Source organism: Micromys minutus (genome assembly GCF_963924665.1).
Source record: "Micromys minutus genome assembly, chromosome: 30".
NCBI lineage: Eukaryota > Metazoa > Chordata > Mammalia > Rodentia > Muridae > Micromys > Micromys minutus.
In genome coordinates, this window is record NC_137965.1 from 12,348,157 (window position 1) to 12,420,245 (window position 72,089).

The window sequence follows — 72,089 nt, forward strand, 5'->3', positions numbered from 1 at the left end:
AGAACTTACTATGTAGGCCAGGCTGGCCCCAAACTCATAAAGACACATCTGACTCCATATCTGAGGCTGGGATGAGGGCCATGATACCGTACCCAGCCGGGAGCCGACCTCTTCCACACCAAGCAAGGTCCAGAGATGAAGAGATGGGAGTGGCTTTCTAAGTGACACCCCAGTGACATACTTCCTTCAGCAAGGCCACACCCTGCAATGTTATCCAAACAGCTGCCACTAACTGGGGCAAGCATCTTATTGTGTCGAGGACAAGGACATTCAAACCCCACATCAGACATTCACAATAGCATCTAGGGGCTCCTTCCTGAGTGGGAGCACAGTAATGAATGCAACAGAGACAATGGCTGCACCCGCTGTGGGGATGAGGGGTCCCTCCTTGCTGGTACCTGATCTGCTCTCCTTTGCAGTCATCCAGGGTCTGTCTTTGAGGTAGTTCAGTTGGAAAGGGTTTTTGGGTTTGTTTTATGCATATTAATGTTGACTGAATGTGTGTATGTGTATCCCAAATGTGCCTGGTGCCCTCAGAGGCCAAAAGAGTGCAGACGTGAAATCCCAGGCAGTGGTGAGTGAGCTGGCCTTGCTGCTGAGAATCAGGCCTGGATCCTCTGCAAGAGCCGCCAGTGTTCTTGAGCACCACACCACTGTTCTTACTGCAATGGCTCAGCTTAAACCAAACCCTGGGCACAGGAGCCGAGGGCTTCATAACCCAAAAGATCTTTGAGGCTTGATCATCTGCTTTGTCCATAATTCTTAAAATCCAGCCACATCTGAGTTGTCTAACCATCCATCTATCTTTAGGAACTTTGTGCTCTGTTAGCCATAGCCCCCTTAAACAGTCAGGCACCAGGCCGTGTCCCCCTACACATCAGTGGACCACTGTCCTTGATGTTTCTGTCTCCTGACCACGGCACATGATGGGATTTTCACACCACACTGCTGGGATCCCAAGTTAGAGATGCAGATTCCTCCCAGCACACCCAGCCTGGAGTCATCAGCATCATCCTTGAGCTTCTCATGATGCTAATGTGCTTCTCAGCAGAGGCTCCAGCATCCCACGGAGCAGCATGGACTCTTCACACTTCTCCCCACCCCTGGAAATGTTGCTGTTACATTCATCTGAGAACACAAATCTCTGAGATTTGTGATCACCACTCTTTGACTACAAGACTTAACCATCCTAGGGTTTCTCTGGTACTGGACTGTTCTAGTACTGAGGTCCATCCTCTGACCAGTCTCAGGAAGCCATACCTAGAACAATATATTAGTTTGAGGTGTTCTGGCACTATATTATTCTAGTTCCCTCTATTGCTGTGATAAGATACTCTTAACAAAAGTAACTTAAGGGAGAAATTTACTTATTAGACTTTTACTTCTAAATCATAGTCAGCCATGCAGAGGTCAGGACAGGATCCTGGCAGGCCTACTTGCTCTTGTATACAGCATTTACCTATGACCAAGGAGCTTGCTTTCCAGCTTGGGAGGCATAGCAGGGACCTGAAAAGGATGGAAGTAGTGGTCAGGGTCACCGGCTCATAAACAGTAGATTTCCTACCCACCCAAAGTGCACTTAACCAGAGAGTGGTAATATCCACATTAAGATGGGCATTCTCATTAACCATCAATACACAGTTAAAGTCTCATTTCTTAGGTGACTGTAGGCTGGACCAAAATGACAGTTAAAACTAATTAGAGATGTCCAATTCTATGATCTGAGAATACGGATCAGAAGATTGTTCTATGGGCAACTTCTGTTCCATTTTTGATTGCTCTGCTATGACTCAGCATCCTACAGGCCATCCAGTGTCCCCACAGTATACACGGGAAGCTTCTGGAGCGTCTCAGAGTGAATAGACACAGAAAACACACCCTGACTTTGTCCCACCATGACTGACAGTGGCCATGGCTGAGAAGATCATAAACAAGAGATGGAGGGATTGTCCTGAAGGAGGGCAGGACAGAATGAGCATGCTTTACTTAGCAGAGTGAAGATTGGTCACTGATTACCCCTGTCCCCACCTCCTGAAGTCACTTTTCCAGGAAAGGCCACAGGTAGAGAACTGGAGGAGCAAGGAGTCCCGTGTTCCACACCCTTACCCACTGCATGTTTCTTCCACAGACGCTGCTTCTCTCTGCTGCGGTTTCAATGTTGGTATATCAGTGTCTAGACAGTGGAGGAATGAAGTCCAAGGCCAAGTGAACACAGCCCCTTCCCTTCTCCACAGTGATAACAAATGTCATGCTACTGATGCTCATGGGAACAGACTCAGTGCCACAGAGATATGTTCAAAACAGTTTGACAGTCTAAACGATCAAGTTTATCGCTTTCAAGAAGTGCTGGATCAAATACATGAGGAGAATAAGACGATCAGAGGTAAGTTTCAAATGTCTCCATAGAGATGGGGATGTAGCTCAGTGGTAGAGTTCTGGCCAAACATGCACGAGGCCCTAGGGTCCATCCTCACTGCTGCAAAATTAGGAACAGAAAATATCATTGCCTCCTTAAGGAAAGAACAGGACTTGTAACAGGTTAGGGACATTCACTGTTTACATGGAGGAATAAAATAAGTCACTGTTCATCCCACCTAAGAGGTCCAGCAGCAAGGGACAAATGTGGAGGGTAGAGAAAGGTCAGAGGATGGGAAGGAAGGGTGGGTAGGGAGACAGCATTCATCAAGACTAAAGTCTGGTCTCTCCTCAATAGGCACAGAGCCCCTTTCTCTGCAGTGCATCATGTGTGGCTGGAGTGCAGGAGATGAATATTTCAGGGTTTCCTGGGACATAAGCCTCAACGGAAGCAACATGTTCCACGGGGACACTAAGGAAAGGCTTCAAGTATATTCTGGATTCAACTGGACAGAAGAGATGTTGGAGAAAATCAGAAATCTAAATGACTTGTTAAACAGGACATCACAGGGTGAATTTGTGAGCATACTTAGGAAGACTAAGTTGCTCTGTGAGGATAACCTGCAGCCTACAGGTAACTGGGAAGGGGGGAAAAAGCCCTATGTAGATGTGGTGTGTGCGTGTGTGTGAGAGTGTGTGTGTGTGTGTGTGTGTGTGTGTGTGTCTGTTCACACTCTCCAGCATGCATGCACATGTATGTGTGATCATTCCCCATGAGTCCTTCCCTGTGTCACTAACTGTGTTCACATTATCACTCTCCTTCTGACTCTCCGGTCTCTCTGCTCTCACGGACTGAGCATCCTCCTACGGCTGCCTATTCCTCCGTCTAGAATCACTGTTGCCTTCTTCTCACCCAACCTCTCTTCTTTCCCTCACACCCCTCACAGGTCAGCTTCTCTTCTGCCATCAGGAGAGATGAAGCCCCTTTATTACCCTGCTCTCTTACCATAGCTACATGAGACTGTTGAGGTCAGGGAAATCCCCTGTCCCTTCCTACACAGAAACCACACAAATAGCTGTTGCACAGCAAAGGGGGTGGAATTCTGTGAGTTGCTTAATTACCCAAGGGCCCAAAAGCTGAGGTGAGATTTGTGCAGATTTGAGGTCTGGCCAAAGCCTGAACTTGTGTTTTATTTTAGCCTTGCCCACCAGTACTGCAGATGTGCACCGGCCTCCGTCCACAGCATGCATGCCCAACCCCTCTGTCCTGATGGTGATCAGCTGCTTCCTTCTGTACATTTTCTGAGGAGAATCCCTGACACTGACAGGTAATGGAGACAAGGTTGGAGGTGGCATAAGGGACAGATGTCTGAGGACTGAGGAACCAGGAGTGAGGGAGCTCCAGGAGTCCCTCAGCTGCAGATTCTCACTGAGAAAGGAGGCAGGAGATCCAGAGGTCATGTCACCTGATGACAATAGCTCCAATGTTCAGCTTAAGGAGAGGAGTTTGTCACAGACTGTGGAGATGCCAAGGGAACACAGAGGTGCCTGGTCAGAGCAGGTTCCTCACTAGGAGCATCCCATGCTGCAGATGAGGGACCAGCAAGAACATATGAGGAAAACATGGTAGTTCCTTTTAATGTGCAGAGGGAAGAGAATTCCATCCTAAAGAACAAGAAAATGAACATGGAAATTGGTTGATAGCCCAGTGGCAAGAACACTTGTTGACCCATATTTTCTTCCAAACACCTAAATGGTAGCTCACACCCACTCCAGGTCATGGGGTCCTACCCCTTCTCCTCCAGAGACAGATGACATTCATACAGCCCCCTTGCAGACATGCAGGATAACAGTCACACACCAATCATAGACATGAACCAAACAGCAGCAGCAGCTGGAGCAGTTTTCCCACTGAAGGCAGGTGGGACTCACCTGCTGCTGGTGTCCACTGCTCCCACCTGTACTTCCCTGATGGGTAAGGTGAGGCAGGGACAGTCACACCCACAGCTGTGTGCCTCAGATGTTCAGAGTTTTAGAATGAAGGGGCAAATATGTCTGGAACCCCAACAAGCCCTGGACACCCAGGACCCAGACCCCTGTGGATAGGGATCCTCCAAGCTCCTCCAGCCCCTCCCTAAGCCCTGAGTCAGGGAGCATAGCTAGTCACTGTTCCATTAGCCTGAACCTCCGTGCTCTGCAGCTGGGCCTGGGGCAGACTCAGGAATGTGGGGAAGGAGGGAAGAAGACAGTGCAGCTGCCAGGGATGTAGAGCCCAGGAGTGATGGGAGGAAGGAAGGAATGACCCTCAGGGGAGGGGTTGGGGTGCTGATGACTGGTACAGGTCACCCAGGATAACTGACTCAGTCTGTCCTCAGACCTTTCATAAGATGTGTTTCCTTACTGTAGGGTGAAGATGCTCCAGAGAAAGTCGTGAGAATTCATCTGGTGCAGGCTCGGCCCAAGCACAAGGAGTCATCGAGCTGCAGCCATGGTGTTTCATAGTCTTTCCACTGAGCCAGTTACTTCGGATTCCTTCTTATCACCAGCTACTTTTTCTCTTGGTGCTCCCTAGTGGGAACTTGCTCTTCACATGGAATTACTTGAACTAGAGATGTGAAACAAAAAGCAGAGTTATGTACCCATACCAGTCATAGGAAACAGGGTACCCAGATCTCTTTAGTGGAACTGTGAAGTTTTACTCCGGTGTATATAACTCATCAGTGTCTATGTGACACACTACGAGTAGCCTGTACTAGGCTACCTTGTCCAGGAAAAATGTGTGTGTGTATGTGTGTGTGTGTGTGTGTGTGTGTGTGTGTGTGTGTGTGTGTTATTTTATGTGACTATATGTGATAGAAATGGTTGTACCATAAAGTGATATTTAATAAATAATATTATTGTAGATTAGTTCGTGTGATAGGCACTAAGTAGTCCAGCCACGGCCACGTGCACCCTGGAGCAGCAGAGAACTTGGAACCTCCTCCATCCAACAGGCAGTCCCTGCAGTGACAATGTGGCAGTGAAAGCTTGAGGTCCTGGGCAGCTGTCACTACTGAGTCCACACCTCTGATGCGGGTTCTGGGTCCACACTGCTCTCCACTGTGCTCAGAGAAGCTTCTCTGCACACCCAGAAGCTGTGGGGAGGGAGAGTGAACTCACAGTTGTTGCCTCTGACCTCCGCATGGGCACGTTTGCACAAGAGCCCTAGTACTCACACACACACAAATATGCACACACGTGATGTACACATACATGATGCACACACAGATGTTGCACACATACATAATGCACACACAGATGTTGCACACACATGGCACACACACACACTCGTGATGCACACACAGTGCAGACATAGTCATAACAAGTAACAATAATAACCAATGAGGATTCTAAAGTACAGAAAGTATAAAAGGCATAGTTTCACTACTGAAACTTTTTTTCTTTTTTGAGGCATGGTCACACTGTGGGGACAAGGCTGGCCTGGAAGTCACAGAGGTCCATCTGCCTCTCCCTCTCAGCGACAGGCTTAAAGCTGTTTGTCACCATGTATTACTGGACTGTCAGCTCTAATGGTGTGCTACACAAGTATTACTACTGTAAGGTCGACTCACTGAAACTAACTTGTAAACTTGTGGGGCGCTGCCTGCACATTCTCCATTACAAGATGGCGCTGACATCCGGCTGGAGTTAGCAGTAAACAAGTCATGTGCGCACACGCTGGGTAACTTTCCACTCCTTGAGCCCTGCGTCTCTCGTGGCGTCATAGGGCCTGATGAGTTTCAACCAATCAGGGGGCTCCACGTCCAAGGAGAGGACTGATTCCTATATAAGGGGACGGGCTAGATAGTTCGTGGTCTTCGCTTCTACTTGATGTAAGCTTATGCTCTGCCTCTCGAGAGCATTAAAGGTTTACCGCAGAAGAATCCTATTTTGTGTGCCACGTCGTTCTTGCTGGCGAGACAGTTGCGCGGGACATAAACTGTAGTGGCAGTCAGTGGACTGACAATATGCAAGTGCCCCATGTGTCACTAAAGAAAACCTGTGGCCACTGAGCATAGGAAATGGACACTGAGGGCTAGCTGTTTGGTAGAAGTCACTGGTAACATCCGTCCTCTGTTTCCTTACAAGAAGCTGTCTGATTGATGACCTGGTGACTTTAAACTGCCCTCTTCTTTTTTTTGCCTGTAAAATATGTTTTATTGTTCTTCCAAAGGGTTCAGGGTTTGGTTGTAAGTCAGGCTGCACGCCTTCCGCCTGTCTAACCCCTCTCACAAGTCAAACTGGCTTCAGCTAGCCATACTTCATTAAATCCAAAAGAAAAGAAGTTTTGATTTTGAGAGAGGGGAAAGAAGTCCATTTCTGAGACCAATTCGCATTAGTCTTTTTTAAAACAAAGTAAGGACTGCTCTGTGTCCTTTACACACCCTTCTCCTTCCCCAGAACCAGGGATGACACTGGTTTCAGGCAGGCGCTGATGCTGGTGGACACCTGTATGCTCAGACCCTCATGGGAGCTATTGTGCTCACGAAACAATAACACACACCAACATTCTGGGTATGTCAGGTGGAAAGGTTTGGGTGGTGTCGATTAAAACCCTTGAGGAGTCAACAGTCAACCCAACCTTAAAGAGTAAGAAATTTTGGTCTTGAGTTTTTGTTAAAGAAATCTACTGTCATGCTCTGAAGTGCAAATTTTTGGATTATAGCATCATTTTTCTTTTACTTTAAAATTCTAGAAACAGTGTCAAAAGCACCATTTTCCATTTTCTGGGATGAGGCAGGAAGGACTACGTTTGCATTTAGTTAAAAAATCAGAACAATTTCATCAACAGTAAACAGGCAGCTCAGAAAGTTGCCAGTATCTGAGGTATCATCAGTGAGATGTCCTCCATCCTCCTGGTCCAACACACACACCTACACACACACACACACACACACACACACACACACACACACACACACATGCACGCACACGCACATGCACAAATGGGAAGCTGATGGCTGTGCACAATAAAAATCCAGTGGGACAATATGGTTGAAGGCCTGCACTCAAGGCTTGGGTAGCAGGGTACTGTCGAGTATGGCACATTTAGGTGAAGAGAACACATGGAGATGCCCCTCCATTTGCTTTGTCTGGTCAACTGCCTTCTGCAAAGAGGGAAACCCAGCCTTTCTGTATCAACACACTGAGCAGAGAACCCACAACACTTCCACACGATGCCATGAGCATGCGCCGCTCACTGGGCTGCCTGCCCTGGCTCCTCTGCCCGTCAGAGTCTGTGGACACATACTCACTAGACAGAGCTGGTTCTTTATCAATCTCAGAAGAATCTAGGACTAAAAAGGTGAAAGGTGTTTACATTGAACTGTGCAAATAAAGAAAAATCTGGAAAACCACCACCTCAGGCATCTGTCAAGACCAAAATACTACGAACGTGCTGTTGCTCCTTTGACTACTTCTGAAATCGGCCCTAAAATTTTAAGATACTGCTTTTTCATGACATCGTTAGATAACAAAAGCACAGCCCGAAGTTCTACACGTGTAGAAACATGCTAACTCTCCTGGACACTCGGACAATGGCCCCCAGTCATTTCTGCAATTAAGTTTCTAGGAGGCCCACTTGCTTCGCTGTTGGGAAAAGAGTCTCTCAGCTAAACTACAGGAGAAAGACTCCATTTAGGATGTCATTTCATTTCCTCACCATTTACAAAATCGAAGGCTCCTGGCTACATTTTATGCCTTAATGGTAGATCAGGGTTGCAAGATAAGAAAAGAAAAGAAAAAAAAAAAAAAAAAAAAAAAAAAAAAAAAAAAAAAAAACCACACACACACCCCCACTAACATCATAATTCATTATCAATAGACTAGAAACTGCCTGGACCATAGAATATATACTCCACCGCTTTTTCTTTTGCTTTTATTTTCACTTATTTTTTGTTTTTTGTTTTCCCTAAAAGTGCCCAGGTGGGCTTAAGGCTTCCAGACACACGCACATCTACAGGGACAAGGGCTTCTTCTGTCCCATCCACATGTATCAGGACAAGGGAGGGAGGCAGGAAGATGGGGAAAAATCTACCTCCCCAAAATCCCACCACAAGAAGACCTCTGTGTCAAAGCATAAAGGAAGAGTGTGTTCCCCATACTGGTTAATCTTCTGTTGGGTTTCCTCAGACATCTATTTGGAAAAGCTTAAAAAACACAGATTTTGAAATAATTCAATCCTATCAGAAATCAAAACTCCGAAACTAGGAGCAAAGTTATCTTTTACTAAATTAATCCCCTTTTCTTTCTTTCTTTTTTTCCTTTTCTTAAATATTTTATTCGTGTTACAGAGGGATTCTGTATCGTTTGCCTTCTTCTCAACCAGTAGAGTTGAGGAGTACTGAATCCATCACTGCCTTGATGACACAGGTAAGAATCCAGATTCACATTTCCAGGTACCAAGCGTCCCCTCTAATGCCACGATCCAGCCTTCCTCTCCTTCTACTGAACACAGCAGTGCCCATTGGTATCTCTGAAGCGTAATCGCATTTTAGGTCGGTATTTCTCCAAGTAAAGCAGCCGTTTGGAACTGAATGCTCCTCTTCTTTTGTGTCTTATAAAGTGAACAGCAGCTTCACACTTCATTCTGCATTCAATCAATGCAAGTGCAATTATCACAGGAGCCCTTCCCAATCGTGGAACACAATGTACTGCAACACAGCAGCCTGGCTCTTCAGGAAATCCGGGTTTTAGCAGGTTTAGCCAATCAGCTACTATCTGATTAGGGGGTGGAGCTCCGGCATCAAATGGCCACTCTAGACCGTGGATTCCTCCTTTTTCAACTGGAACTTTATCCTATGTAGCATCACAAACTCGAACCAACATTGTCACCCCGTCCTTAAGTTCCTCTGTGAATTTGTTGAAAGTCGCGTTGGTGGGGCTGTGAGTTACTAGAAAACGCACGTTCTCATAAGAGATCTCCACAGGGGCTGGACGGTTCATTATGGCAAATAAAAAGTGTGAGTGTGTGTGTGTGTGAGTGTGGTGGGAAAAATGAGGGAGGAGGAAATCAATAAATCTTGACATGTTTTGCAGCGGAAAACATTAAAAAGACCATGAAAACGCCTATTATCGATCACTATTTTCTCTATTCATCTTCCTTATTATTCCTTATGAAGTTTCTGTCTTCAACATAGGCAGAAGTATTAAGAATCCACTTGAATTCAAATTCAACTTGAGCCTCAATGTCTGCAGATGGATACCTTCAGCTTCCAAGAAAAAAAAAATCCAACTACATACAATATTTAAGCAGCCTTTAAACTACATTTGGGCTCTAGTGAGACAAGTTAAAAATGTTGACTCGATGCTTAATTTTACTGAAGTCATTAAAATGACTTGCAATTAAAAAAAAAAAGCCAGTCTCGGTGTCCAGAGTCTTCAGGGCAATGTTAATTATGGCACCTATAACCCCAAGCTCACTTGTCAGCGAAAAGGCTGTGCTGAGCCTGGCAGAAGTGTCTGCCCTCGCGCTCAGAATGGCCATAAATGTGCAACGTATATTCCAACGAAAATCGCTGGCGTGCTGGGGACTGGGCTTTGAAGTCTGGTGGATGTGGAGCGAGGAGGCTCCTTTCTCCTCAGTCACCTCGGGAGGCGATGACTCCCCTCCCCAGCCTCAGCAGCAGCAGTGGCGCTGATCTGTCTGTCTTCTTGCTGCTGTCTGCTGGCGTCGCCTTGTGCCTTGTACCATGCTGGCCGCGGCTGCCACTACAGCCGCTCCGGACAGACCAACTGTCCTCTTTCTATTCAGATGTTTTAAAACTTTCCTCACATGCTTGTTTTACAGATGTTCATGTTTACGCCAATGGGTGCACGTCTACATTATGCAGTGGTTATCTGAAACTTTCCCAGAATTCCCTTGCAACCTTTTTACTTTACAATGTCTGTGGCAATGCCTAGTTCATGCTGGAATTAAAGGTGTATGCCACCGTGCCCGGCTTCCTCATTTTTATGTATTGCTTAGAAATGTGTTGTTAGCTGGATGTGATGTCATGCGCAGAGATCCCAGCATTCCAGAGCAGGAGCAGGAGGGTCTCTGAGTTAGAGGCCAACCTTGTCTATAGATGGAGTCCCAGGATAGCCTGGCACTTGGGAGGCAGAGATAGAATGATCGTTGTGAGTTCAAGGCCAGGGCTGGTCTATAGAACTAGTCCCTGAATTGCTGAGACTACAGAGAGACTTTGTCTTGAAATAACAAATAAAACAAAAAACAGCTTTGTTTAATTTTGATATTCTTGTGGATTTATCTCTTTTCTTTCTGTTTACTAATTTCTGGTTTGGCCTCTTTTCACTGTAGAAGATAATTTATATAGTTCTAATCTTAACATGCACTTAAACATGCATAGTTTAGGTCCAGGTCTATCCTGGGATTTGTTTTGTGCACACTTGGAAGTCGATGTACGCTGTATTGTTCTGTGCATATTTTGGAGTCTGAATGGACACTATGGTTGGCTAAGTCACTTTTGCTGAAATCTAATGTCCAACTAATGTCTGGGGCCCTGGTACACTTAAAGACTGTCATGTGCTCCTGTCAACCTGATCCCTTTGCCATTACCAAATATCTTTATTTCCTGAGACCTGAAGTAAATAACATAAAATAAAGAATACAACTAAAACATAAGAAAAGGTCTTGAATAGACACTTATCTTCAGACAGTATGCAAACAGCCAATAAACATACAAAAACATATTCAAGGTCCTGGCTTGGGCCACATCAAGTGTTACGGTTGTCTTCTAATCCCATGGGCACAGTCTCTTCACACTATGCCGCTGTTCACCATGGACACCAATGTGTCCCACACCTCCATGCTGGGACTTCTCTCAGAGCTCACCCGGCAGCTGGCACATGCTACGGGCAAGCCAGCGCAGTGCATGTGGACCCATGCACTTTTGGTAACTTTTGGTGGCTCAGGGGACCCCCTATACCCTCTTCAGCCTGCAAAACACCGGGCATCAACTATTATACCATGAATGACACCTTTGTTTGGGTGCTGGACTCCAGTGATTTACCTGGACCCCTGCTCTTAGAGCCTTGTTGTACACAGTGTCCTGTTTTGTCTACCTGTAGCAATATTTATCCACCCATAGAGATACCCACCTTCTGGTTGATAGAAATAAAAATGTTAGATACCAAAAAAAAAAAAACCAAACAAAACTGAAAAGAAAACATATTCAACAATATTTAGCACTAGTAAATAAATATAAATCAAGTCACAGTGAGGTTCGTATCCATAAGGATTTGAAGAAATAATAGCTCTTGTGCTCTGTTGGTGAAGTTTGGTTAGAGACAGGGTCTCACTAAGGAGCCCTGTCTAACCTGGAACCCACTATATAGACCAGGCTGTCCTCGAACTCCTAGTTGCTGAGATGAAAGGCCTTTCCCCATGCATGACATTGTTGATGGGGTTTTCTAACTGTGCTACTGGTAGGGAAGTTTTGAAATCTCAAAAGTAGAATTCCAGATAATAATGTCACTGCTAAGTATATATCCAAAAGAATTTGAAACAGGATCCTGACGTGTTCATTATACACCTATGTTCTTAGCAGTACTATTTACCGTATCTAGTATGTGGTAGAACACACGTGATGACATCATTTATCCTTTTACAAAAGGAAGTTCTGACATATGGATATAGATCGATTTTGAGAGGTTACAGTAACTTAACCAGTCTGTATCTCTGTGATAAAATCCCTGGCTAAAGCAACCTTAAGGAGAACAGATTTCTTTTTTGCTCATGGTGTAAAGGGCCATCATTCTGACAGGGGGAGGGATAGTAGCAGGAGTGGCTTGTGTCTCAGCAGCTTGCTCATATCCAGGTAGATCAGAACACACAGAAAGAACAAAAAATAGCCCAGCTAGGAAGTGGAATGAGACAGAAGCCTCAAAGCCTGGTCCCCAGCAACACACTTCCTCCAGCTTGTTCCAACTCTTAAAGTACCATGACTTCTCAAAACAATGCTCCCAACTAAGGAGCACAGTCACCAGTCTCTCTCTCTCTCTCTCTCTCTCACACACACACACACACACACACACACACCTCTCACATATCCTGACTGGTGTTTGGTTTTGATGTACAGCAAAGACTCTCAACCCCTTTGGGGATCAAATGACCCTTTCACAGTGGTCACCTAAGGTCATCAGAAAACAGGGCTATTTATATTATGATTCATGGCAGTAGCAAAATTACGGTTATGAAGTAGCCTTGAGAATAATTTTATGGTTGGGGTCACCACAGCATGAAATACTGTATCAAAGGGTCACAGCGTTAGGAAGGCTGCGCATTACACGATTAATGTGCTCTAATCTGCTGGGTAGTGGCAGCACAGGTTCCTTGCTACCTGTTCCAATGTTCTGAATTCCCAAGTAAAACACACACACACACACACACACACACACACACACACACACACATTTAATATTCCCTAAGCAGCTCAATGGCGCGTCACTCCTAAACTACTCCATGTGTTTAGCACACTCTCCCCTCTGATATTTCTGACGTATTACGTACTAAAACCCACATTCCACCCTGGGTACCCCAGACACAGGCCTGCAGCCCCCCTGGGTCACGATCCCCGACTCTTATATGTTAGCTGTCTCTCTATCCTGCACTTTTCAAGCCCGATCTGTCTGCTTTTCTAGCATGGTGGGTCTAACTCCTTTTCTTAGTCCCCTTGCCTCTGTTTCTCTGCCCAGCCATTCCCCACTGGCAATTTTATTTACCAATCAAAACCAACTGGGGGTAGAGAATGTGGGATTCTAGCTCCATTTTGGTAACCCAATTAACATAATACAAGTGTTAAACCAAATTCCTAACAGGAAAGCTGAGAGCGGCTTTAGATACTAAAGGACCTTTTCTCTCCTCAGTGTTTCTTAGCCACATGCTCACCAGCACAACCTCACTAACAAGACTTGTTCTACATCTGGACAGCTATGCCGAGAGCCACTGCTGGGTAAATGGAAAAACTTGTTCTTTTCTTGGTAGCAACAGCATCCGAAGAGAAATTTTAATCCAGCATCATGGCTGCTCTGGTAATGGATCACATCCAGAGATGTGATTCAGTCAGAATGCAGATACACTCTGGATAATAGTGTGATTTGGCTGGAATGTAGACACGGCCTAACAATGAAGGTAAGGTTAGTTTTTGGAAGGAAGCAACCATGTTTGAAAGCGAGGTTTAATTGAGGGGCAGACAAAATGACAAATCAGAGAAAGATTTGACAAAATGAGTCAGAGATAGAATATGCCCAACTCATAGAAGAATAGCAGAGAGAGAGAGAGAGAGAGAGAGAGAGAGAGAGAGAGAGAGAGAGAGAGAGAGACAGAGAGAGAGAGACAGAGAGAGAGAGAGAGAGAGAGAGAGAGAGAGAGAGAGAGAGAGAGAGAGAGGGGGGGGGGGGAGAAAGAGGGAGAGAGAGAGAGAGAGAGTTGGGCAGGTGGAATGGACTCATAGCCACATGGCTTCTAGACCAGCTATGCACTTTTGGAACTTGCCCTTCCAGACAGAATCTGACTGAACTCAGAGCTCTCATTCCTGTAGCTAGCTTCCTGTCAGCCCTTTCTGCCCAGGGTCTGCCAGTGCAGAGCACACCCAAGTTCCAACTAGTGAGGGTCAGGCTCCACCGCCATAGCATGAGCTAGTTCCTCTGAATCACAACGTAGAGTTTTCTTGTTTGTTTGCTTGCTTGACTTTTGTTTAATTTTTTGTTTTGCTTTTATCTCAGGGTGGGAATAATTCAATATTAAAGGGCCCTGTTGGGATCCAGGAATCACTTTATAAGTTACAGGAACACCTATCTTACACAGGGATAGTTTATTGAGCCCATGCCCCAGGGCTGATCAATCAGGACCATGGTCCAGATTCAGGACCTGAACCGTGATTCCAACTTAAGATTCTACAGGGTTTTAAAAGTCTCAAAAAATCTGTGCCAAGTTATTTCAACAAGTAGAATTTAGGAATAGGGGATTTCTTTAGGAACATGTCTTTGTTGTACACTTATCCTGCTCCCATTGGTTGGGATTTGAGACTTTAAAAACCCTGTAGAATCTTAAGTTGGGATCGCAGTTCAGGTCATGATTTTGAACCACATCATTGGGTATACTCTTATCTGTCTATTGCCATCGAGGATCTGGCTCTGCTCATCAACTTGCTGTCTAGAAACTCTCAGTTAAATTCTATAAAAATGTAACACCTGAAACACAGCAGGTTATTAGCTTATTAATTAATGCGGCTACTAAGTTGCTCACAGAGACAATCTCGTACTGATAAAGAGCCTACAAAGTTATTTTCCACTAAATAAGATACACATAAATTATCTCTTCCATATGGTTGTTAATTGGCAGGTCAATTAACATTTACTCAGGATCTATTTTAAAAAATACTCTTTTTAAGATAAATATTTTATGGGTATTACCTAAGGTTACATCTTAAAATCTTACAGAGATCACTTTTACTGCTTTTATAGATGGCTCTTGATAAGGACAAAGAGCAAGTTTACACACAAATTCTATATGATCCACAAAATGAGTGTATGCACTCTGGGTTACATGACCCCGAAGTCTAAACTCACTGTAATCAATCAGCTTTTATTAAATGTTTCTTAGCCACTGAATATTTTAACTGACGGCTGTCTATTTAATTTTAGATGATGTAAGAAGAATTAGAGTCATATAGTCATAATGGATAGGATCTCCAGTTTGCACATCCTCACCGAAAATGGGTATTCTTAAGGACGAAGGAGGCTCACATTACATGACCTCATATCTAAATTAGCACATCAAGAACTGATATGCAAGGAGAATGGAAACCAACCTAACTTGAAAGCAAAAGAATGTTGCAGAAGGAGAGTGAATGTTGAATGGATACAGTGGAAGGAAAGATTTGGAACCAGGAACTTGAGGATGGAGTCTAGGTAACAGAGTTGGAATGGATGGGATACAAGTAGTTTGGAGACAGAAATGGAGAAGAGACAAAGCAAAAAAGGCCTAGTGAGCACACTTCTTTGGCTCAGGTTTTCTTGTTTTAAAAATAATAATAATAGGGCTGGGGCACAGTGGTCGACTGCTTGCATAGCATGTACTAAGCTCTGGGTTCAACTCCCAGAACCACATACTAGATAGATAGATAGATAGATAGATAGATAGACAAACAGACAGGTCATGAGGTAATAATAATAATACCAATCATATTGAAATATATCAGTAATACTGAACTACTTGCACCTACACCTCTAAAATACACTATGAGGAAAAGCCTGCTTTGGAGGAGAGCGTGGCTGTTATTAGCAAAAGAAAGCATCTGTACATTTTTTTAGTCTCAATAAACTTGTCTCATGGTGGGATCTTTGTGACTTTCCTTGGCCACAGCCAAGATACTCTTTTGCTGCAAAATTCCTTCAGTGGTGTCAACATGAAAAAAAAAAAAAACAAGTGACTGGCAGCTATATATATAAAGAGTATATGACATTTGAATCATTTTAAGATGAAGCAACAATTATAAAATCTCAGTCTTACTGACCCTCTAAAACACTTTATATTAGGATGGGTATTTTTTTGTATAATAAAAAAATCTTAAGGTTATAAAGGTATGCTTAGGTTAACAGAACCCTACAAGTACATGTCTAACTACTTATGCCTTTGCTAACTGTTCAATACTGTTCAATTTCGAACATATGTTTAATAAACGAGGTTTAGGCATTCCTGAGTCCTACTCAGGTTCACAGCATTAGTTATCTTAGCTTCTTTGTCCTTTCCTACTTTGTTAAGCTTTAGCTAAGGGAAGACACAAAATCATATAAAACAAAATGCACAAACAAACACCCCTGTGATAGTCTGTAATTGTTCATAGTGTCCATATGGACTGTATTAATGGCTTAAAGTTTGATTTTCATGCTAAAGATAATTAGATTAAATCCTTGACTCTAATTTTTAAAGCTGAAAAATAATGGGAATAAAGCTATAGATTTATAGTTCCACATAAGATACCTATAGCAAAAATTATTAATAAACCCCAGCCTGGTATTTCAACCTGCCTTAGATCATTTATATTCCTGGATGAAAGACACACACAGCCTTTATATTTTTATATACCTTCAGCAGCATAATAGCTGGACAGCTGCCTACACTCCATGATGTTAGAATATACTTTCCTATTCATAACCCAAGTTATTAATTACTATATTTAATCTGAGCTGCTCTTAGCTCCAATGGGCCAGTCCACATGGCCACATTTTAAGGCTCAGCTAAGCCGTGGTGGCTCTCCTTTCTCCTCTCCTGCACTTTCTTCTATTACACGATGGTTTCCTTCTTTCTTCCCTTTCCTCTCCTCCTGGTCTCCTCTCTGTAACCTCACAAAACCTCAACCCCACCTATGTCTTTTATCCACAGTTATTGGCTGTTGGCATTTTTATTCACAAGTCAGAATTATCTTGGCGGCAGAGTCTCAGGGGCTACATCGCAGACTCCAGGTTTTGGGGGCCTGCATTTAGCATTACAATAGATAGTAAAAAATAAAATCTCAACAATTCCCCCTTTTAGTCCAAAAAGGCTCTTTTCTCTCAGATTTAAATTGAGCACAATTATAGGAAGTATGCAAATTATAAGGTATGATATACACATATAACATTCAATCCATTATATTTGGCAATTTAGATAAAGTATTCTATTATTATTCCTAATGTGAAGAGTTTACAATTTCTGTACCTCAATCATGTTTGATTTTAATGTGTATCCAACCCATCCTTTCAAGTCTAGAACAACTTCAAGTCTAAACAACTTAAATTAATTGTGAGACTATAACGAGTCTTCAACCCCACCAGAGATTTAGGCAGGAATCAAATCTTATCTGAGAATGCAGAAAGCACAATGACTCAGCTTTCAAAACTTAATCAATTGGCAGAGATAATTGACTACTTGGACAGTACCCAATATTATTTATATTGTTAGAAAATCTATCTTCAGCCTTCAGGCCTTGAACATCTGACTGATGTTAAATGAAGCAGGAATTATGAAGCTTATTCTGACTTGGCAGAGCTTAGCAGTTGACTATAGTTGACTATTCTGTCTTTTTTTTTTTTTTTTTTTTTTTTTTTTGACAGCATTCTGTCTGCAGATGATATTATGGCATTTCTTGCCCAATGGCTGGCTTGCCACAAATGAAGCAACTCCACATGGAGGTATTGATGCTCAATCTTTGAAGTGGAATGGGGATACTGTCAGGAGCGGATCTGTCTCATAATTAAAAGATCTTTAATAATGAAATAATTTAAAATGTCTTATTCTGTGACTCTCAGATGCTTTTGAAGATTATCCATTCATAGTACAACTGAACTGTTAAAAATTGATTTTTAGCTATTATTATATGGATAATTTTGAAAAGGTTTTATTGTAATTAACTAAATTAGACTCTAATACAGCCATGAGTTTCACTATCTGACTATTAACTTGCATTACTTAATCACCCTAAACAGTTTGTGACAGCAGCTACTAAAAGGATTGGGTCTAAGCTTTGTGTTATTAAATGAGCATAGGTACAATGCCTATCTAAGAGTAACAAAATTTAATTTTAAGTTTGTATCAATATACAAATATTTATATCAATGAAAACCTTAAACATATATCAGTATTCAAAATTCTGTACTAGTGTAAGAATATATAACCCCAATTCTGTGTCAAAATATAAAGATTTCTACCAGTGTGATATTATGTCTATAAAATGCTTCATTTAAAAGTAAATTTAATAGTCTATCCCCATATATCTAATTTCTTATAATATTACTCTATCTCCCTTTCTTCTTTTCAACCCCATTCTCTTTACTTAAGAGAGAAAAATAGAGAAGAGGAAAGTTAGAAATCCTGGAGTCTAAGCTCACTATTTAGTTTCCTCTCTCTCCAAAATTATAATTATTCATAAATCATCCCTTAAAATGACAATATATCTATAATTCATTAAATAACCAAAACCAAACACTCCAATTCAAGGGATTGCAATGACAGTTTTCTATGACAGCTTTATGCTAGTTTGGGGCAAAGAATTTCTTTTGGGAGAGGGGGCAAGAAAATTAGAAAAAAATGGTTAGATTTAAGAAAGCCAGCTGTAGCATTGTTTGTCCAGTTTCTGTGTGCTTAAGTGAAGTTCTGACTGGATAAGTCTGTGAGACTGGATGAACCAAGGTCATCAGGGATTGGCAGCCATTTCTGAAGCTGTTCTGGGAGCAAATCTGTGGAAACACCATCAGTTGAGGCAGGGTCAGGCAGGGAGCTGGAACAGCGGGTCATCTCAGCACTTCTGAGGGTGAATTCTGTCAGAGCTGCATTCTTGGTGCTTTATTCTGTAATCTATGAGCTTTACAACCAATATTTAGATCTATAAAGATATTTGTATGGATTGTGCGAGGTACACAGATAGGGAGCATTTAAAGACAACTGTTTTTTTTTTTTTTTTTTTTTTTTTTATGAGTTAGTTTGATCAATAACCAAATTGTAATAAACCTTCATTCATGGAATATAAAAGGATGGCAAAATGAGTTTTGACAATTCTGTAACCAACAAGATTTATGAACTACGTACATCTGAAGTGTCTGTAGAGACATTTTTTATAACTGAGCCTGTTTCAGGGCTGTACTCATTTGGGGAAATCAGCAATTCATGTAACTTACCCAGTTTGGTCTTCTTGTTTTTTTTTTCTTCTTGTCTGACTCATATTATTTTGAAAGAAGACCAAAGCCTATTATCGTTTCCTGTTATACAATGTATACAGTGCCTCTTTCCCAAAATAGCATTTCCTTGTTGTAGCAACCCAAAATGATTGATTCAATTCAGTTCTTTTGTTCTTTAGGCTTGCTCTACTTTGACCTCTCTCACAGAGGATAAATTATATCATAACCACCAAACTTATAACCACCTTCATTTTGAAAATTAAAACAATTAAAAAACAATGATTACTTAAAATATTTAAAAACAGTTACAGAAATTTTCACTTATTCCTCCATTCTATGGAGATTAATATCTATTTAAAACAGTTAATATCATTTATTGAGACAGCATTTCTCTGTTTAGCCTGAGTTGATCTGGATTTCTTTAGAGGTTAGGTTGCCTTTAGACTCACAAGAAAACTGAGTCTATGCTGTTTTACTTTTTGTACACATGAAGATCAAAGGCCTGGATTTATTTATTCATCCATGCATATTTAAACTAGTTCAAACAATTACCATTGTCTTCTCTCTTCTATCCTTAAAAACAACTAAAGCAAATTTTCATTTATTTCTTCCTTATATTGAGATTAATATCTTTTTGGATATATAATTATATCCCCTTTCTCTTTATATAGATTAAATTAATATCCTTTCCTAGGTATTTAATTTCAGTAAAGTTCCCTTCTATTCACTCTTTAAGTCTATTCTTCAGCCATCAATATGTCAAATGCCAGCTAAGCAATCTCAGAGTTCCCACGGAGGCCATGTTCAAAGAACCTAGTTGTTTACTGTAGTATTGATGTTTTAAATTTCCATTATTTTTTCTATTCCCATCTTAATTAGGTCTGCTCTCTGTGCACCCTGCCTTATTTCCCAGCAGTGGCTCCCAGCATCCATAGCTTAAGTTCTCTACTGCATCTTAGAAGCATCTGAGAAAGCTCTAGCCCGCTTGCCTGGGAGCATTGCTCTGTCCTAGCTTAAGCCACAAACCCTATAACCATGTGTGCCCATTTAGCACAAATTTTGTCCCAGTCACGAATCCCCGGTGGTAAGAGAAAACAGCTTAATTAAAAGACCAGTTCTCCTTAGCATGCATTTTGTCCTAGTTTTGAACTCACATAACTTGTGGAAAAACCTCATGGCTAAGAGACCACTTTTTCCTGCCTCCTATTCTTTAAGGCATTTCCTAGGAATCTCAAATTCATTTCTTAAAGTGAGTTTTTCCACATTGGGAACCATATGTAGTGAAAAAAATATTAATAAGTCCCGCCGTTTCTCACCCGGAGAGACATGGGTCCTCATCTTAGGATTCATGCTGCCTCCCCTGAGCATTTGTTGGTGTCCCACAATGAGCCCGAGACCCCAATGGCAGTGAGAATTACCTGTCACCCTTGTGTTCCGAATCCTGTGTTCCCACATCTCAGTGGCGGGATGAAACGCAGACCCACATACTCGCACGCTTGAAAGTTTCAAGTATACATCCCATGTTAAGCCAGAGGTTTGCGGACAAAGGCCCAGATGGGCTTGACTGGGAGGTCCCTGCCCTTTTCTTCTGGCCTGGAGGCAGTGCTTTCAAAAGCCCTTGAAGATAGCCCATGAAAACACTAGACAAAGCCAACAACCTAGTTTTGGATTCGGAAGTGACCACAGAACTGATGACCCATGTACAGGGCCCTAAACTCATGTAATCAGGCACTACCTCAGTACCTTGCTAGCACATCCCTACCCCAGCACAGGCATGTGACTTTCCTGACCTCCTCCTGTGAAGTCAGTGAATCAACGGTGGAACAATCAATTCTTATTAAAACCCGTTTGTTTTTTTTGTTTTTTTTTTGTTTGTTTGTTTTTTTTTTTTTCCTTTAATTTGGCTCGATTTGATTTATTGCTTCAGCGGAGAAGGCCTTCTTTCACCCAAGATAAGACTTTTCTCCTTAACTTTACCTTCTGTCCCTAATCTATGTCTATTTCAGCAGATTTCCAATCAAGTAAAGACTGCAAAGTACTCCAATGCAGCCTCTACTTCCCCAGCCTCAAATGGCTCTGCAGAGCCTGGAAGGTGAGGGGAACAGCCTGCTCTTCATGGCCTTGACCAGCTTTCCAGCTTTCTTGGGTTCCCAAGAAGGTCAATACCATCAGATGTCAGGAAGCAGTCTAAAGAGCATAGAGCCTTTACAGCCTCCACTCCTTCCTATTTCCTAGCCTTTTTTAATAAACAAAAGGAAGAAACATTAGTCAACTAAGAACTGTCCACATTTTGGAGATAGATCCCTCTCATCTTTAATTACTCAGCACCAACAGGACCATCATCACTAATGGCCAATTCAGACATATTTTCACCCCAGCCTGTGTTTTCCGCTCCATACTCTGCTATAAAACTCTCCATCATGGCCTGGGCTGGCTCTCTCTAATCCCCACACAGAGGCAGTCATTTTGCATACCCCTTCTCCCTGATAAATCTTTTTTTCTAGTCTGTTGCATTTTGTGGTTTTTGTGGCATTTCTTGGCAGAGGCCAAGATACCTTTTTACTGAAAAACCCTTTCACCAAGGTTCCCCTAGAAAACCAAGTTATGGTTGTTAACAGTTTCTACTTTCCTACCACAAACTCATAACCCTGTGAAAAGTCAGAAGTACCAGGCGGCACTTCTTTCTTTTCTTTTCTTTTCTTTTCTTTTCTTTTCTTTTCTTTTTTCTTTTCTTTTCTTTCTTTCTTTCTTTTTTTTTTATAAAATTAGATCCAATTTTATTAAGGATTTCAGATTACATATTTCAAACTTCTAGAGGAGAATAGAACCAATTTGGGGACTGACAGATGTCATATTAAACACTGCCCTCTGTCTGAAGCTTCACAGAGTACTTTCCCATTGTAAAAGAGCCAGCTGCCTCTTCACTTTGGCACTGAGAGATGTAATAATAAACACTGACCCCAGCCTGAAGCTCCACACAGCATTTTTCAATTATACAAGAGCCAACTTCCTCTTTGCTTTGGCAACAGCTACTTCCTACAGCGGGAAGGGATGACTGTACTAGTTCGTAAGCTCACTGACAATGAGATTCTATTTTTAGGTTACAAACTTTAATGTTCAAGAAAATAGGGTGAATTTAGATGACCTAGGATTACAGAAAATAGCACAAACCATCTTAAAAAAAGCAACCAAAGTGTTTTCAAAATAAAGAAAATATAATCGGTTAAGCATTTCCAGTAGATGAAAATCTCAGGAAGATGTAACCTACAGAATTTGCTCACATTCTAAGAGCTTAATACTAAAATCTCTCTCTCACACACAAAAAACCTACCACCTCCAAATTTTTTCCCTCAATGTAAATTTTAATAACAGCAGGAACTTTTTTCCAAGTACAATCCAATTAATATACCCTGTCAAAAACTATTCCTTCCCCCAAAGTGAACAGTAATTAGCCTGAGGTATTTTAAAGGTTGCTCCCATGGTCTAAAACTTAATGCCACCCTCCCCTGCCTCATTACCACCTTAGGATTTATTACAATAAAATAAATCACTTGAAATATCTGAAAAAAAAAAAAAACCCAAAGCTTGTCCATCTCTTGCAATCATACACTACTTTCATTTATTCCCACTAAAATAGGAGCCACATGCTCAGATGTAGAAGGAAGTGTCTAACTTCATTCTCCAGTTTAGTCATCAAAGCTTGGTGTGAATATAATGCTGAATATCACACTGGTGGTATAGAGGCTCACTACTTTTGAGCATTTTTGTAAGACTGAGAGTTAGTGAGGTTTACCCCAATATGCCTTAACAGAGCTGAGGTAGTTGAACCAACAGTACCACCCACCTTAGTGATGCACAGTAAACAGCAGGAATCCTCATCCTCAGCACTGTGGAAAGAATAAAGAGTCAAAATGTATTCAGTTCTAACAAGTGCAATTTCACCTTTCTATTCAAACTATAGCACATCACGTTTTAAAAACACATGCGCATTACTTCCTCAAATGTTGTTCAATATAGAAAACTAGGCACCCTTGAATTCCAACTAGCCCTCTGCAGTAGCCCCAATCGCTACAAACTGAGACAGCATCCCGTGACAGCTAAAACTATGTCAAATTTTTATTTTAGGCTATAAAAACAAAATTAGGCAAACAACAGAAAAACTCAAAATAGGTTCAAATGATATATATTCATCTTTTCCAGGAAAGCAGAAGGTAGGCCCTACCACAAAGGAAGAGATTTAATTAATGGAGGTTTGTTGATTTATGTTAAGTGGATGTGTGATTGGGTAGTGGAGAGGTAGGCAGTGAAAAGGGAGGAAAATGGAAGAGGAAGAGGGATTGAGAGGAGAAAATCAAGTTGGAGCTGTGAAAAGCAGACTTAGATTCTGGTGGCTGTAATTGGACATAGGTAGATATAAATATTTAAAGGGATTCTATAGGTCTGTGCTGTCTGGTTTTGTGTCAACTTGACACAAACTGGAGTTATCACAGAGAAAGGAGCCTCAGTTGAGGAAACACCTCCATGAGATCCAGCTGTAAGACATTTTCTCAACTAGTGATGGGGGGCATCCCATTGTGGGTGGTGCCATCCCTGGGCTGGTAGACCTGGGTTCTAGAAGAAAGCAGGCTGAGCAAAGCCAGGGGAAGCAAGCCAGTAAGTGACATCCCTCCATGGCCTCTGCATCAGCTCCTGCTTCCTGACCTGCTTGAGTTCCAGTCCTGACTTCCTTTAGTGATGAACAGCAATGTGGAAGTGTAAGCTGAATAAACTCTTTCCTTCCCAACTTGATTCTTGGTCATGATGTTTTGTGAAGGGATAGAAACCCTGACTAAGACAAATTGGTACCAGCATAGTGGGGCATTCCTGTGACAACCTGACCATGTTTTGGGGAGGACTGTGGAAGGACTTTGGAACTTTGAGCTAGAAGAGCCATTGGCATATTAAGAGCTCTGTGGGATGTTCTGTAGGAGTTTGGAAGATAATGTTGAGAACAGTGTAGAAGATGGAGGCCTGGCTTGTGAAATTTCAAAGGGAAGATTAAAAGCTCTTTGATCTGGGCTGTTGCTGTTTTGGTTGTGAAGATTCTGTGGTTTTGGTTAGCTGGGGCTGAAGAATCAGCTGTGACTAACAAGATACCAGAACTACTAAAGCAAAACCTTTGTATTACTGGGACTATTGATGCTGGTCAGCTGGAGCTAAGAAGTTAGTGGTGATTAAGAAGAGACCAGCATCACTGAGGTGAAATCTGGGAACTGTTTTCTGAGAGCACAAAGAGGATGTGTTCCAGAGATAGCCAAGGTTGTATCTCGTGCTGTGGGTGGACTTGGTAATATGTAAGAATCACGTAGGTGGTACTGGTTTTGAAGGAATGAAGGGGTCATGGAGAACAGCTGAGGCTCGGCACTGTGAGAGGCCATGGAAGGCCATTGGTAAAAGTGCATCTTCAGTGGCAATTAGTGCCCCAGGACTGACAGTGGTGTTTTGGAGATGCCAGTACCATGAGATGACCACCAAGAATGGCAGCAGCAGCGGAGAACAGGCAGCTGGAGTCTAGAACACAAAGTGTGTTCTACAAACGGCAGAGCTGGAGAAGTGACTCAAGCCCTTGGAGGAGCCCAGAAGTTCATAAGTGGATTCCCAGACACTGGATGGTTAGAGATTGATTTTGCTTTGACTGTGACTGTGCCCTGAAGATCAACAAACCTTCTTTCCCTCTTGAAGGAAGAAGAGGAGCCCACAGTTTACAGACTTTAAATTGTAAAAGACATTGATTTTTAATATTTTAAAGGTATTGCAATTTTAAAATGTAAGAATTGGTAAAGACTGTGGGACTCTTAAGGTTATCTAGATCTTGGGGATGAACAAGAAAGTGAGGGTTAAAGCTTATTATTATTGATTTTGTTTGTGTGTCAAGTTGACAAGGGGTCAATTGTATTGGCTGGTTTTGTGTCAACTTGACACAAGCTGGAGTTATCACCAAGAAAGACACCTCAGTTGAGGAAATGCCTCCATGAGATCCAGCTGTAAGGCATTTTCTCAACTAGTGATCAAGGGGGGAGGGCCCAGCCCATTGTGGGTGGTGCCATCCCTGGCCCAGCCCATTGTGGGTGGAGCCATCCCTGGGCTGGTAGACCTGGGTTCTATAAGAAAGAAAGCTGAGCAAAGCCATGGGAAGCAAGCCAGTAAGTAACATCCCTCCATGGCCTCTGCACCAGCTCCTGCTTCCTGACCTGCTTGAGTTCCAGTCCTGACTTCCTCTGGTGATGAACAGCAATGTGGAAGTGTAAGCTGAATAAACCCTTTCCTCCCCAATTTGCTTCTTGGTCATGATGTTTGTGCAGGAATAGACTAAGACGAGGTCTTTATCTCATATGGAAGGACAGTTTGTATCTTTGTCTATTGGATGTAATCTTATTGTGTAGAGGGTTTGTGAATTGAGAATCTATTATATAAACCTGTTTAAAAGTTACCAGGCTTTGAAGTGATGTTTGTGATGGGCAGTGAAGGAAAGAAGATACTGGGACAGTAATTCCACTTGGAAGGGAGGCAGTAGGGCAGGTGGAGTGAACCGCCAAGGAAGGAAATGTTGTGGAGAGTGTATAGCTTGTGATTTGAGTGACAGAGTCCTTGTGCATGGCTCCTCATTAGAGTGGCATCTGTGAGACCATGGGGCTAATAAAGAGATAAACCTTTTCATTTTTAATATTTACTGTAACAGAGGTTAATTTTTAAAGTACATTATATACTATCAATTAATGTCTTAAAAGAACCTAGGGTTTGGTTTGTTCACCTTGCTATAAGCATGAGTTGACTTTTGTTATATCATTAAAAACATTAAAATTCCTTAATAATCTCAGTTATTAAGTTTGATCTAACTGGAAATTCTTAACCACAATTTTTCTTTCTCAAGTGATGTTGTGCCTTGTGAATACCTCTAACCATAACAGAAAGCACAGATAATGCAGGCAGACTTCAACCTGTTCTACCAGCTGAAAACAACTTTGGTTCTTTGGGAAAGAAACAGCTACTCCAAATATGCTTGGCAGTTGATTTTCATTACTGTGTTCCAATAGCTACGTGATGAAAATATTCCAGAAGAACCGTATTGTAGCCATAAATAAACATTCATTAGAGAGGATGTGTGCATTAACATATCCGACAGAACTAGACTTAGTGAAGAAGTCAGAATGGAAAATTCTCTACCCTTGACTCCCTCGTCCCCCAAATTCCCCAATTTCCCCCTTCTTCACCTCACCCATACCTGACAATTAGAGATAAAGGGAACAATAGCCCAGTGGCCCACCCTGCTTCAGTGGGGTGAAACATTCTTGAATAATTCTCAGAAAAGCTGCAGAATATACTGACTGATAGCCACCTGACCCTTTGGAAAGTCTCAGATAGGGTCCTGATGCATGTTGCAATCAGCCTATGCTCACTAGCCAATAGAGTTAATGGTCAGTATGCTTACCCAATGAATTTGAATTATTACCTTGATGATGTAACCTATATCTCTAAAAAGTATAAAAACTGCTTGTAATAGTTGGTCGGCGTCGCCTCTCCTTAGGTGTTGAATGACCCTGGTGCACTAGATCAATAAAGCTCTTGCTGTTGCATCAATTGCTGCCTCTGTGTCTCTTTGAGAGGGGGTCTCCTAGATATAAAGACTCTCCAAATCTTTCATTAGGATGCTAGGTAAAACAAATTGGTCTTTAAAATATCATTTTCTTTTCCCTTAAAAACATGCTGATTCTACCAAGAAAATACAAAGCTGTAAGGCCGTAATGAATGACTTCTGTGTAGCCTGTCACAGGGAAGATGTCCTCAAGGCTGGTCACTGCTCACTGCTGCTAGCACTAGGCTACGTGTTGATCCTTTTTTGGGTCATAGTCTGGATCATTTTCCTCATCTCCTTCTTCTTCCCCTTTCTCATCAGCTTCTTCACTTTCTTCATCATAAAAGTCCTCATTGTCCTCAATAGCTTCTCCAGTGAAATATACCACTGATCTTGGGAATATATGCTCACATAAAAAGTGCTCAATTTCAAAGTCTGCAGCCAGGATCTCCTCAGCAGGTGAAATCACCTCAGTAGCCAGGATCACCTCACCAGCAGCATTGGGATCTCCATTCTCAGGACCTTCAAGAGGAGGAGAAAAATTAAAGAATCATTGGGAACTGTTTTAGCCACAGTACGAACTGCCCCATGTCCCTTGTGTTTCTGCTTCTTCTTAATGGTTTTCAAAGTAACATTCTTTCCCTTTTTCCAATCTGTCTGGCACCCTGTACAACCTATAATTTCTGGTCCGTCAAAAGAAAAGGGATCAGAATCGTCCAGTTCTGACCTCATCCTGTAAGTCTTTGTTAACACTTCATTTGTGAAATATCCGTTGGGTTCAGAGTGAAATTCTAAGATAAAACTCAGGCTGTCCAGCATCCAAAAACTTCACTTTATCTGTCAAGTGCTTCAGAATAGCGTCATCATGTTCCTGAGTCATATCACTGAGCAAATCAGCATTCTTAAAAACTGTCAGCCAAAATTCAGGAATTCCTTTAGGATCTTCATTTTCTTCATCCTTTTTCTCATCTTCAATCTTGGCCTTGTCTTTCAGCGCCTCTGAAACTACATCTTCCTCACCTGGTTTCCATTCACACTCTTCTTCTGCACATTCATAAATTGCACTAATCTCAAATCCCTTATCAAATAAAGGCTGATAGAGGACAGCATGCTTTCCCCCAAGATCATGAACTCCCTCATAGAATTTGCCTTCTATCTGTGCACATTTAACTTGCAGACTCTTTATAGCATTCACCCATCTTTTGACTACCTTAGGCAAGGTTTCAGTGTATCTTGTTGGTGTGTCTACCATCAAGTTTTTCGCGAAGAGCTGAAAGATCTGAGGATTTTTCATCATCTGAACAGTTGACATGCTTTCATTTTTGCTTCTTCACCCATTTCTTCTTCTACGTCTTCAACATCTTCCAAATCTTGATCAAGTTCAGACTGTTCTTTGTTGTCAATGTCTGCAATCTTGCAAGAACTCCAAATATCATTCTAGGAGACTCGGACTCAAAGCTGGGCAGCCAGAGCTACGCAGGCAGCGACTCGGGGCTGCAGTGGTGGTGGGAGGAGCGGGAGGCAGTGCCCTGAGCAGATGGTGCTAAAAAAGACTCGTGTCCAAACACTCATTTCTTAATGGAAACCTTGTTGTCCTCAAGAACTGTCCACACTCTTTTTGCTTTCTTCTGAAAACTCACAATCCTCTCTAGATGATAGCTACTTTGCATCAGCCTTATATGCTACATTTTCTAGGAATAATGTTTTTACAAATGGTGTAAAGGTGTGTCTCTTTACTCATACTTTCTGATTGGCTAAAATAAGAAGCCTACAGCCTATAGTAAAGTACAGAATAGTAAGGTGGAACTTCTGGACAAAGAAACTCAGGGAAGAAATGAGGTCTAGTGAGATACGGAGGAAGTCAGACATATGAAACTGAGGAGAGGTAGCCAGCCACATGGCAGATGGTGCTAAAAAAGTGCCCTGAGCAGATGGTGCTAAAAAAGACTCGTGTCCAAACACTCATTTCTTAATGGAAACCTTGTTGTCCTCAAGAACTGTCCACACTCTTTTTGCTTTCTTCTGAAAACTCACAATCCTCTCTAGATGATAGCTACTTTGCATCAGCCTTATATGCTACATTTTCTAGGAATAATGTTTTTACAAATGGTGTAAAGGTGTGTCTCTTTACTCATACTTTCTGATTGGCTAAAATAAGAAGCCTACAGCCTATAGTAAAGTACAGAATAGTAAGGTGGAACTTCTGGACAAAGAAACTCAGGGAAGAAATGAGGTCTAGTGAGATACGGAGGAAGTCAGACATATGAAACTGAGGAGAGGTAGCCAGCCACATGGCAGATCTTAGATTAGTATAAACAGGATAATTAAGTTACGAGTGAGTGGAGAACATGACTAGCAATAAGGCAAAAAGCTTATAAAAATTGAACTCTCTGGGTCTTTATTCAGAGCAAGAGTGGGCATAGAAAGGCCCTTAGTTACATTTTATTATGCTCACGTTATAGCATCCCTTTAGACCATCAAAGCCCATCAGGAGTTCAACCGATATGCAAAAGCAAAGAATCTTTATTCAAGCCCACGCTTGGCCCTCTGCAGTTTCTCCAACTAAGTGGATGGTGCAGAAGGTCCTGAGCTGGCAAAGCCTTGTCTTTTTATCATGTTTTTACGGTGAGGGGTTTTCCACTTGACAGTTGCATGATTGGTTATCATTTAAGGAATTGCAGCTTGGCACATTCTTATTGGCTTGCAGTGATTTCAACTTGTTACGTACAGCTGTGGTTAGCTTGAGTAAGCATCTGGAACATTTGGCACTTCCTGTTTCTAAAGGTGGTGTGGCTGTTACTAGGAAGTTGTGATTCTTGCAAGGGGCCGTGCCTTGGTTCCTGGAACAAGAAAGCATCTGAAACATTTGGTACTTCCCGTTTCTAAGGGTGGAGTCCCTGTTATTAGGAAAGTTGTGATGGTTGCTAGGGACCTTATCTTGGTTCCTGGAACAAGAAAGCATCTGGAACATTTGGTACTTTCCGTTTCTAAGGGTGGAGTGGCTGTTATTAGGGAAGTTGTGATTGTTGCTAGGGACCTTGTCTTGCTTCCTGGAACAAGAAATCATCTGGAACATTTGGTACTTCCTGTTTCTAAGGGTGGAGTCCCTGTTATTAGAAAAGTTGTGATGGTTGCTAGGGACCTTATCTTGGTTCCTGGAACAAGAAAGCATCTGGAACATTTGGTACTTTCCATTTCTAAGGGTGGAGTCCCTGTTATTAGGGAAGTTGTGATTGTTGCTAGGGACCTTATCTTGGTTCCTGGAACAAGAAAGCATCTGGAACATTTGGTACTTCCCGTTTCTAAGGGTGGAGTGGCTGTTATTAGGGAAGTTGTGATTGTTGCTAGGGACCTTGTCTTGGTTCCTGGAACAAGAAAGCATCTGGAACATTTGGTACTTTTCATTTCTAAGGGTGGAGTCACTGTTACTAGGGAAGTTGTGATTGTTGCTAGGGACCTTGTCTTGGTTCCTGGAACAAGAAAGCATCTGAAAGATTTGGTACTTCCCAGTTCTAAGGGTAGAGTGGCTGTTACTAGGGAAGTTGTGATTGTTGTAGGGGCTGTGTCTTGGTTCCTGGAACAAGTTGTGGTTTTTCCAGTAACCAAATTCAAACTAAGGACAAGTTTAACATAAAATGGAGTCTGAGCACAAAATGGAGTTGGCAATGTTAGGCAGAGCCCCTCAATTTAGTGCCTGATGTGGGGTACAGAATCCAGACTCATAGCCCGAAAACGCCCGGTAGAAGGTGATTTCCTAGTGAAAGAGCAGGGAAAGAAGCAGGAATCCGCAGATGCCATGTGGGAAAGCAAATTCTTTTAGAAGCCCCTGCATAGCTGTGCTTCACACCACTGGGGATTTGGATCCCGAAGAGACAACCTCCAGTAGCCAGGCAGGAACCCCAGTGGAGAGAGATGCCAACCAACCCACGAAACTTTCAACCCCAAATTTATCCTGTCTACAAGAAATGCAGGCATGGAGGTGGAGTGTGTGAAGGACCATAAGGGCTTTCACCAGCCTTACACCCATCCACCTAAGGTCAGGACTAGGCCAAGTTCCAGCTTTTTACCAAGTTCCCTTCACCACCCACAGTTCTTGGGAGGAGCAGTAACACAAACAAACAAACAAAACAACAACAATAACAACAACAAACACACACACAGACTCAAAACCAAAGAATGTACTGACTGATAGTCACCTGACCCTCTGGTATCAGAGTTCAAATGTTTGTCTTAATCTGTCCATGCTTGCTAGTCAATAGATTCAAAGGTCAATATGCTTAGCCAATAAGTTTAGACTGTAACCTTGCTGATACAACCTGTACCTCTAAAAAGTATAAAAACTGCTTGTTATAGCTATTCAGGGTCACCTTTTAGTCACTCACCACCAGGGCTTAATTGAGGGTCAACCCTGACGCACCAGAATATAAACCTTTTGCGTTTGCATTGAACTTCATTCTTGAGTCTCACTTGGGTGGGTGGGGGTTCTCCTGGTAGCTAAGAATGTAGGCCTCTTGAAAGAGCAAAGTGTAACCCATTTAGACTTTTAAATTTCTACGGCAAGATCGTGACTCTTCTTTTTAACATCATTCCAATGGTCTAAAGTCCAGCTCAAAGGAGTAGAGGTGCTCTGTCCCATGTCCAAAAATAACACCAGTACAAGTCCATGCGCGCACACACACACACACAACAGAAACAAAAACAAAAATCCTGAGCATCCCTACCATGAACGCCACAGGCAGGAGAAAAACTGACTAGGGTGCGGTCTCATGATCCGCAGCTGCCTAGGTTCTCTGACTAGTGGAGTTCCACTAGAATTCTCCAGAAAATCTGAAGCGTCCCCCAGATTCTCCATGGCCATGATGTTAAGGCACATCTGCCCACTGCTACTGGCCTCAAACACAGAATTCTCGGATGTTCGTGAACAAACTGAACATGAACAGAATTACACAGACAAACAGCATACAGACAAGGTACCTGCTCGACTCCTCTGACTGCTGGAGTTCGGCTCCGAGAGGGGAGTATTTCCCGGCCAGTGCACTAAATGAAAGACTCGGAGAGCCTTTGTATCTGGAAGATCCCCTCTCAAAGAGACACAGAGGCAGCAATCGATCCAAAAGCAAGAGGTTTATTAATCCGGTGTGTCACGGTCGTCTTACACCCTGAGAAGAAGCGACCCCAAAAGATTGTTACAAGCAGTTTTTATCTTTTTTAGGGATACAGGTTACATCACCAAGCTTACAGTTTAAACCATTGGCTAAGCTTATTGGCCTTTGAATCTATTGGCTGGCAGCCATGCGATAGGCATTCAAACTCTATCTGAAACCAGAGGGTCAGGTGACTATCTGTCAGTCCTTTCTGCCATTCTTCTGAGAACTATTTATTCAAGGATGTTCCCTCCACCAAAGCAGGGTGGGCTGATGGGCCATTGTTCCCTTTTTCTTTATTTGTCATGCATAGGCAGAGACAAGAATGGAAATTTGGGGGAATTTGGAGGGTGGGGATGTTAGGGGTAGAGAATTTTCTCTTGTGAGTTCTTTATCTTGACCTTGATGTCAGGTACTGTGGTTGTCTGTACCCCAAAGAAGGATCAAAACCCAACGGAGTGTACCTGGATGGGACTTTAATAGGGCAGGAGATAAGGAGCACCTGAAGGTCTAGCATCAAGATCCTGGAACACACAGCTCCTGCCAGTCAAGAAGTTGGGTACTAACAATTATTGCCTAGTCTAGGGTTTATGAGAGGTAAACCCCTGAGTGGCTGACATTAACCTACTATGCTTAACCTACGCTCTGTTGAGTTCTTTGCCACCTTCCAGAATTTGGTACACGGTGTTAGACTTGAAATGCTTTCTTCTGCCTGCCTTTGGCACCTCAAAGTCAAGAATACTTTATGGAAAGATCCAGAGGGTGGGACCACCAGTCAGCCGACACGGACTAGATCCTCCACTGGTTGTGTTCGATCTGGCCACCTTGCTGCCCAATCCCAACCAACCTCGAGCCACCACAGCATGAGTGTCAAAAAATACTGACAGAAGGTCATGGGCAGAGGAAAGACCTCTCCAACTGACCCCTGCTGGGAGCCAAAGATACCTAGTTTACAGACAGGAACAGTTTTCTCCATGAAGGTCAGAGATGAATAGGTGTGCCATGGTGGATGGCACAAATGTCATCTGGGCTGAACCTCTACACCCTAACATGTCTGTGCAGAAAGTGGAGCTAATTACCCTCATCAAAGTCTTGGAACTTGGGGCAGGTATGCCTTTGCCATAGCCCATGTCCATGGGGCTATATACCAAGAGAGAGGACTGCTCACATCAGAGGAAAAAGAGATTTCAAGAACAAAAATCAGGAAATCTTGGATCTCTTGGATGCCCCGATGAAGCCAGCAACTGTAAGTATTATCCATTGCCCAGGATATCAGATGGAAAGAGACTCAGTGGTCAGGCAGATCAAGTGACTCAAGAAGTGGCTATGCAGGAGGAGCCTGTCCCAGTTATGGGCCTGCAGGAGACACCTGCTGGTAAATGGGATTATATTAAGGAATGGCCTCACTTAGAATATACAGCAGAAGAAAATTGCTAGACACCTCACCAACTATTATAGGAGGAAGGACTATGGCACACTCAAGAGGAAAACACTATATTCCCCAAAGAACAAACAAAAGACTGGCCAAATGCACAAATGGACTCATTTATGAGACAGGAAGCTCATCCAAGCAGTTAAGGGATCTGAGGTATATGTAATGGACCTTAGGTTTATAGCCAGAGAGGCAGTAGAAGAGTGTAAGGTATGTCAGCAAGTAAATGCTAATGCAGCCAAGAGAAAATAGGGCAAGAGACCTAGGGGAGAACAACCTGGGGTATGTTTGGAGACCAGTTTCACAGAAGTTGTCAAAAAAAATATGGTTACAAATACCTTCTAGTGTTTGTAGGTACTTTCTCTGGATGGGTTGAGGCTTTTTCAGCCAAGCGGGAAACAGCTACTGTGGTAGCTAAAGACGAATTAGAAGAAAATTTCCTGAGGTCCGGAATGCCCAAGACAATTGGATTGAACAATGGTCCTGCTTTTGTTTCTAAGGTAAGTCGGGGATTGGAAAAGATATTGGGGAATAGCTGGAAGCTCCAGGGTGTCTACTGTCACCAGAGCTCAGGGCAAGTAGAGAGAACGAAAAGAACACAACAGAGGCTTTAACTAAATTGACCCTGGAGACTGGTGCTGACTGGGTGGTGCTCCTTCCCCTGGCCCTGTTATGAGCCCGGAACATCCCTTACCATTTTAACCTGGCCCCTTCTGAGATCCTGTTTGGAACTTCAACTCCATTGGTGTCCACTGGGCCCCTCCCTGTAGGTATCCCAATTCACTGATAGAAACCTCTTCTTGAGGCTCTAAGCCCTTTAGTCAGTACAACAAGAGTTTGGCCCAAACTGTCTGCCTTATATGCTCCGGGAATGCCAGAGACCCCTCACTGTTTCCAGACTGGTGACTGGGTCTATAACTGGGGGCATCAGGCACAGTCCCTGGAACTCTGGTGGAAGGGACCCTTCCTGCTGTTAACCACTCCCACTGCCCTCAAGGTAGGCAGTATTGTGGCCTGGGTACACTTGTCCCCTGTGAAACCTGCAAACACCCCATTCCCTGGGGACTCCTGCCGTCCCCATGTGTCAGTCCATCAAACCTGGCCTGTCGTTTCCACTGGAACTGGAGATGAGGTTGCCTCCCTGACAGCCTCCAAACCTCTCAACACCTGCCCAACCTCACTTTCCACCTATGCCAGCTGGTGGCAGAACCTGACTCGTGGGACTTCTAGGCCCATGACAGGAGTGTTGGCAGACACAAAGTGTCCATATGGGAGAAAGAGGGATCTGGGCTGGGATGTGGGGGAGGGATGATAGGATGTGCATTCCATGAATGGTGATATCACCTACGGGAGACCTACATTTACGTTTGGGAGAAGCCGGGCAGAAGTTCACCGAGGCAGGGGTCCAGACCAGTTTTATTGTGCCGCCTAAGGATGCAAGACTACAGGAGACACCTACTGGAACCCTTCTTTCTTTTGGGACTTGATTATGGTAAAATTTTACATGACTGTGGGGTCCTACCATGGGCACCAAGGGTACTGGGACACCTTCTGTTCAAACGCCACCTGTAACCCAATAATAATCAGATTCACTCAGAAAGGCAAAAACACAAGGGGATGGTTAAAGAGAAAAACTTGGGGACTCGGGTTGTACAAATTGTGGTATGATGGCCAAGGTGAGATAAGGGCTAGTCAAATGGAAGAGAAAAATAGACCAGAGTCAGGGCTGGTGTGAGTCTTTGTTTAACTCTTCCCATTGGCTAACCACCCGCATATCCACCTTGGTAGGACCCTTAATTGTTCTCCTGATATTGTTGAGCTTTGGACCCTGTGTATTGAACAAGCGTATAGCCTTCATAAAAGAGAGAATAGGTGCAGCAGTACAGATGATGGTCCTGTGCAAACAAAATGAGACCCTGTAAACAAGACCCGAAGAATATGAATTAGTTACTAGAGACCCCTGAGCATGACTCCAAGATTGGAACCTGACAACAAAAAGGGGGAAATGAAGGACCTCAGGGGATTCCACCAGCCTTATACCCACTGCCTCAGGTCAAGGCTCTGCCAAGTTCCATTCTCCACCCACAGGAGCAGGAACATTCTCGAAAAACTGCAGAATGTATTGACTGATAGTCACCTGACCCTCTGGTCCCAGATATGGTTCAAATGCATGCTATAATCTGCCCATGCTTGCTAACAAATAGATTCAAATGTCAATATGCTTAGCCAATAAGTTTAAACTGTAACCTTGCTGATGTAACCTCTACCCCTAAAAAGTATAAAAACTGCTTGTTATAGTCATTTGGGGTTGCTTTCTAGTCACTCACCATGAGGGGCTGGCTGGTTGAGGGCTGACCCTGACGCACCATAATATAAACCTTTTGCATTAGTATTGAACTTCATTCTTGTTTGTCACTTGGGTGGGGAGTCTCCTGGTAGTTAAGACTCACTTCTAATCTTACAGTGGATAGAGCAGAGACTGAGTGAATGGCGAAAAAATAACCACCCCAATTTGAGACCCATCCCATGGCCAAGCACCAACCCCTGACACTATGATACTGTTGAGCTTGCAGACAGGAGTCTAGCATGGCTGTCCTCTGAGAGACACCATGCAGAAGCTGACTCTGACATATACAGACACCCACAGCCAGACACTGGATAGAGCTTGAGGACTCTTATGGAATAACAGGAGAAAGGATTGCATGCTCCTGATGGGATAGAAACTTCACAGGAAGACCAACAGAGTCAACTAACCTGGACCCTTGGGAGCTCTCAGAGACTCAACCACCAACAAAAGAATATACACAGGCTATACCTAGGCCTCCCACACATATATGTAGCAGATGTGCAGCTTGGTCTTCAAGTGGGTCCAAATCAACTGGAGTGGGGCTGTCAGTGGGGTGGGGTTGGGGTTATCCCAAAAGTTGTTGCCTGTACGTGAAATATGTTCTTCTAGCTGAACTGCCTTGTCAGGCTTCAATGGAAAAGGAAGTGCCAAGCCTCTCAGAGACTTGAAGTACCAGGGTCAGGGGAAACTCAGTGGGGCCTCACCTGCTTAGATGACAGGATGGGGGTTAGGGAAGGATTGCTGATGGGGGTGGCCTGGAAGGGGCAGTGAGTGTGATGTAAAGTGAATAAGTAAAATAAAATAAATAAAAAGAAGTCCCTGATGAGTAGAAAAATCTGGCTCCTCTACTGGAACCTTAGGGCACAGCAGAGGCAACTTCTCCCAAGCAGTGCATGGTTTCAGAAAAGGAGCACGAGCTAGGCATCCTGTGGACAAGCTGCAGTCCACTTCAGGTCCATGCAGGAAAACCCTGCAGCTGCCCAGAGCTGGGACAGCTAAGTGTCTGAGGTCATCATGCTCCTTGGCCAGAGGCATAGATGATTTAGTGCTCCCACAGAGCAATGAGGCCTGGCTGTCACACTAATGTGACAGTGGAGCCAATGGATGGCACCGTGCCAGCCGGCCTGCACAAATGTGATGCTCAGCTCTCACATAAGGGCAAACAGTGGCCCAGTCTAGGATGGAACATGGTCATGGGACTACCAATGGGTGCCCAAGGGTACCCGTGGGAGAAAGCGGAATCCCTGCAGAGGCTTGGCCGAGCTCATGGTGGTGGGACTACCACTTCCTGTTGAATGGCTAAAGGTGTCTGTTGGGGCCTGGGATTAGCTGGGTACTGACCACTCAGTCCCAAGTCTCAAATATATGATGAAAGTTTATTGAACACTTTTAGACCACAAAACCTAAGACTCCCTAGATCGGGACCACAAGAAGGAAAAACCTAATTGTAGTAACTGTCTGTCCTCAGGGAAGATTTTTTATGTGAAAACCCACGTTCAAAAATTCGAAGGCAAGCAGTGAAGTGGTACTGCATTTTTGGCTAACTAGACAGAGCATTATCAGCCAACCTTTTAGCTGATTGGTCCAGAGTGAGGTAAGAGGGGTGGTAGATGTGTGGTGGACAGGAACTTACAGAACAGTGAGATGACAGGGCACACATGATTCAGCCTTGATTTTTTTGCTATTAAAAGCATTCTTCAGTGTCAGCTAAAGTAACAACTACAAACTTAATTTCACTTTGTGAATAACATGGAGTCTGAATACAAAATGGTTACAGTTACATTAAAAGGAGCAGGCCTCACCATCCCTGCCTTGAGCTTGTATCTTAGAGTCAAATCTTTGACTCTGTGTCATGGAGAGTTCTTAAGATCATGAATTTAACTGTTGAGATTCTCTTTTGCATAAAAGTTATGAAGGCACTGATATGACATGGGCCACAGGTTAGAATTAGCAATAATATGTACAGAGACCTACCAAAGTGATTATCAGGGATGTTAAACAAGGAGATCAATTAACCTTTCAAGCCAAGTTGTGTTTTGTGTTCCCTTGTTTTTCTATTGAGAAGGTGAGTTTTAACTTCCATAAAAATGTTTCTAATTGCCTCAGAATAATTGGTGCAGAGACAGCACTTTCCATCTCCCCCAGGGTCATATAGAATCTTCCTACCCAGAGGAACAAGTTTAATGCTCAATGGTTTTGCAGGACTGCCTCAGCTAAAGAGTCCACAGACTGTTCCAAAATTGAGGTGGCTGAATGTAATTGAGCCAGATGTTTTTCCACCTGGTAATTCACCATCCCAAAGTTCTGTGCCCCAGTAACTAGAGCAGCAGTCCCCATTGCTGAAGATCCTACAATGCCCATCCCAATCAACAATGGTGTTACAATGGGCACAGCTCTCCTAGAGTGAGGACTAGAATACAGGCCCATGTGATCCCACCCTGCTGTCCCTCCATAGTGTGTAACCTGAGGTACCACATGGACAAGCACACATAATTCAGACTTCTGCTTGTTTGTGAAATGAGCTACTGATAACCAAGGGGAAAGGCCTGGGGTACATGCAAACCAAGTGCCTTTAGGTGTTGATAAGAGGTTAGTCTTCTTCATTCCAAGAGACTTGTACAGCTTTACCACATAAGTGTCAGAAGCATGGCACATGCCTGAATAGAGTGAGGCTGGCAATGGATGTTCTTGAGAACTAAAACAAGTTCCATATCCCTGTATCTCTCCCAAGGAGATTGACATCTCCTAAGGACAGGAAGCAGTATCATATAGGAAGACTATCTTAAGGAGTTGTAAGGGCTTATGGTCAACATTAGCTATTCTTATATAATAAGGAGGCATGTGGTCCAAACAAAACCAACAATCTTAAGTCATATTTGGCCTAGAGGCATTGAGAAACTTGAAAGTGGCTTCTATAGTGTTGCTAAAGGAACTCCATGTAACAAAGGGTGGGGGGTCGGGATCTCAAAAAGAGGAAGCACAGACTGGTGTGTTTTGAAGAAACACCTGGAGGAGGTATACTTTTGTCACAGAGCTTCATTGGGTGTAGAGCTCAGGTTTCACCAGTCACTGGATTGTAAAAGACATTTCAGGGTCTGGTCCTGAAACCCCCAGTACATCCAACCTCCAAGTCAGCATAGGGAGGGATAGTGTCCCAAGATTAGAGAATTATAATTGATGGATTGCAAGTCTTAGGAATCTTCCTCTCATTCTGAATTTCGAGGAAGCTTATATCAATATAAAGGTCATAATCCACTTTATATCCTGGGGCCTGAGTCTCACATCCTCAGTAATGGCAATTGTGATTAGCTGGAGATTGAGTGCATGAAGACCCTGTTTCGGCTGGGCATGCATAACATTGATCCTTTCTTAAGAGCAGCTCTTCTGCTACGCTGTCAGCTCTGCACCTGGTACCTTTATGTCCAGGCATACGTGGCCCAGCCATGAAGGCATAAGGCAAAGGATGATACACTTGGTCATCTTGAAGCTTGGTACCTGCCTAGTTCTGGCCATAAGTTACCAAGGTTTGTAGCAATTTTTGGAGGCTGAGAATAATCATCGTAACATAGATCAGTTGTGAATGACTCTGCCCATTTTAGTATCAGATAACCTCCATAGCTAAGTCTTGGCTCATAGTTATTAGGTTTCATCAGTCCTAGGGTTGAGCAAGGCGTTACAATGAAAACAAAACAGAAGACAGCGGGGCCCTCTGGGTGTCACTGGAAAACCACTTGGCCAGTCTTCCCACTTCTTCAGGATTGAACTACAGTTGCTGGTTTATGCCTGATGTCTGCTTGCTTTACTGGACTGTAGCTGCTTTCTTTTATGTGGTTTCTGCCTGCCTAGAGGACTGGTCTGCAACTGCTGAGTCATACTTAGTGTTTGCTGCGAGACAGAACTGTAGCCAAAGAAAACAAGCTCTCCCCCAGATAGCTATTGCTGAACTGGTCCCTTATATGCTAAAGCCAAAGAACATGTTACTTTGTTCTTAGCCTTGAGACATACTTGTCCCCAAGGCAGGGTTAGTTGGGCTAGCTTGAAATTTTAACTCTTTCAGAACCCTTATTAAAAGTAGGCAGCAAAAATGTATGCCTACAATCCATTATTTATTTAAACAAAGCAGTTCATTTTATTGCTATTGAAGTGTCTGAGTGCTGTGAGCACATTTGACAAGAGACCAAAGTTGAGGACGCAGCACTGGATGGTAATGTGCTATTTTCCAGTCTCTGTCAGTGTGACACAAGACCTGATCTTCTTTTCATGAGCCCTTTGCTGCTGTGTTCATTCTCAACATAGTCTGAATGCAGCTGGAGAGATGGTTCAGCCATTAAGAACACTTTTTCTGGCACAGGACCTGGGCTCAAGACCCGGAAACCACATAGTGGCTGACAACCATTCACAACAATGTGATGCACAGACACAAATATGAGCAAAACACCAATAGACATACAACAAAATACGCACATATAAGAAGGAAGATTACTCTACGGAGACTTTCAGATATCAGTGTGAGCTTGCATATTTGATTCTTCTGTTCCTATGGAGAATACAGTTGAGATTTTCAGAGAGATTGCATAGAGTCTGTAGGTCATTTTGGTTAGTGTTAAACATGATAATTCTTACAATTAGTGGTCACAGATGTGCCCCTAATTATTTGTATCCTTCTCAGTTTCTTTCATGCTTCTGCATTTGTCCATCTCAGGTCTCTATTGGCCTTGGCTGAGATGCTTGCTTTTTCTGACATGTCCTAGGCAAGCAGAGACTCCTTAACCACTTCATTTCTAGGCATAAAGCATTTTGGTTCTTTTTTTGTCCCAATTATCTAGGACTTTTAGTGGCAGAGGGAGCACTGTGAGCACCTGTCTGGTTTCAGCCTCTCACTGGTAACTCTACTGTTAGCTCACTTCACTTCTCTCTTTCTGTCTCTTTGTTTCTATCTCTCTCTTTGTCTCTATGTCTTTGTTTCCCTGTCCCTCTTTGTTTCTGTCTCTCTCTTTGTGTGTGTCTGTGTGTGTGTGTGTGTGTATTCTTCCCATACCTAGTTTATTGACAGATTTCATGAGAATATGTGTTGAGTTTTGATACCTTTTCTGTTTCTACATCTGTTGAAGATATCACGAAATTTTGCCCTTAATTTTCTTCATGTGGTGCATCATAGTTACTGACTTAGGTACCACCGAATCTTCCCTAACCTCTGATGGCAAACAAGTGCAGTTGGCTCCAAGGATAAAGGAACCAGGGTCTGCACTGAGTCTGTCTACTTCATTATTATTATTTTTTATCGAGACAATCTCTCTGTAAAGCCCTAGTTTCTCTGCACATGGCTCTGTAGACCATGCTGGCCGAGAACTTGCCTGTCTCCACCTCCCAGGAGCTGGAATGTACCACCAAGCCCAGCTATATGAAAGCTCTTCACCATTAAGTACTAATAAATTCACATCTATAATTAAACGACAAAAAAGTGATCAGGTGTGGCCTGTGTCAAGATTTTGTGACTGTTTGAAAAGATACTAAATCATATCAAGGGTTATTTGACTGAAAGGAAGACAGAAGGTAATTGCAGGTGTAAAAAGAAACACAAGGTCATAGGTGAGTGTGAGTGAGTGTGTGTGTGTGTGTGTGTGTGTGTGTGTGTGTGTGTTAATAGCTTATTGACGAAAAGAAATGCTTTGTGATGAGCATTTTTTGAATGAGGTTTGCCCTAAAGTAAAGATTACTGAAAACAAGAGAAAGAGATCAGGAATAATCCCACAAGTTTAAAGTAGGGCACAGGGATGTCATAATAGGACCCAGACCTCAGCAGACCACCAGTCCTTAGCACAACCGACTCCATGATGGAAGTTTCTTTCAGGCTATAGAAACTCAAGACTTAGACAGCATCACCTGCCCAAACTAAAACAAAGGTCTACTCCATCCAAGGCCGTAGTTAAGAGAAAGTCTCTAAATGAACTAACCTTGCTTTTTGGCTTCTGCAGTTCTGATTCTGACTGACTGTTATTGTTAGGTGAATTACATTAACACACGATAGGTGTTTTAAGAGCTTACTTACCCTGAAACACGGTGGTCAGTATTATTGCAAACACCTGCTATAGTCACTGACTAATATAAGGACTTTCTATTGGCTTGAATCCATGTCTGAGTAGTCTTCTCCTGTAACTACCACACAAAATGTGTGTGTGTGTGTGTGTGTGTGTGTGTGTGTGTGTGTATGTACGTGACAGTTTACTTTAAAAAGACTACGGGATTAAGTATGGAGGCTTGTGCCTTTAATTCTAGTACTTGAGAGGCAAAGGCAGGAAGATCTTTGTGAGTTTGAAACCACCATAGTCTACTTATACTTCCAAGCCACCCAGAGCTATAACATGGAGACCTGTCTAAAAATAAAAAAATAAAAAGTTGGAGTATAGAGGTTAAATATCAGATACCTTACTTGATCAAGATCATTGCCTATAGTTTTCTTTATTTCTTTTTTTCATCTTAATTGAGGAAAAAACAAGAAGTCTTAAGAGAGCCAGTTTTTGGTAAAGGTCTCAATGTTCTCTGGTGGCTGGATTTCAAAGGACCATCTGTTCTTCAAGACTGCTGTGCTGTTCCTTCAACTTCAACTTCCCACACTGAAAAAAAAATTGGCCAGATTGGTGTTCAGACTGTCCTACAGAAAACACTTATGTCTTTTGTACCACAATTTTTCTTTAGGACGAATTCTCCAACTGAGGGCACTGGCTTGCTGATGGTACATCAGCTGTATCTGCAATCACATCTCTCTGGTCATGACTGAGACAAGGATTCTCTGATCCTCATAGCTAAGCCTTCATGGCTGTGTGAAAGGATCCTTGGGTGGGAGAGACCTGCCCTGTGGACCCCTGCAGATCCTTCCACTGAACCCTGCTTGACTCTTCTCTCCAACCTCTGACCTACCTTTTGTTTTCTCCCTCCTCTCTCAGCCTCAGCCTGCAGGGCCCTTTCAAACACTGCTTTGCCTGCCTGGATGTGTGCTTTCCTTCAATCTGCTGCGGAATGTCATATGGAAATGTCGGTAACAATTAGACGCTGTCCCCATGTCCCTCAAAACATTCCCTGTGGATACTAAAGGAGCTCTCTTCTCCAACCCTGGTTTTTCAGCTTTCTTTTTTTGGGGTGGGCCAAGGCTTCACTTTTTGACCTAAGCTGCTCTTGAGCTCAGTATATAGTGCTCAGCAGGTTCAAATTCTTGCAGTAGTCCCCCTGCCTCACCTTTCCACATCCTAGAATTGTAGGTTGGACCATATATATAGGTAGATTTAAGAGTTTTGTGAAACAAAAGTTATCCAAAATAATTATATTGACTGAAATATCTGATGTTACCTGATATTAGATGTAAATGTTTTATCAGCCTATGGATATAGCAAACATTTTGAGACCATATTAAATTAGTTAGAACACTGGCTTTTTCATCACAAGTTTGTATTTTGATTCTAGACTGTATGTGGCAAATCTAACAATGACAGAGGTGAGCGCTCAGCTCAGGTTACCTGAATAAACACAGGTGACTTCAACTTCAGATGACAGAGACATTGGAGTCATAGTTCCACATGCACAGAATTGTAGCTCAGTAGGGTGAGCAAGATAAATGAATGGATAATATTTTCTTTGTTCTTTTGACAAGATGTGATTATGCAGCCCAGGCTGATCTTGAACTTGGTGATCAGCCTCAGTCTCCTAGTGGTGGAATTACAGGTTGGTCCCACAATACCGACTCCTTGAATCGTTTGCTCATTCTGATCATTTTGTATTAAGGGCTGTCTCTTAATAAGTCAGGTGCTACTAATATACAGACTTGGCTATAGGTATAGAATTATTACATTGGATCATATCATCCTCAGAAAGAACACAGAATTTATTCACAGTATTAGGGGAACCTTTTTTGTTTATGCAAGAGGAACACCTCATTTCATTTTTTTTTTTAAAATCTTATTTTGTATCCTTGGATTCTTTGTCCCCCTCAGAAGGACTTTCCTGTTTCATCCTTCCTCTGACTTCAGAGCTACGATGACTCTGAGAGCCTCCTGTCCTCAACGATAGTCATCTCAGCATTACTGAGGAGTGGGGGGCTAAATACTAAGCTGAGCTTTTATTCTGGCAGACAGAGAGCCACTGTGATGGAGAGTGGCTTTGATGAAACCATTGAGACATCTCTTCTATGTTGTTACCTGACCAATATGTCCAAGAAAAAGAGTGAAGACCTATCATATTTCTTACTTTTTTTTGTTCTTGGTACTGCCTCTTGGCCAAGTAGATAACAAATGAAATGGGTATTAATATTAATAACAGACTCTGGTGGCATTAGAATGCTGACTGCCAGATGTACGATGGGAGAAGTGTGTTGTGAAGGTGAAGTGTGGTTGGCAGATGTAAGCTGCGTGATAATCTGGGTTTTTATTGTTGATCTTGTTTTAAAAAATCAGAAAGAAATATGGATGGAGATTAAAACCACACCTCCATCAGAAACTTCTCCCTCTAGGAAGTCCAAGTAACTCATGTGTGATTACTATTTCCAGACCTTGAATAGATGAATAGGATGTCTGTAAGATGTCTTTAGAGAGTTTGTTTCACTATCAAAGAAAGCAAATATCTACTGAACCATCTAGAAATGTGACATATTTATTGTGGTTAGAACTTTCTGGATGTTGGCATAATCGGTGGTGTTTAATTGTGCCAGAGAAAAAACAGTGTCACCTTCAAAAGTGATATTGGAGCTGGTGGAAGGGCAGCTATAATAGGGGAATGGAAAAACCTGGAAGTTTAAAGCAATGCATACAGATTGTTGGTCCAGGAGAGTCCATTTAATGTCGTGTCATTGGTTAATAGGGAATGAGAAACACTGAGAAATGAGATGGGAAGGAGGAATAGTTGTGATCATCAGGGATCTCCAGAGAGGAAGACCACCAAGTTATCACTGGCTGAGTCTATCAGATTCTCCATCACATACACATGCTGGCATCCACATAGGGAAGTCATCGCATTTTTCAACAGAATTGCCTTTCCCACCCTGTGGACATTTCCTTGTGGTAATCTACCTAAGGACTTACTTGGCACTTTCTTCCAGGGTTTTAAGAATATATTGAGACTGTAACTGAAATCTCCTGAGGAGAGCTTATAGAGATGATTTATAAGTTCAGTGTTTGTCTCCAACAACTTCATGGTACTGCTGGCTTCAGGTTCAGTTGCTTTCTATGTCTTGTTTGTTGAGTGAAAATGGAAGGAATATTGGCCATCAATGGTGAAAGCCCAGGAGAGATCATTGAGTCTTTCTTGTTTATACTGGGATACCATGGTGCCCTGCAAGACATGACTACCTGAAAATGACACACAACACCATCATCTTCCACACTTTAGAGAGTCATCACCCCCTGAAATTTCAAATCTTCCTCTACATACTCTTTTCCTTCCTTCCCTGACTTGCCATTTCTTAAACCTCAAGAGCCATGTACTTCCAGGATTAATCAATATTCAGGGTTTTTTTTTTTTTTTTTATACAAATACATCTATAACCTTCTTCCGGCAAGTGCTCTATTCCTCTTGTTTCTTTCTTTTTCTTTTCTTTTGTTTCATTTTTTTTTCAAGGCATGGTTTCTTAGTGCAGCTCTATCTGTCCTAGAACTTTCTCTGTAGACCAGCCTGTCCTAGATTTCAGAGATCTGCCTGGCTCTGCCTCTTGTGTGCTGGGATTAAAGATGTATGCCACCACCACCCAGCAGGTTCTTCCTGTTACTTTTTGACAGCCCCTGTCTTTGCTTCTTGTCATGGTCTTGACTGGCCCTGGTTCAATGTTGAGTGGATGGTTTTTCAATTCTTCTCCAAAGTCTTTCATGCTTTGGGTCAAATCTCTCCATGCTTTGGTGGCATTTATCTCCTTCCCCAGGTTACCCAAAAGCTTGGCTTTGTTGTCACTATTCTGAAGGGAAGGTAGTCTGTTCACTGAACATTGTCCTTCATACTAGTGTGAAGAAAGAGCCTTGAATGTGAATTTGAAACAAATCAAGTATGTATCTGTGAAAAAACCGTATAGGTGAGCTCCAAATAGGGAGAAGCCCATAGGATTCAAGTTCTGTGAACTCAGCATTCCCCGGATACATTGGTGGGGATAACTAGATTCTAAGCCTTGGGCTATAGTCTAGAAAGACCTTCTGATGGTACCATTGACCCATGAGATACACACAATGTTACAAGGAGGACCTACCTGACAAACAATTGAAGTGACTTTTTCTAAGTATGTAGGTAGAAAACACAAGATGGTATCTGTGCAACTGCTACTTTGGCTCTAACTGAAGAGAGAACAACTTTTATAGAAGGAAGACATCTCAAGCACACATGGTCAATTTGTCTTGGGTCCTAAGTGTACTGGAGAAGGTTCCTGGAGAAAAGCTGCAAATTGACACACATGGGAAGCTTTTTAGCTATGGCCATATTACCTAGTGCCAATCTTGGTGATCTCAATCTGGGCACTGGATGTTTAGGGTCCTCTCTAGTTAACTCACAAATTTAAGAGATACACATCTGGCTGTGTAATAGAAAATGTAGTAGAAAGTTATCTGCCATTGTTTGTTGGGGGTATGTGATTTGCTTTTTTAATTTTATGGTACACAGGATTACAGTTAAGAGATTGCATGAATCTCAGAGGAGACTGAACTTTGTACTTTATGACAAGTTTGAGAGTATTAGAAACTATGAGGACTTTTGAAGTTGGACTGAATCTGTTTCCCTATTATGATAAGGCTAAAAAAGCCTTTGGGGTCCAAGGAGTATAATGTAGTAATTTAAAAGAAAATGCCCCCCATAAGCTCGTAGGGAGTCGCACTATTAGGAGGTGTGGCCTTGTTGAAGAGATTGTGTTTCACTCTCTTCCTGATGCCTGCTATTCAGGATGTAGAACTCTCAGCTACCTTTTTAGAACCCTGTCTGCTGCATGAAGCCATGCATCCAGCCATGAAGATATTGGACCAAACCTCTGAACCATAACCCAGCCCAACATAAATGTTTTTTTTTAATAAGTGTTGCTGTGGTCATGCTATCATATCAATAAAAGTCTAGGGCAGGCTGTAACCTGCACAATGCCATCTGCCCACAAGCCAGTTCTTATATCTCATCATACTCATGTCTGTGGTCTTTCAGCAGCAAAAGAAGACATACAGTACAATGTGAAGAGGACATTTATACTAAACAGAATTGAAAAGGGTCGCAAGCAGTAGCAAAGTAGAACCTTACACATTCTCCTATGCATACCGTAGGACTGAGCCAAATCTACAACATGCAACTGAGAGCCCGTCTACTAAAGGATCTTGTTAAAGGAATGTTTGTCCATAATGCAGTATACTTTCTCACTTTAGAATATAAGAGGAGATCGCAGAACAAAATCTCTCCAAACCCCACATTTACTGCTGGATTTGTACAAGCTCAACCGACTTTACTCTGCTTTTCTCCACTGCTTCCTCTACCATTTTTAATTCTCATCTTCACATTCTCTTCTGGTTCAAACACCTACATTTTTGATTGCCTGAGAATATTTATCATTTTCTCATTAAACAGTTTGATGGACAATGAATCCCCTGTTGCCTAAGAACTCTCCCTTTGGTTGTGAACAAAAAGCCAACAACACCCCCCCCCCACATTAAGGTAGATATAACAAACAGAGCACAAATTTTCTCTAAGAAAAACTGCATTTAGGAGCTGGGTCAGTAGATGGACTGCACGTGGAGGGAAGAAGGAGCAGTGAAGCACAAAGATGGTCCAGTGGAAGCAACATTGGCAACTTGGCTACATTCCTTCAGGCTACTTGTCCTTGAGGAAGATGGAAGCAGAGCAAAGTGACTGAGGGAAACTCTCTAGAGCATCAATAAAGGAATTTGTCTCTAAAGATGATACCAGGTTCCTGCAAGAAGAAAAAACCCAGTGCTGAGAATGATGATGGAGAAAGGAAAGAAGAGAGATCTCAAGGGCCCATCTTAGCATTACAAACTCCATTTTGTATTTAGACTCCCTCTTATATTAATCTTGTCCTCAGGCTGAACTCAGTTACTGGAAAAACCATAGCATATTCTAGGAACCAAGTCACACATAGCATCAGCCATAACTTTCTTAAAAACAGCCACTCCACTCTTAGTAACAACCAATCAGCTCCTAAGAAGAAAATACCTATTTTTCCAGATGTTTTGAAATAGATTACTCAAGTTAACCACAATTGCTCATAACAAGCTAAAATCATGCTGGGCCTATAGAAATGCTCCAAGCTACAATTTTCAACTGTTAAGCAATTACATATTTGCTAGGTTGGAAAGCACCTACCCTGCTATAACTGTGATAAAAAGGCAAGGCTTCACCAGCTTGAGCTATTACACACACATCCACTGCATTGGAGTGATTGGACGGTACAAGCTTGAGTTTGAATAAAGACACTTTGCTTCTGCATTGGACTCATGGTGGATTCTGGTGGTCTCTGGGAAATTTGCAATCTGGGCATAATATTTGAGGGCATGTTTGAGACTCCCATGACATGTCAACTGGACCTCTGACCTGTAAATCAAAGACTGATTGGTAAGTGTTCACTGGAGAGTTTTTGTCTGAGTGTCTGGCTTTTTTCACTCCAGTAAGTCTGTAAGCCTGTGATTTAGCACTGCCACAGTGGACTGGAGCAGATCTCAGGACACCCCCAGACCCTGAGTGAGCAACACCAGGAGACATACTAGATCCATAGTAAGGAATTGGATCCCCCAATTTCTTAAGAGAGACATTTCGGGTTGTACCAACTTCATTATCATCTAACTTTTGCTTTTGTGATTTTGTACTACCAGTGTTCAGGTTTCTGTGTTCTTTGGCTGTTTGTTTCATTGTGTCTGGTTTATTTTCTAGTGGTCAGAGTTAGAAGGATGGGACAGACCCAGATGCTCTGCCTCCTGGAATGTTTTTCTGGGCATGTTTAAGGACTTTAGAGCTAGATGGTATGATAGACATACTAATTTTTTTTGCAGGTTGGAGTGGCCAGCATTCCATGTTGGCTGGCTATGTGAAGGGACCTTGAATTCCTGATGCTAGAGAAAGTCAAGAATGTCATCTATAATTGGACCAACCACCCAGACCAAATGCACTACATTACCACCTGGCAAGACCTCATATACAATCAGCCCACCTGCCTGAAACACATCCTAGTGGTTAAGAAGACAAGACAGAGAGAGAAAGCTAAGCCAACTGCCCTCCTCTACTCTGTTTTGCGGGATAGTGAGGATACAGATTTCCTTCTCTCCTCTCTTCACTTCTACCAGCATTAGATGCTGGACCCTGCCACACCACAACCAGTACTGCTGCACACCAGAAGACAGGTTGATGGGGAATAGGCCAGTTATAAGACTCCAGACATCACTATGACTCTCCACCTTTGGGCCACACGGCCCCTAAATTATCACGGTAACGATCCCCCGAAATAAGGCCTTTCAGAACTTCAAATCTTCAGAGAGGCCAGAGATCATTATCTAACTCCTGGATTCAGTAATCTTTACCCACCAACATATGTGGGAAGATTGTCAGTATCTGATGCATTCTCTCCACCACAGAAGGGAGAGAAAGAATTACCCATGGGTCTTAGAAAGTAGTTCCAGATGAAAATGAGAATGCTACTTCTAATCAGTTGATTATTGACACCTCTTTTTATTTGGCCAGGCCCAAATGGAACTTCAACATGGATGAAGGTTAGGGGAAGCTACAGTTCTTCCCTCAGACTCTAATGGAGGGGTTGGTCTCCTATCCCACTAATTTGGCTTGAATAGGTGATATTGGACAGAAGATGGGGAGTTCTCAGCAACCTTTCTAGAAAAAATTATGACAGCATTCCAGAGCTATACGTTGCTTGACCCAGAGTCACCAAAGAACACATTCTTAGTTATAATGGTGTCTGTCAATCAAGCAGTGCCAGACATAAATCATAAGGTACCCAGAGTAGATAGGACAAGGCAAGATGTGTTTGTGTGCTCTTGTCTGACTGGAACTCTGTGTAGACCAGGGAGGTTCTTCTAACTCAGAGATCTGCCTGTCTCTGCCTCCAGAATGCTGGGATTAAGGGCGAGTCACCAAGCTGAGCCACAACACATTTCTAATGAACCTTTATAAAATTTCAAAAAGGATATGGATAAATAATGCTATGTACAACAACTGCAAATCAAGACGGGTGGGATATGTCTCAGCAAGAATTAGATATGAAATAGAAACCATAACGAAGTTCAATGCAAACAAAATCCTTTCAAGGTTCGGTGAATTTCACAGATCATGTCACAGACTAAGAACAAAGAGGAAACCACAGCTGTGTGGTCACAGGTGAAAGAGAATTGTTGACACAGACCTTGGACAGTAAAATCATTACAAGAAATCACTGAAAATATTCGGAAATTTTCAAGTAAAAACTGTGTAATACAGACAGCACCCATTGTGAAACCTGCACATCTGTAAACCGACCACATGACATTTACAACATCTGAATAGAAAGCAATTAGACATCCAGAACCTGTGATAAGAACCTTCTAGTTAGGAAATTGGAGGATAGATATTACTGTTCCAGGGAATTCAGCAGAGAGGACTGCTCATATATTTTTAAAAATTAATTAATTAATTAATTAATTAATTAATTAATTACTTTATATCCCGACATCAGATTTCCCTCTGTGCATCCCGCAGTTACTCCCTTTCCCAGCAATGGTGTTTACACTAATAGAAACTCTTCATTTGCTGGCCCTGGTTATTCTAAATATTTGGTATCCCAGTGTCAAGTGGAGCTTTTCCCAGTAAGAACTTCCAAGCACAACCCCCCCCCCCCATGTTCTGGGTTGACAGACTTCAGTTAACAGGAAGAGTTAACCGGAAGCAGTTAACTAAAGAAGCCATAAAGCAAATTTATTACAATAAGACACTTTCTCAGAACTGTGCGCTTTGGTGTGGTGGGTCTTTGTTTTAACTTTGACTGCGTGCTGTGTTTTACAGCCTGAATAACACTTCCATCATGAAGTCACTTCTGCTTAGGTCTATGGACCTGTTGTAGTTACCACTGACCTGTACTCAACAAACCATCCCCAATTTCTGTTTCCGATGCTTGGTTGTGGCAGGTTTCTTTAGTGAAGCTTCAGATCCATTAACAGTGCCTGTCACCCAATGCCACAGAAGTTTACAAATGAATCTGGGTGAAATGGGCAATATTAAAGCTCTAATACACTGGCAGCACATCACTGGAGATTAAACCCAATGCTCAGTCAGGCATGGAGGCACACAACTTTAAGCCTAATGCTGGCAAGGTAAAGGTAGGTGGGTTTCTGTGAGTTCCAGCACAGCCTGGTCTACAGAGTGAGACCCTGCCTCAAAACATACCGTGTTCCAACAGTGAACTAATCACTCTGCATTCTCCACATTGTTAGAGTGTGGGTACCAGTACACTAGTGCAAATGTGCCCATATGAAGGTCAGAGACAACAACTGTGAGTTCACTCTCCCTCCCCACAGCTTCTGGGTGTGCAGAGAAGCTTCACTGAGCACAGTGGAGAACAGCGCTGACCGGGAACCCGCATCAGAGGTGTGGACTCAGTAGTGACAGCTTTCCAGGACCTTCCAGCTTTCACTGCCACATTGTCACTGCAGGGGCTGCCTGTTGGATGGAGCAGGTTCCAGGTTCTCTGCTGCTCCAGGGTGCACGTGGCCATGGCTGGACTACTTAGTGCCTATCACACGAACTGATGGATCATAGTAATAATATTATAAACTATCACCTCATGTTAGAAAGCAATTTCCACTATATATAGTCATATACAAATAGCACATATCTTTATTTTTCATAGGTGTTGTGCAGAAAGTTGCCTGGTACAGGCTCCTCCTAGTCTGATCATTCTGACATAAACTGATGAGTTATATACACAGGAGTAAAAACTTTACACTCCCACTAAGGAGATCTGGTTATCCTGCTTCTAGAGCTTGGTCTGGATATGTAGCTGTTTTCACCAATTTTCTACATCAAGTAGTTTCATGTTATGGGCAAATCACTGAGAGAAAAAGTACCCGAGATGAGACAGGGCCACAGTGATGGGCACAGTGGAAAATCTTGAAACATGTGGGCAGCTTGGTGACGTGCTTGAGGATGAGGAAAAGGAAAAGTAGCTGCACCAGATGAATTCTCATGACTTTCTCTAGAGCATCTTCACCCTACAGTAAGGAAACACATCTTATGAAAGGTCTGAGGACAGACTGAGTCAGTTATCCTGGGTGACCTGTACCAGTCATCAGCACCCCAACCCCTCCCCTGAGGGTCATTCCTTCCTTCCTCCCATCACTCCTGGGCTCTACATCCCTGGCAGCTGCACTGTCTTCTTCCCTCCTTCCCCCATTCCTGAGTCTGCCCCAGGCCCAGCTGCAGAGCACGGAGGTTCAGGCTAATGGAACAGTGACTAGCTATGCTCCCTGACTCAGGGCTTAGGGAGGGGCTGGAGGAGCTTGGAGGATCCCTATCCACAGGGGTCTGGGTCCTGGGTGTCCAGAACTTGAGTGGGGTTCTAGACAACTTTGCCCCTTCATTCTAAAACTCTGAACATCTGAGAGAAGCACACAGCTGTGGGTGTGACTGTCCCTGCCTCACCTTACCCATCAGGGAAGTACAGGTGGGAGCAGTGGACACCAGCAGCAGGTGAGTCCCACCTGCCTTCAGTGGGAAAACTGCTCCAGCTGCTGCTGCTGTTTGGTTCATGTCTATGATTGGTGTGTGAGTCTTAGCCTGCATGTCTGCAGGGGGGCTGTATGAATTCCATCTGTCTCTGGAGGAGAAAGGGCTGGACCCCATGACCTGGAGTGGGTGTGAGCTACCATTTGGGTGTTTGGAATGAAACCTGGGTCAGCAAGTGGTCTTGCCACTTGGGTATCTCCTTATGTTTTATCGTTTTTTTTTTTTTTTTTAACTTTTTCTGTGAGAAGGAATCCTCTCCCCTCTACCCATCGAGAAGAATGGCCATGTTCTTCTTTTGTGCCCCTGCTGGTCCCTCATCTGCAGCATGAGATGCTCCTAATGAGGAATCTGCTCTGACCAGGCACCTCTGTGTTCCCTTGGCATCTCCACAGTCTGTGACAAACTCCTTTCCTTAAGCTGAACATGTGGAGCTATTGACCTCTGGATCTCCTGCCTCCTTTCTCAGTGAGAATCTGCAGCTGAGGGACTCCTGGAGCTCACTCACTCCTGGTTCCTCAGTCCTCAGACATCTGTCCCTTATGCCACCTCCAACCTTGTCTCCATTACCTGTCAGTGTCAGGGATTCGCCTCAGAAAACGTACAGAAGGACGCAGCTGATCACCATCAGGACAGAGGGGTTGGGCATGCATGCCGTGGACGGAGGCTGGTGCACATCTGCAGGACTGGTGGGCAAGGCTAAAATAAAACACAAGTTCAGGCTTTGGCCAGACCTCAAATCTGCACAAATTTCACCTCAGCTTCTGGGCCCTCAGGTAATTAAACAACTCACAGAAGTCCACCCCTTTGCTGTGAAACAGCTATTTGTGTGGTTTCTGTGTAGGAAGGGAGAGGGGATTTCCCTGACCTCAACAGTCTCATGTAGCTATGGTAAGAGAGCAGGGTAATGATGGGACGTCATCTCTCCTGATGACAGAAGAGAAGCTGACCTGTGAGGGGTGTGAGGGAAAGAAGAGAGGTTGGGTGGGAAGAAGGCAACAGCGATTCTAGACTGAAGAACAGGCAGCCGTAGGAGGATGCTCAGTCCGTGAGAGCAGAGAGACCGGAGAGTCAGATGGAGAGTGATAATGTGAACACAGTTAGTGACACAGGGAAGGACTCATGGGGAATGATCACACATACATGTGTACCACACCACACACACACACACACACACACACACACACACACACACACACACACTCACACACACACGCACACACACACACACACACACACACACACACACACACACCACATCTACATAGAGCTTTCTCCCCCCTTCCCAGTTACCTGTAGGCTGCAGGTTCTCCTCACAGAGCAACTTAGTCTTCCTAAGTGTGCTCTCGAATTCACCCTGTGATATCCTGTTTAACAAATCATTTAGATTTCTGATTTTCTCCAACATCTCTTCTGTCCAGTTGGATCCAGAATAGACTTGAAGCCTTTCCTTAGTGTTCCCGTGGAACATGTTGCTTCCATTGAGGCTTATGTTCCAGGAAACCCTGAAATATTCATCTCCTGCACTCCAGCCACACATGATGCACTGCAGAGAAAGGGGCTCTGTGCCATTGGAGAGAGATCAGCCTCGGGTCTTGATGAATGCTGTCTCCCTACCCACCCTTCCTTCCCATCCTGCGACCTTTCTCTACCCTACACATTTGTCCCTTGCTGTTGGACCTCTTAGGTGGGATGAACAGTGACTCATTTTATTCCTCCATGTAAACAGTGAATGTCCCTAACCTGTTACAAGTCCTGTTCTTTCCTTAAGGAGGCAATGATATTTTCTGTTCCTAATTTTGCAGCAGTGGGGATGGACCCTAGAGCCTCGTGAATGTTAGGCCAGAACTCTACCACTGAGCTACATCCCCATCTCTATGGAGACATTTGAGACTAACCTCTGATCGTCTTATTCTCCTCATGTATTTGATCCAGCACTTCTTGAAAGTGATAAACTTGATCTTTTAGACTGTCAAACTGTCTTTCACAGATCTCTTTGGCACTGAGTCTGTTCCCATGAGCATCAGTAGCATGACATTTGTTATCACTGTGGAGAAGGGAAGGGGCTGTGTTCACTTGGCCTTGGACTTCATACCTCCACCGTCTAGACAATGAGACACTAACATTGAAACCGCAGCAGAGAGAAGCAGCGTCTGTGGAAGAAACATGCAGTGGGTAAGGGTGTGGAACACGGGACTCCTTGCTCCTCCAGTTCTCTACCTGTGGCCTTTACTGGAAAAGTTACTTCAGGAGGTGGGGACAGGGGTAATCAGTGACCAATCTTCACTCTGCTAAGTAAAGCATGCTCATTCTGTCCTGCCCTCCTTCAGGACAATCCCTCCATCTCTTGTTTATGATCTTCTCAGCCATGGCCACTGTCAGTCATGGTGGGACAAAGTCAGGGTGTGTTTTCTATGTCTATTCACTCTGAGACGCTCCAGAAGCTTCCCGTGTATACTGTGGGGACACTGGATGGCCTGTAGGATGCTGAGTCATAGCAGAGCAATCAAAAATGGAACAGAAGTTGCCCATAGAACAATCTTCTGATCCGTATTCTCAGATCATAGAATTGGACATCTCTAATTAGTTTTAACTGTCATTTTGGTCCAGCCTACAGTCACCTAAGAAATGAGACTTTAACTGTGTATTGATAGTCAATGAGAATGCCCATCTTAATGTGGATATTACCACTCTCTGGTTAAGTGCACTTTGGGTGGGTAGGAAATCTACTGTTTATGAGCTGGTTTCCCTGACCACTACTTCCATCCTTTTCAGGTCCCTGCTATGCCCCCCAAGCTGAAAAGCAAGTTCCTTGGTCATAGGTAAATGCTGTGTACAAGAGCAAGTAGGCCTGCCAGGATCCTGTCCTGACCTCTGCATGGCTGACTATGATTTAGAAGTAAAAGTCTAATAAGTAAATTTCTCCCTTAAGTTACTTTTGTTAAGAGTATCTTATCACAGCAATAGAGGGAACTAGAATAATATAGTGCCAGAACACCTCAAACTAATATAGTGTTCTAGGTATGGCTTCCTGAGACTGGTCAGAGGATGGACCTCAGTACTAGAACAGTCCAGTACCAGAGAAAACCTAGGATGGTTAAGTCTTGTAGTCAAAGAGTGGTGATCGCAAATCTCAGAGATTCATGTTCTCAGATGAACGTAACAGCAACATTTCCAGGGGTGGGGAGAAGTGTGAAGAGTCCATGCTGCTCCGTGGGATGCTGGAGGCTCTGCTGAGAAGCACATTAGCATCATGAGAAGCTCATGGATGATGCTGATGACTCGAGGCTGGGTGTGGTGGGAGGAATTGGCATCTCTAACTTGGGATCCCAGCAGTGTGGTACAGAAAAGCCCATCATGTGCCATGGTCAGGAGCCAGAAACATCAAGGACAGTGGTCCACTGATGTGTAGGGGGACACGGTCTGGTGCCTGACTGTTTAAGGGGCCATGGCTAACAGAACATAAAGATATTTAATATAGAAGAATGGTTAGATTATTCAAATGTGGGTGGATTCAAAGTATTAAAGACAAAACAGATGGTAAAGAATCTCAAAGCTCCTGTGCTATGATAATCCCAGGTTCCTGTGCCCATGGTTTAAACTGAATCATTGCAGTTAGAACGGCCAAGAAGTGGTTAAGGGTATTTGTTGCTCATAAGAGGGTCCCCGTTTGATTCTCAGCAACAAAATGAGGTGGCCCACCACTGCCTGCAATTTTAGATCCAGGAGATCTGATGTCCTCTTTTGGAGTCCAAGAGCACCTTGGCATATGTGTCTTTCACATACATACATGCATATATACATACAGTTAATACAATCATATGCATAAATGTAAAAACTTTTTAAACTGAACCACCTCAAAGGTAGACCCTGACTGAAGTCCTAGGAGGATAGATCATGTCCCAACAAGGAGAGACCACACATCCCCACAGAATGTAAATCCATTTTCTCTGTATGGTTTCATTACTGCTCTGTAACTTGGGTACGACCCCTAGACACTAATGTTAATGTCTAGTATGTTGTTTTGAATGAAGCTTTCCTCTATAGAGTAAGATGTTTGCCCCAGTTTGTAGAAGCTGTTTGTTTAGGTTTAGGAGGTGTGGCCTTGCTGAAGGACGTATGTCACAGGGGGTGTGGCTTTGACAGTCATTCCCATTTATTTATTTCTGGACCTTGTCTGACGTTTCAGATGTTGGCTCCCAGCTGGACTCACATGGCTCTGATTCCAGCACTTGAGAGGTTGAGTTACATGGTTCTTTAGGTGTTTGAGGCAGACTGGTCTACATAGTTAGTTCTAGGTCAGCCAGATGGACACCAGTTCTGGTCCATGGGAAGTACCCTCCAGCTTGTTGCCTTCTGCTGCTGTCCCACCAAATGCAGAATTGAGTATTTGATGCAGAAAGATATACATCAAAGCTCGCCTGATTACAATCACGATTTAGTATCTTCCATTTACAGAATAAAAGAACCTGCTCCTGCCTAAGGAACACCATTATGTGATTCCATCTTCTCAGGAGGTAGTCTACATGGGCCTTGGACCAAGGGCAGACCCAGTACTATTGGCTGGGTCCTCCACAGAGGATATGATGTTCCAGCACCTTTTTGTCTTCAGGCATGAGCAAAGATATGCCTCCTGGTGGGTGAGGGGCTAAAAGCATCCTGTAGATAGAAAGTGGGGAAGGCTAGGTGGGCAGGGAAGGGAGCCATGTGGGCCTTGAAGCTGAGCCTGATGTCACACACCTGTAATCCCAACACTTGGTACCAAAGGAGAGATGGGATCATTTCAGACGCTAGTGTGGCAATAGTATGAAGCCTTAAGACAACATGAAAACAGAACAAAAGAAGGTGGGGAAGAAAAATCTTAAGAACTCACCAGCCAGCAGCTTGGTGTATCCACAGCTCAGAAGAATTAAGAGCCTCGGAATCAGAGAATGGGTGTGATTGGTGGCTGCTGCCTTGGCCATGGTTCCTTCAAGCAGAAGTGACTGGAGCTGCAGAGAAAACGGGGAAGTCCTTACTGCCTCCCTCCTCCCACCCCGCTGTAGACCCAGAGCAGGCTAAATAAGAATTCCTGGCACCTAGCCTGAAAATTAAGCCTTCCATGTGCTGACCATGCATCTCCCTAGTCCACATTTCCTAAAAAAGTTTCAGGGATTCCATCCAATGCCTTGTGCCTTGGAACCTCCCACTTTCACACGGGTCATATGGAGGTTACAACCCTGAATCCCAGCATTGAGGACAAAGTTGTTCAGGGTTCCCACACCCACCCACGGTCCCTTCATCATCCCACTCACCATCAGCGGCGCCCTCGGGGACTCTTGGCAACAGTGTCAGGAAGAGTGATGAAAGAATTCACTCCGTGCCCTGAGCTGGAGTCTCTGAAGACTGTGACCAGAGCTTGAATCATTTATACTGGGCCATGTCCACAGCCTTCAAGGAGCTCCTGTGATCATCAAATCTTTGCTTTAAGGATTTTCTCTTCATGTTACTCCAGCGTCACTTACCCTCAGTCTGGGTCTCACTCTAGACCATCCCTTCTGGGATCCCCTCTGACCTCCAGGCAGCTCCTCCTCACTACCCACTGTGCTTCCCTTCCTCTGCCTCATTTCTCCTCCATCAGAGACCCATCTGCCAGTTTCCCATCACCCCTCAAGTCTTTTGTACCCTCAAATATTTGTTCTCACACTGCCTCCCCTCCCCAACTCTCCTTATTCCCATCTCCTTCTCCCCCTCACTTTCTCCCTCCCCTCTGGGAATTCCTCCTTCCCCTCTATCCCCCTCCCCCTCTGAAAATTACTGTCTTGTGGGGAAGGAAGGCTGGTGCCTTTATGCTTAGCACTGTGATATGTAAACCTAATACTTGGTGAAAAGTTTTGCAATCACAGTTCTTCCAAAGCAGCTTCTGGGGCCTGAAGAGATGCTCAGAAGTGAACACTGCCCTTTTGCAGGGCCCAGGTCAGATTTCCAGCATCACATGGCAGCTCAAGACCTTCTGTGAATACTGCCCCAGGGGATCCCCGGCAGGATTCTGACCTCCGTGCACACTGCATATATGTGGTGTAAAAACAGAGAGAAAAACACTCATGTAAGGATAAAAATAAATGCATCACTCAGAGCAAGTGCTAAGGAAATGCCCATCAACCCCACTGTTGGAATACAGGATGCTATCTAATCTGAGGCAGAAGGCTACTTACAGAGGCCAATCCTGCTCTCTTATTGTCTCTCAAGACTCTTCAGATGCCTTCACACTGAAGATGGGATAGAATATTTGGTGCAGAGCCAGACAGGGAATTGGTTGCCAAGTTGGAAATCATATTATGTGCCCTTGGAACAAACCTATACAATGCCTGATTAAATGAACACCATCATCTGCTACTGGCTCTACATGAGACAGACTGGGGAGGAGGGCTGGAAGTCCAGGACAGAAGGTGAGTTATGTTCCACCCAGCACCACTGGCTTTAAACCCATGTGTTCAAAACTTTGTTGTGCTTAAATCTGGCTAAAGTAAAAAGGCCTTCCCCTAGAAGTCCTGGTCCAGCACTGGGTACAGTAACATTGGGCTGAGACAGATTCCATTCTTATTGTACTCTGATCATGTCCCCGAGGCCTGCAGTAAGCCTGGAGAGGAACATCCAAAACCAGGCCTTTCCTCTAGCTCTAGCCTCATTGTCCTGTTGTAATTTTTTTTTCACAAAAACCTTTTGGCTATTCTGAAATAGTCAGAGAAAAGGGGGTGTAGTGAGGGAGAGGGAAAACTGCAGGTCTGGACTGCAAAGTTATCAAGAAGGGGCCATTGTCAGGGGTGGAGATATGGCAAAGTGGGGAGGGGAGTTTTAATGGCTGGCATGTGAGAAGGGTCCAGGGTCAACAGCTAAGCTAAGAGGGCACTCACTTCCTGATTCTCGGGCACTTCAGTTCCTCAAGCACTGTTGTTGAATTCCTCAAAACTCATGGCTGGCCTTGAATCCAGTGTGAGCAGAACTAGGGTGCAATTATGACCTTGGTAACTGTGGCCAGCGCCATGGGTTTCTTCCTCTAAGTCCAACCACAGATGTGAATAGCATTGTCAACCGATGCGAACTTTCTGCTGAAGACATTCATGGAAGTTTCGGCACCTGGATGTGACTGCAGTCAGGTCCTGTTTCCTCTGACATCCTCCACTGACTTCTCTCCTTACAGGTCTGTGGTTGCATCAGCCTCAAGGAGAGAATGCAGAAGGCTCAGGCCCACTCTCGAGGGAAGGCCATGGCACCTGGGCAGAAGCTGAGCAGCTGGGCTTTGTGGCTCTGGGCTCCTTGGCCTCCCACTCCTTCGGGTCCCTAGCCCCAGGCACTGGCTGCATCTTAGGTGACCCCCAGCAGCTGAAGCAGGGCAGGAAACCAAGGGATGAAATCTGTGATTCGAGCCTTGTGTGGCAGTCACTTTTCTAGAGCAGAGAGGAATTGTCAGTGACTAATGAGGGAGGTTTCCCAATATCCTCCTGGCCCCGTCCTAAGTCACCAGCCTTGGCTGACCTCACAGCCTACAACCTGCTCTTTCCCACCACTTCCTGTTCTGTCCTACCCATGCTCTCTTGAGCCTCCACCCAGGTCTTAGCTTTCTTTTAGCCCTTGTTCAGGCCCCTGGCCCTCTACTGTCAACCTTTAACCTCTCACATCTTTTCACCCCTTCTTCTCCATCTTCCCCACTCCAGCCCTAACCCCCATTATCCTCCTCTCCTGACCATATTTTTACCCTATCCTCACCCACTCCTGGCCTTTGGAATGGCCATGAACTTGCTTTCTGGATTATTCTTTGCCTGCCCCTATCTCTCTGCCTTCATTTCCTCTCTACCCTGTAGAGAGGGTCTTACACTCTGAGGTCTCTCCTCCCTCTCAAGCCTTAGCTACACCCCCACTGCCTTGGTTTCCCTTTTCTCTAGCCCCCTTCTCTTGCTACATGCTCTGCTCCAAGAGCAACAGCACCCTTATTCCACCTTTGTTCTAGACACGTCAGTCCTGGTTCACCATGTCCTCACTCAGCCCTGTTTGTCCTCTCATACCTCTGTGTGGACTCTCAACCCAGCCCACAGCCCACAGCCCACAGTTCCTTCTCCCAAGGGACACATCCCTTCAGCTTCCCACCACCTTGGCTCCCCACCTCCTCCTCTTCTTCTTCCTCTTCCTACCCCTTCTTTTCCTATTCCTCCTCTTTCACTCTTTCATCTTCTTCTTCACCCCACCCATTTCCTGTTTCTTCACTACCTCCTTTCCCAAACTTTCTCTAAACTCCTCCTCCTCACACTCCCCTCTCTATTCTTTGGCAAAAGGGACCCTTAATGTGGATTCATCTTTCTCATCTAAGAAGAAAGTTTTACACCCTGTTATTAAGCTGTTGTGATGCTAACACAGAATTGTAGGATAGAATCACAAAAATATTTTGTAAAAAAAACCTGATGAAATATTTATTTGTTATTCCAAACAACAATTAGATTGGTTATATCAGAATACTAATATGTGACTTATTGCATGTGCAAAATATTAGTAGTCTGATATAACCAATCTAATTGATAATCATTGTCCTAATGACAAAGTGTAATTTGCCTCCATGAATGCTTTTGTATTTCCTGTAAACCTATGCATGTGGCCCATAGAAAATACACTTACTGTGTTTACAGATGGATCATCTAATGGGAGGGCAGTATGTAATTGGATCACACATTCACTTTCTTGAGTTTCCCCTCATTGAACTTTGTGCTGTAGCTGCTGTTTTTGAAATGCTTAATGATCAAGCTTTTAATCTGTACACTGAGAGCGAATACATAGCTAATGGTTTATGATTTCATGAGACTGTTCCTTTTCTAGATACTGCTAATTCTCAAATTTTGCATTTGTTTATACAAATACAATTTCACTTGAGAGAGCACACTGGCCCTTATTTTATAGGATATTTAAGAGCTCATACCAGGTTGCCAGGACCCCTTAGTAAGGGCAATGCCACAACAGGTTTGCATACCAGGCAGGTCATAGGCTTTACGCAGGAGCAGTTAGCTAAGCATTCTCCTTCTTTACATCATCAAAATAGTAACAGCTTGAGACAACAATTTGGTATATCTGGAGAATGTGGATGTCAAATTGTAAAGACTTGTCCTGAAGGTCCTCAGTTTCTACCTATACCACATAATGGTATTAACCCTTGATGACTTATACCAAAGAGATCTGTGACACAGGGTCAGCTCAGAGCCCATACAGAAACTGGAAAGATTCTGTCCCAAAACTGCTTCTCAATTCCTGTGTTCTGAAGGCCCCCTCAGAGCAGACATGGTGGTCTTATCTGTGCTCTTGGGTTTGTCAGCACTTCTGGGGGACCAGCTCTCTTCCAGTGGGGTCTAGGTATAGAGAACTTTGGCACTGGGTCAGCTCCTGGAGCAAACAGAAACCAGAAGTATCCTCTAGATGATTTCCATTAAGGTTCTCTTACCTCTACTTTCACCTGTGTGCAATTGTGTGTGTGTGTGTGTGTGTGTGCGCGCGAGCTTGCCCGAGCATAATGGTTTGTGGCCTCGAAGACCTGAACCCTGAGTATTTGATTTGCTGTATCTGTTTTTCACCTTCATATAGACCTTATGTGGGAATGTTTCCATGATAATGTCCCTCCTGAAAAGTGTTTGACGAAAATTGGCTGACAAAAAAGCAAGAGGTTATGCAAGCTTAATTCAAATTTCTTTTAATTCCTAAGATTTGAGCAAATCTAACACACTGTGTAGTTTAACTTTGTGAAGAAAACAGAAAATATCAGCATAATACAAGCAAATGTCACCAGGGTATTAAAGCTGGGTATGAAAAGGCACATTAACCAATTTCAGTAAGACTTGATAACGCTGTGCATCTAAACCCACTTTGCAAAACACAAAATGTGGAGACGTTTTCTGTGTTCAGGCTTTCATACCTTTCAGGAGAACAAGAAGCCTGAATGATAACAGGATTTGCTCTGAGTCCTTATGTCAGGGTATGAAGCCCTTACTTCTACATTTCTGGGTTGTCTTCTCCTCAGTCACTATTGTCATACCTCCTGCCAGTCCTGAAACCACCAAAGGGTAGCTTCCCCCTTTAATCACTGTGGGGGGACTATTTATTATTATTATTTATTTATTATTACAACTATTTATTCCTGCTCACACCCTCCTTTTTGTTTTAAACCTGCGGTGTCTTTGGCTGATCTCACTTTATGTTCTGGTGTGATTTCTATTGTCTAGATTATCGGCCACTGAGATGGAGATAGTGCTGTGGCAGGGCTATCTATCCATCACCATCTACACCAGCAACTACCTGTCAGTGCCAAGAACCACTTGCCCTCTGAGTGATGTTACAGTCTGACCTGCAACTCATGTATCAACCGCCCTTCCCCTCTCCTAAGTGTAGGTCAACCCCTTCTTAAGTTTTATGATCTTATGACCCCATGAGAGCTCAGCAACCTCATACAGGGCTCTCAATGTCCTATTCTCAGCACATAAGCACTTCCAAGAGGAAGAGATGTGCGTCATTTATCCATGGCATGATCTGCCCATCTTTCAGGGCAGCAATGCAGATGAAAAAAAGTCCTTCTGTCAAAAATAAAATCATAATAACCTCTTTCAATAACCAGAGTTGAATGCTTGGAGTCTTACTCAGTTTCTCATTATAACTCCTACAGTTAGAGGGTGAAACTTATATAACCCTAAAACCAAAGACTAGTAGTTAAACAATGGTTCTCTGAAAATTATTAACTAAGTAGATGTGAGCTGTTTCCCTCTTACCTATTAAATTACAAACATAGAGATTGCCCAGAAGACAAGACCAGGTCATATCGCATAAGTAGTAATAAAAACACCCAGTCCCTTTCAGGAGTACTGTGTGTGGAGAAGTCATTAGCTGTGTTTATGTCCACAGTGTCTATTTTATTGTGTGTGTGTGTGTGTGTGTGTGTGTGTGTGTGTGTGTACACATGTGTGCATGTTTGCTCATATACTCATACATATGGAGACTACGTATTACCTTTGGATCTCACTTCTGAGGACACTATGTACACTGTGTTTTGAGTCAGTCCATCCTGGAACTCCACAATTCAACTACTCTCTGACTGGTGAGGAAGTCCCACAGATGCACTTCTTTCTCACTGTCCCCTGCACTGTGACTCCAAGCATGTACTATCAAGGTGTGCATGGGTTCTGAGGAAGAGACTCAGGTCCTCATGCTTGTGAAGGGCAAGCATTATATGACTGAGTTGCTTTTTGTCCCCATTCCTCACGAAAGCGATAATATCAGTATGGGTCACTGAATGTGGCATTTCTATGCTTCTGCGTGTCCCCTGGCATGGAAGTGCTGACTAGACTCACAGTGTTATTGTCACATGTTAGTACTCATGTCTGTGGTCCTATGTGTCCCTAGAGGCAGCAACAATTGAGGATTTAGCTTTTCCTTGGCCTGTTATTCATCTTTCTTATGGACGTTAACATTTCTCTTAGTATTTTTTTTCCGGACAGTGTAAATCTGAGGTATAGTGTAGTGATCTATCATAACCATTAAATAAACATATGTGTGTGATCTGAGGTTTGCTCCCTTCTTTTTCTGCTTGTTTATTTTTTATTGCTAACCAACTTCTCCTGGGAGGCTGGATGAAAGACTCCCCTGTTCCTAAACATAGTTCAGATCTCACCCAGAATAATGTGAGGTTGCAGTGTGGTGTAAGGCAGGAATAAGGAGCAAGCTTGGTCTCTGTTGACCAGGGCTTGGTAGGGATGATGAACTTCTTTGAATGTTTCATTTGTTTGAAAATATTGTGTATTTCTAATTTCTTTCCCAATGGACAGTTTGCTTGTTATCTGATGTCCCCTTATGTTAGATATAAATCTTTTGCCAGCCTATGCCTGTAGGAAAAAATGTTAGATCATATTAAAATAGGCAAAACATTGGCATTTATCACAGTTCTGTATTTGGACTCTCTAGTCTGTGTATGGCAAAAGCTAATGATGACTTTGGTGAGCACTCAGCTTACGCTACCTGCATGAACACAGGTGACTTTAACTCCAGAGGACAGAGACATTGGAATCATAGTCCCACAAGCACTGAAATGTGGCTCAGTAGAGTTATCAAGTTAAATGAATGGGTTTTGTTTTATGCAGCCCAGGCTGACCTTGACCTCTACCTAGGCCTCCTGAGTGCCAGATTACAGGTGGGTCCCACAATACCAACTACTTGAATAGTCTGCTCATTCTGATCCTTCTGTGGTAAGGAATGGCCTAAGCTGGGAGCTATCAATGTATACTATTGGCCCTAGTTATAAGAATTATTTCACTTGATCATGTCATCTTCAGAAAGCAAACAGACTTAACTCACAGTCTTGGGAGAACCTTTTGTTGGATATGAGGAGGAACCATCTTTTTTTCTGTTTTCCCTGTATCTTATTTGGATCCTTGGATTCTTTGTCCCCTCAGCAGGATTTTTCTGTTTCATTCCTCCTCTGACTGCAGAGCTATGCTAACTCTGCCTGCTTCCTGTGTCCAACAACTGTCACCTCCAACATTACTGTAGAGTGAGGTCTAAATACTAAGCTGAGTCATCATTCTAGTAGACAGAGAGGCACAGAGATAGGGATTAACTTGGATTAGACCATTGGGACCCCTCTCCTATGTCCTTACCTTAGTTTTTCATCACCATGGCAACAAAAATCACAGAAAGAATAATGCTAAAACTAGAACCACCATACGCATAATTGGACTCCTGATGGTAACTGGAGGTTGGGTGAAGTTCACTGAAAATGAAATCTGGGTGGAAGATGTGACTTTGGTGCTAGTCCTTGTAGGTGAAACTTGGTGACAGACGTAGACTGGGTGGTATGTGGAGCCTTTACTGTTGATCCTAAAAAAAAAAAAAAAAATCAGAAAATATATGAATCAAGCTAAAATCGCACCTCCATCAGCATCTTCTCTCTGGGCAGCCCAAGGAACTCATATGTGATAACTATTTTCCCAGACCCTGGATAGAAAGATGAGTAGAATGTATGTGTAAGATGTCCGTACAGAGGTTGTTTCACCATCAAAGAAAGCAAATGCCTACTGAGCCAGCAAACAATGTGTCATATTTACTGAGGTTAGAACTTTTTAGATGATGTCATAATTGGTGGTGTTTAATTGTGCCAAGAAAGATTTCAATTTTCTACTACAGGGAAAGTGAAATGGCTCTCCAGCGAAGAAGACCACCAAGAAATCACTCATGCCATCTATCTAATTTTCTATTATGTGCACATGCTGACATTCATATAGGGAAGTCATTAGAATTTTCATATCTTTCCCACTCGGTGGGTGTTTCCTTATGGTAATCTAAAACTACTTACTTGGCATTTCTCTAGAGTATCTCCCCAATTTCACAAGGCAGTGGCTGAAATCTCCCGTAGAGCATATGCTAAGTCTTTGGACTAGTTTCCTGTTATTCTCCCATTGCCTCATGGTCCTGCTGACATCAGGATGACTCTCTCTCTCCAGCTCATGAATTTTGGATAAAAGTAGAAGGGATGCTGTCCATCCCTCTTGAAGGCTCAGAATCGTCAGTGAATTTCCCTTGCTTATATTGAGATTGTGTGTTCACCTGCAAGGTGTGATTACCTGCAAATGACATATAACACCATTGTCTTCTACCCATTATAGAATCATCCTCCCTCAATGGTCCAGACTTTCTCTGCATGCTTAGGGATCTGATTCTTTCCCCCCAGACTTGCTGTTTCTTACACAGTGGGTTCCATGTACCTCAAGGCTGGGTGGATAATCACCTCTTCTATGCAGATACATCCATGGCTTCCTTCCTACATATGCTCTGTTCCTCCTCCTTCTCATTTATAATCTCTATCTTTGCATTCTGTCTCATACTTACCCTTGGACTTGAATAGCCCTGATTCCAGATTCCAGATCTTATGAAAGGCATCTTCCAGGCTTTGGGACAAATCGGTGGCATCCTTCTTTCTATGTGTACTGGCTGGTTGTGTGTCAACTTAACACAAGCTGGAGTTATCACAGAGACAGGAGCCTCAGTAGAGGAAATACCTCCATGAGATCCACCTGTAAGGCATTTTCTCAACTAGTGATCAAGGGGGGGGGGGGCAGCCCATTGTGGGTGGTGCCATCCCTGGGCTGGTAGACCTGGGTTCTATAAGAAAGCAAGCTGAGCAAGCCATGGGAAGCAAGCCAGTAAGTAACATCCCTCCATGGCCTCTGCATCAGCTCCTGCTTCCTGACCTGCTTGAGTTCCAGTCCTGACTTCCTTTGGTGATGAACAGCAATGTGGAAGTGTAAGCTGAATAAACCCTTTCCTCCCCAATTTGCTTCTTGGTCATGATGCTTTGTGCAGGAATAGAAACCCTAACTCAAATACTGTTTTTCATCATCAAACTGAAGGAGAGGCTTTTTATTCACTGAGCACTGTCCAGATGAGAATCTATACTTGACAGTGAAGTTGCAACTTAGAGAGTCTGTATCTGTGAGAGAAACATGCAGGTGAGGTCCAGCATGGGTGCAGGGGTCCAGAGGAGTCGTGGGATTTTTAATAATCAGAATCTCTATTGGAAAAGGTTCAGGAAGAGAAGAAGGCTCTAAGCAAGAGGGTCTGGATCCTTAGTTCTGTGCCATATTTGACTATTTGGACTTGGTAGGACTCAAGTGCATATAGTGCCACCAGGGAGTTTTGCAAGTACATTTATGATGATTATCAAGTACTGAAGTATAAAATATCTCAGACAGCATCCATGTTCCTGGGGATGAAAATCTAGCTGAACACACAGGGGAAAGGGAGGCATCAGAACACACGGTGAATTCAACATGGAGCCTGGCGCTGAGGAAAGCTACTGAAGTAATGCTGCGGCCTGGCACGGAAAGGGGAGCTGCAGGCTGTGAGCTCAGTCTCCTCTCATCCCACTGGGCCCTCACACAGCACTTGCCGGGCATCAGGTCTCAGGTTCGCCCACGTTAAACCGCACAGCTGGTCCATTCTCAAGGAGAGATTTCTGTATGTTTCTGACCTGCGTGAAGCCCCAAACTCTCCCCATTTTAGGCCTTTCTTTCCCAGCACATATGTGGCCTCTGATTTCTGAGACTTTCACTAACAAGTAAAGAGGACACAATACCCCAGCACTACTCTGTTAAGCAGAATGCACAAGGAAGGCCAGATCTAGTGAGGTGTGTGCATATTTCGTGTTCTGTGTTCATGTGGGCACTGGAATCTAAAATTAAATACTATTTTATTAAAGGAAACCTTTAGAAGTATGCAGTATAAGTAAACTTTAAAATTCAAAGGAGATGACACAAAACAACCTTTTCTTTCTACCTCCCCCAAACCTAAGTTGTCAAGTACAGTGATGCAGGTTTGGAGACCCCTCTCTTGGTCCCTTCAACCAGCTTTCCCTTCCCCTCTCTGCCTCCGCCACCTGTTTTCTCCCCATCTTTGTGATTTTTCCTACTTTTCTTTCCCTATCCTAACACTCTAAGGCTTGACTTTCTCCTTGAGAACTGGGATTCCTTCTCACTAAGTAGGCCCTACCAGCAGGTTTGGTGGGGAAGACCATGAGCCCTTTGAAAAACCAAGGCTAACTTTGTGGTTGTGAACTAAAGTCATAGATTTGTCACTTATGTGGGTCAGGATGAAATATACATTAGTGATCTGTACAAAAAATCCACTTAGAAGTTTGATTAATGGAAACTATTTGGCTAAGTGAAGCACAGCGTGTAATGAAGGTGACATAAATAAAGCATCTCTGACTTCAAATATTTGCACCAATAAAAAATGATGATGGTGATGATTATGATGGTGGTGATGATGAGGGCAAATGTCTTAGAAGGAAGTATTACACACTAACCTTCAGATTTTAGTAAAGAAAACATCTATAACATCTTATAAAAATGCCAGAGTAACACTAACTAATTAGACAAGGTCTCTAAGATGCTTAGGACTTGCCAAATAGACTCAGCAGGCTTGCCAGGGACTCTGATCTTATATTTATGTTTATTTTATGAGTATGAGTATTTGCCTGTGTGTCTATTCATATTTCATGTGCATGCAGTGCCTGTGGGGCAAAAGATCTTCTGGCATTGCAGTTATAGGCAGTTGCCTTGCCTTGTGTGAAAATGCAAACGCACAGTACCAAGCCCAGCCCTTTTACAGGAGGTCCAGGGATCAGCTCTGGTTCTCATGGTTGTGAAGCAGACAATTTAAACTCAACATTCTCCTCATGCTTTGGACACCGGGGACTTTTAGTCATCAGCAAACCACCAGAATTCTCTGGAGCTACTTCCCATGTGCCATAGGAATGGCTGGCAGGAATCTGGTCAGAAGCTAGCGCATACGACATGAAATGCAGACTCTAGAACCTCTAAAATTCGTGGTAAAGGGTGTGTGTAAAAAGACTCAGAGAAGTACACACATCAACAGAGATGAGTAATAAAATTAGTAATGTGTCTTTTTTGGAGTGACTGTAGCCAAATAAGAGGAAGTGGGTCACTGAAGCTAGCCTGAAGTTTGAAAATCCAGTTTAAACACAGAATCTCTGTCTTCTTGTGGCCTTAAATAGAAGTGTAGAACTCTCAGCTACAATATCTTCCTGTGAGCTTCCATACTCCCCACCCTCAGAAAAAAAGGTCTAAATCTCTGAAAAGGTAAGCAAGCCCCAATTAAATGGTCACCCTGTCTTAGGACACTGCCTGTCTTAGTGTTTTACTGCTGTGAACAGACACCATGACCAAGGCAACTCTTATAAAGTACAACATTTAATTGGAGCTGACTTACAGGGTTAAACATCCAGTCCATTATCATTAAGGTGGGAATATGGCAGTGTCCAGGCAGACATGGTGCACGAGGAGCTGAGAGTTCTATATCTTCATCCAAAGGAAGGCAGGAACAGACTGTCCTAAGGCAGCTAGGAGAACGGTCTCAAAGCCCACACCCATCGTGACACACTTCCTCCAACAAGGCCACACTTGCTCCAACAGGACCAAACCTCATAACACTGCCACTTCAAGTATATTCAAACCACCACAGTAACCAAGGTAAATACTGGTACCTGGTAGCAGGGTACTGCTGTGACAAGCCTGACCAAGCTGCTTGTGGGCAGAATGTGGACGTTTAAACTTTGAATTAGCAAAGAAGCTGAACATTTTTAGCAGAGCATAATGGGCCATAGGAGCAAGACCATGGAAGATAGTGGTGCCCAGAGAAATATAGATTAGGACAGCCTTGTGCAATTTGTTTCAGAGGAATAGAAGTGTCCTAATGAAAATCTTTGTGACTTTTTTTTTTTTTTGAAGAATGTGCTTGCATTTTGGCTCTGCCCTCTCCACCCCCAACCTGAAAACAAAACCTACCTAAGGCTAAATTGAAAAGTTTAGGATAAATAGCTTTGGCAGAAGATATTTCAAGACATCTTGGCATTGACTATGCTGTGTGCTTGCTAATGGTCACTCTTACAAAGATCTATAACGAAAAGTAGAAAGCCGAGGAAAGAAAAATAGAAAACGTATAGTTTGAGGAGAAAGGAGCACTGGGAAGTGTAATGGAAAATTACATCCATTGCAGATGAACAGGAGTCTGAAAGCTTCCTTCCCATGCCCTTGAGTCAACTGTGCAAAACTATACCACTGAGGCTAGAGATGGCTCAGACTTTAGGGCACTTGTTGCTGTTGCAGAAGATCTAGATTCATTCCCAGCAACCACCTAGTAGTTCAAACTGCCTGTAACTCCATTTTAGGGTGATCCTATGCCCTGTTGTAGTTGCTAAGGCCACCAAGCATGGTACACATACATAATGAAGTTAAGATATTCTGCACATAAAATAAGAATATATCTAAAACAGTGTAGAAGTGAACCATCTCAAGGACAGACCCAGGTTGACTTCCTAGGAGGGTCAGACCACTCATCTGCACAGCAAGTGCAGGGTTCATTCTGTCTCGCTTCATTATTCCCCTGTCACTCAGGAACAACCCCTCAACGCTGCTGTGAATGTCCAGAGTGGTAGTTTAAAGGAGGCCCTCAGAGCTTAAGAAGAAGGAAGAGCAAAGTATAGTTGCTTCAATCCTACATATAATGGGAACAAGACAATCACAATAAAGGTAGAAGGAGAAAGGGATGTGGGAGGGAGAGAGAAGGAAGAGGTGAAATGAGGGCAGGATCAGGTGTGGGAGGAGATGGGAGAGAAGTACAGAGAGTCGGGAAGTTGAATAGAAACATGTGGCAGTGATGGATGGGGAACTGAGGGTAGCTACTAAAAAGTTCCAGACTCCAGGGAAGTGAGAGGACCCAACAGTGATGACTTTAGCTGAAATAACCAATAAAGGGGAGATACAACCCGTGGAGACCACCTCTGGTAGATAGGCACAGTCCCCAGCTGAGGAATGAGGCTACCCACACATCTCAAAAATTTTAACCCAGAAATGTTCCTGTCCAATGGAAAGACAGATACCATGAGTAGAGCAGAGAAGGAAGAAAAGGCCAGCAAGAGACCGCCCCACCTTGGGATCCATCCCATCTAAAGACATCAAACCCCAATGTTCTTGTGAATGCCAAGAAGCACTTGCTGTCTGATGCCTGGTAAAAATGCGGATACTCACAGCCAACCATCAGACTGGGCCCTGGATCCCAATGGAAGAGCTAGGGGAAGGACTGAAGAATCTGAAGGGGATTGTAGCCCTGTGGGAAGAACAATATCAACTAACTAGACTACCCAGAGCTCCCAGGGACTAAATCACCAACCAATGAGTATAGATGGAAGGAGCCATAGCTCCAGACACACATGGAGCAGAGGATGGCCTTGACTGACATCAAAGGGAGGTAAAGCCCTCAATCCTTGGAGACTTGATGCCCCAGCATAGGGGGATGCTTGAGAAGTGGGGCAAGAGTGGGTGAGTGGGGGAAGAAGCATGCTCATAGAGACAAAGGGGACAGGAGAGAGAGGTTTTGAGATGCAGGGTTTGTGGAGGGGTAACCTCGAAGGGGATATCATTTTAAATGTAAAATAATAAAATAATTTATAAAAAGATAAATAAAAATAAAGGAAACTGTCCTGCATAGGCTCAGGTCTTTCACTACCCAGTCGATGGCAGGTGTTTGGGTAGGTTCAGGAGGTAAAATATTGCTTGAGGAAGTGTGTCAATGGGGATGTGACTCTGAAACAACAACAACAACAACAACAAAAAAAACTATCTGATTTCCATTTCTCCATCTGTGCATTTTGCTTGAGGTTTAGGATACAGGCCCTCAGCTAGCTGTTCAGCCATCTTGCCTGCCTGCTGCCACGCTCCGTGCTCTGATGGTGATTAACTCTTGTCCCTATGAAACTATAAGCCCACACTCCTTCGGTCTCTATGGTACCTTGGTTCGGGTGTTTTGTGGTAGCAATAGAAAAAACTAATAGTGCACTTGTGTTGAAATTGAAGTCTTTGCAGGTCAGACAGTCTCAGTTACACCCACTGATCCCTGTTCCTGTAGATTGAAAGCAGCTAGAGTTAATACATCTATGAAGAGCAAGGCTATACCCTAACCCTAACCCTAACCCTCTAGTGTTCTAAGACCCAGAACAATGTCAGCCAGGAGTCAAGCCTAGGAAATGGCCCTGGGTAGAGTTCATGACAGTTTGTAATTGGAGAATCACTTTGCCTGGGTAGAAGCCAGCCTGGCTCCTGGCATGGTAATGGGCTCTGGGACAGAATGTCATCTGGCTGTGTGGTATTGGGCTATTGGATGGCCTCAGGAAGGCATCATGAGGTGAGCTGTTTCCCACTACGGTATTAGATGAAC

The 72,089-nt window shown here is 43.4% G+C and overlaps 2 protein-coding genes and 1 pseudogene across 3 annotated transcripts; all 3 read right to left on the bottom strand.

Annotated features, from left to right (window-relative positions):
• Positions 1–8,838: 8,838 nt before the first annotated feature.
• On the bottom strand, positions 8,839–9,339 carry LOC308440051 (protein tyrosine phosphatase type IVA 2-like; the record flags this gene model as incomplete). The annotated part of the gene is made up of 2 exons (XM_080941985.1): positions 8,839–9,150; positions 9,241–9,339. 2 exons carry the CDS (start codon positions 9,337–9,339, stop codon positions 8,839–8,841), a joined length of 411 nt encoding a protein of 136 aa, XP_080798111.1.
• A 17,564-nt stretch (positions 9,340–26,903) lies between these two features.
• Positions 26,904–52,328, bottom strand: LOC308439805 (nucleosome assembly protein 1-like 1; annotated as a pseudogene). Its single transcript has 3 exons — positions 52,221–52,328; positions 51,647–51,790; positions 26,904–28,075 (listed from the first exon to the last, which is right to left on the bottom strand). The product of its transcript is annotated as a nucleosome assembly protein 1-like 1 (transcript).
• A 565-nt stretch (positions 52,329–52,893) lies between these two features.
• Positions 52,894–57,265, bottom strand: LOC308439806 (retinoic acid early-inducible protein 1-gamma-like; the record flags this gene model as incomplete). The annotated part of the gene is made up of 4 exons (XM_080941734.1): positions 52,894–53,000; positions 53,595–53,822; positions 54,200–54,454; positions 57,175–57,265. The coding sequence occupies 4 exons, from the start codon at positions 57,263–57,265 to the stop codon at positions 52,894–52,896; spliced, it is 681 nt and encodes a 226-aa protein (XP_080797860.1).
• Between the last annotated feature and the right edge of the window lie 14,824 nt (positions 57,266–72,089).